This window comes from Aegilops tauschii, chromosome 5 (assembly GCF_002575655.3).
Source record: "Aegilops tauschii subsp. strangulata cultivar AL8/78 chromosome 5, Aet v6.0, whole genome shotgun sequence".
NCBI classification, from domain to species: domain Eukaryota; kingdom Viridiplantae; phylum Streptophyta; class Magnoliopsida; order Poales; family Poaceae; genus Aegilops; species Aegilops tauschii.
Genome location: NC_053039.3, coordinates 14,337,708 through 14,408,999, shown reverse-complemented (window position 1 = coordinate 14,408,999; position 71,292 = coordinate 14,337,708). Strand labels below are relative to the sequence as shown.

The 71,292-nt window shown below is 46.7% G+C and overlaps 3 protein-coding genes, 1 non-coding gene and 1 pseudogene across 5 annotated transcripts; 2 read left to right on the top strand and 3 right to left on the bottom strand.

The window, feature by feature from the left end:
• Window positions 1–19,844: 19,844 nt before the first annotated feature.
• On the bottom strand, window positions 19,845–25,230 carry LOC109747550 (uncharacterized; annotated as a pseudogene).
• A 1,857-nt stretch (window positions 25,231–27,087) lies between these two features.
• On the bottom strand, window positions 27,088–31,701 carry LOC109747554 (uncharacterized). The gene is made up of 16 exons (XM_020306594.4): window positions 31,244–31,701; window positions 30,903–31,064; window positions 30,610–30,792; window positions 30,455–30,512; window positions 30,255–30,305; window positions 30,096–30,178; window positions 29,687–29,774; window positions 29,435–29,479; window positions 29,278–29,352; window positions 29,104–29,172; window positions 28,670–28,785; window positions 28,441–28,553; window positions 28,131–28,210; window positions 27,812–27,932; window positions 27,618–27,684; window positions 27,088–27,487 (listed from the first exon to the last, which is right to left on the bottom strand). The coding sequence occupies exons 1-16, from the start codon at window positions 31,567–31,569 to the stop codon at window positions 27,358–27,360; spliced, it is 1,767 nt and encodes a 588-aa protein (XP_020162183.1). The 5' UTR covers window positions 31,570–31,701; the 3' UTR covers window positions 27,088–27,357.
• Window positions 31,702–36,297: 4,596 nt separating this feature from the next.
• TRNAQ-CUG (transfer RNA glutamine (anticodon CUG)) lies at window positions 36,298–36,369 on the top strand. The gene has a single exon. It is a non-coding gene; the product is annotated as a tRNA-Gln (tRNA).
• Window positions 36,370–39,291: 2,922 nt separating this feature from the next.
• Window positions 39,292–40,437, top strand: LOC109747557 (glycine-rich RNA-binding protein blt801). Its single transcript, XM_020306596.4, has 2 exons — window positions 39,292–39,546; window positions 39,687–40,437. The coding sequence occupies exons 1-2, from the start codon at window positions 39,439–39,441 to the stop codon at window positions 40,101–40,103; spliced, it is 525 nt and encodes a 174-aa protein (XP_020162185.1). The 5' UTR covers window positions 39,292–39,438; the 3' UTR covers window positions 40,104–40,437.
• A 259-nt stretch (window positions 40,438–40,696) lies between these two features.
• On the bottom strand, window positions 40,697–44,900 carry LOC109747553 (ADP-ribosylation factor-like protein 2). 2 transcript variants are annotated; one of them, XM_040388671.3, is made up of 6 exons: window positions 44,676–44,900; window positions 43,464–43,535; window positions 43,167–43,277; window positions 41,527–41,689; window positions 41,238–41,318; window positions 40,697–40,954 (listed from the first exon to the last, which is right to left on the bottom strand). In XM_040388671.3, exons 2-6 carry the CDS (start codon window positions 43,526–43,528, stop codon window positions 40,817–40,819), a joined length of 558 nt encoding a protein of 185 aa, XP_040244605.1. In that variant the 5' UTR covers window positions 43,529–43,535; window positions 44,676–44,900; the 3' UTR covers window positions 40,697–40,816. The 2 variants fall into 2 exon arrangements, with proteins under 2 accessions (XP_040244605.1, XP_073355732.1); XM_073499631.1 differs by having other exon boundaries at window positions 44,672–44,843.
• Between the last annotated feature and the right edge of the window lie 26,392 nt (window positions 44,901–71,292).

The following is a 71,292-nucleotide window of genomic DNA, read 5'->3' as shown; positions in this document are numbered from 1 at the left end:
CGCGGGCTGGGATTTCCCCTCCACCCATTTGTTCACGGGCTCATGTTCTACTACGGGCTGGACTTCCATGATCTGGCCCCCAATTTCATCCTCAACATCTCGGTGTTTATCATCGTGTGCGAGGCCTTCCTCCGCATCAAGCCCCACTTCGGCCTGTGGCTGAAGACCTTCAACATGAAACCGAAGGTGGTAGTCGGCCAGCAAGCGGAGTGCGGAGGCGCTATGGTGGGCAGAATGCCCAACGTCACCTGGCTCGAAGGCTCCTATGTGGAGACCGTGAAGGGGTGGCAATCGGGGTGGTTCTACATCACCGAGCCGCGCGACACCAACTAGGTGGCGGCCCCCGAATTTCGATCCGGCATCCCCATGCGGCTTACCTCCTGGAAAGAGAAGGGCCTATCACGGGGCTCATCGGTGGAGCTAACCGGACTCCAGAACTGTGTTAAAAACATGATAAGCAAGAAAATCAAGCTTGTCAACATGGTCCAGGTCATGCTCTTCCGCCGGATCCTCCCGTGTCAAAGACGGGCATTCAATATGTGGGAGTTCGACCCAGCCAAGCACCAGACGCTGCGAGAGCTTTTCGACACGACGCACCAAGACATCTGGAAGGTGTTGTTCAAGTCTGCCGAGGTGCCTCCTCCCCTTACCGAGGATCGCGGACTCAGCGCCAAGTGCCCTGCCAATCCGGTAAGCTCCTTATATCTTATAAGATGTTCCTTTCCCCAGTATAATCATGTGAAGGATCTGATCCTCCATGCCATTTTAACAGGACTGGGTTGCGACAGCGGAGCGGATCGATTGTCCGGCCCCACTGCCCGAAGATCCAGCAAGGGCTCTCTTAACGGAGATGTTGGTTCCGGCTCCTTATGAGGCGCTGGAGAAGAAGGCCAAGAAGAAGGCCGCGGGGACCAGGAAAGGTCTCCGGCGCAAGGTTGTATCGGACTCATCGTCCGATAACACCGAGGCGCCCTCCTCCCACGAAAACGAGGAGGAGGAAGAGGAAAGTTCCCCCCCCCAGCCGGGCGAGACAAGAAAAGGAAGGCCGCCCCATCTGGGGAGGCCGAAGGGTCCAAGAAGGGAAGGACCCTCCTTCCGGACTGCTCCACAACAGCCGCTTTCAGCGACGAGGACTGGCTACCCAGGGACAAGCCCCTGGCGAAGTCGTAAGTATCCGGACACCATAATAGTTCTGGTATGTTTTGTTTTATTGCTTCTTATCATGCCAAACATGATCATGCAGTCCATCCAAAGCCCATATCGACGTATCCTCTTCGGATGAGTCTTTGGGCCAGTCGGAGATGAACAGCGATTCACTCCCGACCGCCTCCTCCCCCCGCCCTACGGACGACGTCGAGGTGTTGTCTCAAAGGGCGCTAAACCAAGGGGAGATAGTTCCGGAGGTGCCCCAAGGCGATATTCCAGGTGCTGGGCGCATGGGGGGCAAGACTCCCATGGGCTCTAATGCCGGGGGCAGCAAGTTTAGCCCCCAGCCGAATACTGCGCCGGAACCTCCAGTGGTTCCGGATTCTGTCAGGTGGCCCCTCGCCAAGGGGGGCAAGCCGTCTGTGCCGATGGCCTTTGTCCATCCAGAGGCATCGGACAATTTGCTGGAAGCGCTTCGCGACGCTTCCATTGACGAAGAGCACCGCACTATCATGAGTGCGGTGGTCAAGAAGGTTCGGTCCGCCAAAAGCGGACTGACTGAAGCCTATGCCAGCCTCCTAACAGGCTTTGAGGTAAGTAATCAAATTATGAGAAAATGTTACAGCATAGACAGTAGCCCCTGATGCTCTGTTTGGTGTTCGCAAAGAAAGGTCGAACAGAGGATCAAATAATAATCACAGGAGTCTAATCAGAATATGTCTATGTGAATAAGCAGGCTTCGCTGCTGGCCGCTGCCGCTCGCACGGCGGAGGTCTCCACACTGAAGCGGGACCTTGAGCGGTCCGAGGAAGAGCTCAGCCTTACCAAGAGGCAGCTCGAAGAGAACAAAGGTAAGTGATACCCCATCTGTTTATTGATAAAGAAAAAAGAAGGTGGTTGGTAGATCACAGGATCGTCATGAATTTTGCTAGGGGCCATGACCGAAGTGGCGGCCCTAAAGAAGGCGCTGTCCGAGGACGAAGGCAAAGCGGCCAAGGAGCGCGCCGAGCGCGAGAAGCAAGACGCCCGAGTCGGCGAGGTTCAGCAAGAGCTCTAGGAGTTTGTCAAGAAATACGAGTCCTTGGAGCATGACTCTAAGACGCAAGGGTCCGAGCTTGCAAAGGCCCTCGAGAAGGCACAAAATGCCAAGGCCGAAGCCCAAAAGGCCCTCCAGGAAATTCAGGCGGTCAAGAAGATAGCGGCGGGTAAGACATTCATTATGCAAAGCAAGCATGTGAAGGAAACTTTCCTTTTACTTACCCAAATTCGGAGCTCTCCAGGAGCGTTCGCAGATCTACCCAGCAGTGTGTCGGATGCCGCGGAGTTCTACCGGGCCGAGGAAGGGAGCTCGACGGAGAAGTTGTTCTGGTCTCAGTATACTGGGACCGAACATCCGATGCCCTTGAGCGACCAGTTGAAGCAATTGGTCGAGCTTCACAAGGCGGCTGAACTGGCCATGAAGGGTCTCATAGTCCGGATGTGGCCTGGCGAGCCCCTGCCTAGCAGCTATTTTGGCCTGGTAAGGCGGCTTGTGAATGCCTGCCCACGGTTTGAAGTCATAAAGCGGTCCGTCTGCATTGAGGGTGCGCGCAGGGCTTTTGCCCGGGCGTAAGTGCACTGGGCGAAGATGGACACCGAAAAGCTGGTGAAGGAAGGGCCGCCGGAGGGCAAGGAGCATCGCCACCCCGAAAAGTATTATGACAGTGTTCTGAAGGGTGCTCGCCTTGTGGCGGAGGAATGTGCTAAGGATATAATATTTGAATGAATGTACTCATGTGATCCTGTAATATGAAAACGAGTTCATGTGCACTATATAACGCTTGTTGATTTAAAATATTACCTTTTGTGCGGCCGTTTATAAAATTTGAGAGTTGGCGAGTCGTCGGCTTCTGCCCCCATGTAACTAGTACCGAGGTGTTCGGGATAAACCTGATCACTCTTTATCCCCGTTTTGGGTCCTTCGAAGGAGGTGTTCAGCACAACGAACCAGGCAATCGGACTATAAAGCTTTATCGCTCTCACTTAGCCATAGAAGTCTATAATTTTAAATTTTGGCGAAGCCCCTAGTATTCGGAAGGCCGAACTTGGGGCGCTATGTACGCCTAAATCGGACAAGGCCGACTCTTCGCCCGAAGCGGAAAAAATCTTTAAGGATTTGAGACCTCTCGAATAGCGACCAGCTCTCGCCGCATCATGACAGTTAGTTTTCGGCTTTCTCTACTGAGGTGCTCGTCCGAAAGAACCGGGACACAATCGCAGTAGTTCTCCCAGTGCTACCTTAGCCGATATAGCGGAACGTAAGGTACCAAAACATGGGAGCCGGGCAAACCCAACTATTGACCCAAGACATGATTCGGAGCTGATGCATATAATGCTATAAGTTCGGGGTGCCGCACTGTCGAAAGTGTTCGGACTTTTCATGCCGTGTTATGGGGTACACTGAAGCCCCTGGCGCACTGGACGTATCAGAATATACGGGTGCAATTTGTCGTAAATAAGCAGACAAGGGAAAAAGATGAGATAATATAATAATGAGCTAATGTTGTACATTGTTATTTAAGTGATACGTCAAAACGTATGTATACAAGTAGTGCAATAAGTAAAAATAGACCTTTTTGACATGTCCTATCCAAGGGTAAGCTGTGTGTGGGTATGCAAAACAGGTATAGTGATCGTTATCAGAGACCACCTGGGGATTCCCTTGTACGTCAAAGCTTCTTGCTTCCTTGGTGTTTCCTTCCCGTGACGGGTCCGATAATCAGATGATCGGAGAGGGCCTTCAGAGAATAGGGGCCTGAAAGGAAGAAAATGTTAAAGGTATACGGGTCCTGAAGCGGTCGAGCCGCATTGTGGGCCGTGTCGTAGCGGTGCCTCCGCCTATGCCCATGGTATCTTGAGTGCGTAATTATGTACGCGCGGCGCAAATTTCGCCGCTTGACTGGGACTAGGACGGAGGCCGAATTGCTAGGCGAGCTCTGAACGTGCCTGGTGTTCCTGTTGCAGGGTACTCCGGACTCGCTTGAAGGTGTCCGGGGGCTTTTTCGCCGAATTGGCGGTTTGCCTCAGAAGGCTTCTTTGCACTTCTGCTGCAAGGGCAGCGGTGTGCTCCTCCGTACGGAGCAAGCGTTCTGTGTTTCCATTAACTGTTATAACCCCACGAGGTCCTGGCATTTTGAGCTTGAGGTATGCATAATGCGGTACCGCGTTGAATCTGGCGAATGCGGTTCGTCCGAGCAGTGCGTGATAGCCACTGCGGAAGGGGACGATATCGAAGATTAACTCCTCGCTTCGGAAGTTGTCCGGAGATCCGAAGACCACTTCCAGTGTGATTGAGCCCGTGCAACAGGCCTCTACACTTGGTATGACACCTTTAAAGGTGGTTTTTGTCGGTTTGATCCTTGAGGGGTCTATACCCATTTTGCGCACTGTATCCTGATAGAGCAGGTTCAGGCTGCTGCCACCATCCATAAGGATTCGAGTGAGGTGAAATCCGTCAATGATGGGGTCAAGGACCAATGCGGTAGAACCGCCATGACGGATACTAGTGGGGTGGTCCCTGCGATCGAAAGTGATCGGACAAGAAGACCATGGGTTGAACTTTGGGGAGACTGGCTCCATCGCATAGACGTCCCTTAGTGCACGCTTCCATTCCCGCTTGGGAATATGGGTTGCGTATATCATGTTCACCGTTTTCACTTGGGGAGGAAATTTCTTCTGTCCTCCTGTGTTCGGCGGCCGGGGCTCCTCCTCGTCGTCGCTATGCAGCCCCTTTTCCTTGTTTTCGGCATTCAACTTGCCGGCCTGTTTGAACACCCAGCATTCTCTGTTGGTGTGGTTGGCTGGCTTATCGGGTGTGCCGTGAATTTGACACGAGCGATCGAGTATGCGGTCCAAACTGGACGGGTCCGGATTGCTTCTTTTGAACGGCTTTTTCCGCTGACCGGATTTAGAGCCGCTGAATCTGGCATTAACTGTCGTGTCTTCGGTGTTATCGCCGTTGTTGCGGCGCTTGTGTCTGTTGCGACGTGGCCTGCCATTGCTATCTTTGGCATCTGAATTGACAGGGTTTCTTGATGTGTTATTGCTGCGAGCCAGCCAGCTGTCCTCGCCCGCACAAAAGCGGGTCATGAGTGTCGTGAGGGCTGCCATGGACTTCGGTTTCTCTTGGCCGAGGTGTCGGGCGAGCCACTCATCGCGGATGTTATGCTTAAATGCCGCTAAGGCCTCGGCATCCGGACAGTCGACAATTTGGTTCTTTTTAGTTAGGAACCGAGTCCAGAATTTCCTGGCTGATTCCCCCGGCTGTTGGGTTATGTGACTCAAGTCATCGGCATCCGGTGGTCGCACATAAGTTCCCTGGAAGTTGTCAAGGAATGCGTCTTCCAAATTCTCCCAACTGCCAATGGAGTTTGCCGGCAGGCTATTCAGCTAATGCCGAGCCGGCCCTTTGAGTTTTAGTGGGAGGTACTTGATGGCATGTAGATCGTCACCGCGGGCCATGTGGATGTGGAGGAGGAAATCTTCAATCCATACCGCGGGGTCTGTTGTGCCATCGTATGATTCAATGTTCACGGGTTTAAAACCTTCTGGGAATTCGTGATCCATTACTTCGTCAGTGAAGCATAGGGGGTGTGCGGCGCCTCTATGCCGGGCTATGTCGCGACGCAGTTCATACGAGTCTTGTCTGCTGTATTCGGCCCTGCCGGATTTGCTTTTAGTATATCCGGCGTGACGGTCGTCGTCACGCGTTGGGGCGCGCCCCCGTGATCTGTAGATCGATCTTGCATGTCCTGCTTTGTTTTTAATACGTCTCGCAAGTCCTGCGTGTTACCCCGGGCCTTGGTATTTTTTTTTAACTGGCGACGGGGTGCGGGCTGGACTTCGGCCTGATATGCCGCTTTGTCTCGGCCACAAGGTGGCCGGTCAGCCGTATCATACGCTGGAAGCATAGGCTTTAATGCTTCCTCCTCGAGTTGGGGTAGCAACCTGCGCTTTGGGTAACTTTTGGTTGGGCACTCGAGTTCGTATTCCTCGGCCGCCAGGACCTCAGTCCATCTATCCTCTAGCAGATCTTGGTCAGCTTGAAGCTGTTGTTGCTTTTTCTTCAGGCTTTTTGCTGTGGCTATAAGCCGGCGCTTGAAGCGCTCCTGCTCGACGGGATCCTCAGGCACGATAAATTCTTCGTCGCCGAGGCTCACCTCGTTTTCGGAGAGAGGCATGTAATTGTCATCCTCTGATTCTCCGTCTGCTGCCTGTTCCTTAGGGCTAGCTTGCCCATCCTCCCGCTCGAAGCCTGGCTGGAGGGGATTGTCTTCGTCTTCGGCACTCTCTACAGCATTATTGTCTCTTGTGTCGGTATCGCTGCGTTTGCTATGGCGGGGCTTAGAGCGGCGCCGATGATGCCGGTGCTTAGATTGCTTCTCGGGGGGATTATCCTCCATTGCCTTATTGCCATCGCTTTCTTTGGGGGTGTCCACCATGTATATATCATATGATGAGGTGGCATTCCAGCGCCCTGTGAGCGGTGGTTCCTGTTCGTCTCCTGCATCGTCGTCCATACCGTCGATGTCTTCGGAGCCGAAATCGAGCATGTCGGTTAAGTCGTCGACAGTGGCTATTAAGTGGGTGGTGGGTGGGTAACGAATTTCTTCGTCGTCCGCTTCCCACTCAAGCCGGACATAGTTCGGCCAAGGGTCTTCTGACAAGGAGAGAGACCTTAATGAATTTAGCACGTCGCCCAGGGGCGAGTGCTGAAAGATATCCGCGGAGGAAAACTCCATGATCGGTGCCCAATTAGATTCGATAGGCACGGACGCAGGCGGTTCAGAGCCCGTGGCCGGGAACGAATCCAAGTGTCCGGCAACACAGGTTTCATAGGACGTGAAGTCAGTATTCGGCTCTATCGCCGCTGAGTGTGCGGCCTCCGTGGCGGGGTCCATCCACCCATCCTCGGACGGCGCGATCTGCTCCGGCTTGAGGGCCGGAGTAGCTACAGGTGTGATCTCCCGAACACCGTCTGATGACAGAGCTAAGTCATGCTCATCGTGACTGTGCGGCGCACCTGACATGGGTTTGAATCCGTCGAAGATCAAGTCTCCGCGGATGTCGGCAGTATAGTTCAAGCTTCCAAACCTGACCTGATGGCCAGGGGCGTAGCTCTCGATCTGCTCCAGATGGCCAAGCGAGTTGGCCCGCAGTGCGAAGCCGCCGAATACGAAGATCTGTCCGGGGAGAAAAACCTCACCCTGGATCGCATCATTGCCGATGATCGAAGGAGCCATCAAGCCTTATGGTGACGGCACAGTGGAACTCTCAATGAAAGCACCAATGTCGGTGTCAAAACCGGCGGATCTCGGGTAGGGGGTCCCGAACTGTGCGTCTAAGGCGGATGGTAACAGGAGGCGGGGGACACAATGTTTACCCAGGTTCGGGCCCTCTCGATGGAGGTAATACCCTACTTCCTCCTTGATTGATCTTGATGATATGAGTATTACAAGAGTTGATCTACCACGAGATCGTAGAGGCTAAACCCTAGAAGCTAGCCTATGCTTATGATTGTTGTTGTCCTACGGACTAAACCCTCCGGTTTATATAGACACCGGAGGGGGCTAGGGTTACACAGAGTCGGTTACAAGGGAGGAGATCTACATATCCGAATTGCCAAGCTTGCCTTCCATGCAAAGGAGAGTCCCATTCGGACACGGGACGAAGTCTTCAATCTTGTATCTTCATAGTCCAACAGTCCGGCCAAAGCATATAGTCCGACTGTCCGAGGACCACCTAATCCAGGACTCCCTCACTTATCACACCCGATCATCACGTGGTGTCTCAGCACGAAGAACTGTTGCAACGGTGCATACTCAGGGAGAACACTTATACCTTGAAATTTTAGTAAGGGATCATCTTATAAGGCTACCGCCGAACTAAGCAAAATAAGACGTATAAAAGATAAACATCACATGTAATCAAAATATGTGACATGATATGGCCATCATCATCTTGTGCCTTTGATCTCCATCTCCAAAGAACTGTCATGATCTCCATCGTCACAAGCATGACACCATGATCTCCATCATCTTGATCTCTATCAACGTGTCGTCACATGGTCGTCTCGCCAACTATTGCTTTTGCAACTATTGTTATCGCATAGCGATAAAGTAAAGCAATTATATGATGCTTGCATCTTATGCAATAAAGAGACAACCATAAGGCTACTGCCAGTTGCCGATAACTTTAACAAAACATGATCATCTCATACAACAATTTATATCTCATCACGTCTTGACCATATCACTGTTAGAAATATGCCCTAGAGGCAATAATAAATTGGTTATTATTATATTTCCTTGTTCATGATAATCGTTTATTATCCATGCTAAAATTGTATTGATAGGAAACTCAGATACATGTGTGGATACATAGACAACACCATGTCCCTAGTAAGCCTCTAGTTGACTAGCTCGTTGATCCATAGATGGTTACGGTTTCCTGACCATGGACATTGGATGTCATTGATAACGGGATCACATCATTAGGAGAATGATGTGATGGACAAGACCCAATCCTAAGCCTAGCACAAGATCGTGTAGTTCGTCTGCTAAAGCTTTTCTAATGTCAAGTATCATTTCCTTAGACCATGAGATTGTGCAACTCCCAGATACCGTAGGAATGCTTTGGGTGTACCAAACGTCACAACGTAACTGGGTGGCTATAAAGGTGCACTACAGGTATCTCCGAAAGTGTCTGTTGGGTTGGCATGAATCGAGACTGGGATTTGTCACTCCGTGTAAACGGAGAGGTATCTCTGGGCCCACTCGGTAGGACATCATCATAATGTGCACAATGTGACCAAGGAGTTGATCACGGGATGATGTGTTACGGAACGAGTAAAGAGACTTGCCGGTAACGAGATTGAACAAGGTATCGATACCGACGATCGAATCTCGGGCAAGTACTATACCGGTAGACAAAGGGAATTGTATACGGGATTGATTGAATCCTTGACATCGTGGTTCATCCGATGAGATCATTGTGGAACATGTGGGAGCCAACATGGGTATCTAGATCCCGCTATTGGTTATTGGCCGGAGAACGTCTCGGTCATGTCTGCATGGTTCCCGAACCCGTAGGGTCTACACACTTAAGGTTCGATGACGCTAGGGTTATAGGGAATAGATATACGTGGTTACCGAATGTTGTTCGGAGTCCCGAATGAGATCCCGGACGTCACGAGGAGTTCCGGAATGGTCCGGAGGTAAAGATTTATATATGGGAAGTCCTGTTTTGGTCACCGGAAAAGTTTCGGGTGCTATCGGTAACGTACCGGGACCACCGGGAGGGTCCCGGGGATCCACCAGGTGGGGCCACCGGCCCCAGAGGGCTGCATGGGCCAAGTGTGGGAGGGGACCAGCCCTAGGTGAGCTGGTGCGCCCCCCCCCCCCCACCAAGGCCCAAGGCAAGGAGAGAAGGGAAAAGGGGAAACCCTAGGCTCAGATGGGCCTAAGGCCCACCTAGTGGTGCGCCCCCCCTCTCTCCCCCCTTGGCCGCCCCTCCAAGTCCCATCTAGGGCTGGCCGCCACCCCTAGAGATGGAAACCTAGGTGAGGGCGCAGCCCCTCCCTTTCCCCTATATATAGTGGGGGTTTGGGGCTGCCATAGACACGAGAACATCTCCCTCATGGTGCAGCCCTACCCCTCTCCCTCCTCGTCTCTTGCGGTGCTTGGCGAAGCCCTGCTGGAGTACCGCGCTCCTCCACCACCACCACGCCGTCGTGCTGCTGCTGGATGGAGTCTTCCCCAACCTCTCCCTCTCTCCTTGCTGGATCAAGGCATGGGAGACGTCATCGGGCTGCACGTGTGTTGAACGCGGAGGCGTCGTGGTTCGGCGCTTAGATCGGAATCAACCGCGATCTGATTCGCTACGAGTACGACTCCTTCATCCGCGTTCTTGCAACGCTTCCGCTTAGCGATCTACAAGGGTATGTAGATGCACTCCCCTTCCCTTGTTGCTAGATTACTCCATAGATTGATCTTGGTGATGCGTAGAAAATTTTGAATTTCTGTTACGTTCCCCAACAGTGGTATCAGAGCTAGGTCTATGCGTAGTTTCTATGCACGAGTAGAACACAAAGTAGTTGTGGGCGTCGATTTTGTCAATTTACTTGCCGTTACTAGTCTTATCTTGATTCGGCGGCATCGTGGGATGAAGCCGCCCGGACCGACCTTACACGTACTCTTACGTGAGACAGGTTCCACCGACTGACATGCACTAGTTGCATAAGGTGGCTAGCGGGTGTCTGTCTCTCCCACTTTAGTCGGATCGGATTCGATGAAAAGGGTCCTTATGAAGGGTAAATAGAAATTGGCATATCACGTTGTGGCCTTTGCGTAGGTAAGAAACGTTCTTGCTAGAAACCCATAGCAGCCACGTAAAACATGCAACAACAATTAGAGGACGTCTAACTTGTTTTTGCAGGGTATGCTATGTGATGTGATATGGCCAAAAGGATGTGATGAATGATATATGTGATGTATGAGATTGATCATGTTCTTGTAATAGGAATCACGACTTGCATGTCGATGAGTATGACAACCGGCAGGAGCCATAGGAGTTGTCTTAATTTATTGTATGACCTGCGTGCCAATGAAAACGCCATGTAATTACTTTACTTTATTGCTAACCGTTAGCCATAGTAGTAGAAGTAATAGTTGGCGAGACAACTTCATGAAGACACGATGATGGAGATCATGATGATGGAGATCATGGTGTCATGCCGGTGACGAAGGTGATCATGTCGCGCCTCAAAGATGGAGATCAAAGGCGCAAGATGATATTGGCCATATCACGTCACTTTATGATTTGCATGTGATGTTTGTCATGTTTACATCTTATTTGCTTAGAACGACGGTAGCATAAATAAGATGATCCCTCACTAAAATTCAAGAGACGTGTTCCCCCTAACTGTGCACCGTTGCGAAGGTTCGTTGTTTCGAAGCACCACGTGATGATCGGGTGTGATAGATTCTAACGTTCGCATACAATGGGTGTTGACGAGCCTAGCATGTACAGACATGGCCTCGGAACACATGCGAAACACTTAGGTTGACTTGACGAGCCTAGCATGTACAGACATGGCCTCGGAACACAAGAGATCGAAAGGTCGAACATGAGTCGTATAGTAGATGCGATCAACATGGAGATGTTCACCGATGATGACTAGTCCGTCTCACGTGATGATCAGACACGGCCTAGTTTGACTTGGATCATGTATCACTTAGATGACTAGAGGGATGTCTATCTGAGTGGGAGTTCATTAAATAATCAGATGAACTTAATTATCATGAACATAGTCAAAAGGTCTTTGCAAATTGTGTCATAACTTACGCTTTAGTTCTACTGTTTAGATATGTTCCTAGAGAAAATTTAGTTGAAAGTTGATAGTAGCAATTATGCGGACTGGGTCCGTGAACTGAGGATTGTCCTCATTGCTGCACAGAAGGCTTATGTCCTTAATGCACCGCTCGGTGTGCTGAACCTCAGCGTCGTCTGTAGATGTTGCGAAACATCTGACATACACGTTTTGATGACTACGTGATAGTTCAGTGTGTGATGCTAACGGTTTAAAATTGTGGCGACAAGACGGTTTTGAAACGTCGCAGAACATATGAGATGTTCCAAAGACTGAAATTGGGATTTCAGACTAATGCCCACGTCAAGAGGTATGAGACCTCTGACAAGTTTCTTAAGCCTGCAAACTAAGGGAGAAAAGCTCAATCGTTGAGCATGTGCTCAGATTGTCTGAGTACTACAATCGCTTGAATCGAGTGGGAGTTAATCTTCCAGATGAGATAGTGATGGTTCTCGATAGTCACTGCCACCAAGCTATTAGAGCTTCGTGATGAACTATAACATATCAGGGATAGACATGATGATCCTTGAGCAACTCGCGATGTTTGACACCGCGAAAGTAGAAATCAAGAAGGAGCATCAATTGTTGATGGTTAGTAAAACCACTAGTTTCTAGAAGGGCAAGGGCAAAAGGGATACTTCATGAAACAGCAAATCATTTGCTGCTCTAGTGAAGAATCCCAAGGTTGAACCCAAACCCGAGACTAAGTGCTTCTGTAATGAGGGGAACGGTCACTGAAGCAGAACTACCCTAGATACTTGGTAGATGAGAAGGCAGGCAAGGTCGACAGAAGTATATTGGATATACATTATATGAATGTGTACTTTACTAGTACTCCTAGCAGCACCAGGGTATTAGATACCGGTTCGGTTGCTAAGTGTTAGTAACTCGAAATAAAAGCTGCGGAATAAACGGAGACTAGCTAAAGGTGAGATGACGATATGTGTTGGAAGTGTTTCCAAGGTTGATGTGATCAAGCATCGCATGCTCCCTCTACCATCGAGATAGGTGTTAAACCTAAATAATTGTTATTTGGTGTTTGCGTTGAGCATAAACATGATTGGATTATGTTTATCGCAATACGGTTATTCATTTAAGGAGAATAATGGTTACTCTGTTTATTTGAATAATACCTTCAATGGTCTTGCACCTAAAATGAATCTCGATCGCAGTGATACACATGTTCGTGCCAAAAGATATAAAATAGTAATGATAGTACCACATACTTGTGGCACTGCCATTTGAGTCATATTGGTATAGAACGCATGAAGAAGCTCCATGTAGATGGATCTTTGGACTCACTCGTTTTTGAAAAGATTGAGACATGCGAACCATGTCTATTGGTATATATGCATGAAGAAACTCCATGCAGATGGATCATTTGGACTCACTTGATTTTGAATCACTTGAGACATGCAAATCATACCACATGGGCAAGATGACTGAAAGGCCTCGTTTTCAGTAAGATGAAACAAGAGAGCAACTTGTTGGAAGTAATACATTTTGATGTGTGCAGTCCAATGAGTGCTGAGGCATGCAGTGGATATCGTTATGTTCTTACTTCACAGATGATTTGAGTAGATGCTGAGTGTATTTACTTGATGAAACACAAGTCTGAATTATTAAAAGGTTCAAGTAATTTCAGAGTGAAGTTGAAAGATCGTCGTGACAAGAGGATAAAATGTCTATGATATGATCATAGAGATATCTGAGTTACGAGTTTGGCACACAATTAAGACATTGTGGAAAGTGTTTCACAATTAATACCGCCTGGAACACCACAATGTGATGGTGTGTCCGAACATCATAACTGCACCCTATTGGATATGGTGCATACCATGATGTCTCTTATCGAATTACCACTATCGTTTATGGGTTAGGCATTAGAGACAACCGCATTCACTTTAAATAGGGCACCACACAATTCCGTTGAGACGACACTGTTTAGAGAAACCTAAGTTGTCGTTTCTTAAAAGTTTGGGGTTGCGATGCTTATGTGAAAAAGTTTCAGGCTGATAAGCTCGAACCCAAAGCAGATAAATGCATCTTCATAGAATACCCAAAACAGTTGGGTATACCTCCTGTTTCAGATCTGGAAGTAAACAGGTCCTTTCTCGAGAAAAAGTTTCTCTCGAAAGAATTGAGTGGGAGGATGGTGGAGACTTGATGAGGTTATTGAACCATGACTTCAACTAGTGTGTAGCAGGGCACAGGAAGTTGTTCCTGTGGCACCTACACCAATTGAAGTGGAAGCTTGTGATAGTGATCATGAAACTTCGGATCAAGTCACTACCAAACCTCGTAGGTCGATAAGGATGCGTACTACTTCAGAGTGGTACATAATCCTGTCTTGGAAGTCATGTTGCTAGACAACAATGAACCTACGAGCTATGGAGAAGCGATGGTGGGCCCGGATTCCGACGAATGGCTCGAGGCCATGAAATCCGAGAGAGGATCCATGTATAAAAGCAAAGTATAGACTTTGGAAGAAATACTTGATGGTCGTAAGGCTGTTGGGTGCAGATGGATTTTAAAAGGAAGACAGACAATGATGGTAAGTGTCACCATTAAGAAAGCTCGGCTTGTCGTTAAGATGTTTTTCGACAAGTTCAAGGAGTTGACTGCGATGAGACTTTCTCACTCGTAGCGATGCTAAGAGTCTGTTGGAATTATATTAGCAGTTACTGCATTATTTATGAAATCTTGCAGATAGGATGTCAAAACATTGTTTCCTTGACGATTTTCTTGAGGAAAGGTTGTATGTGATACAACCAAAGGTTTTGTCAATCCTGAAAGATGCTAACAAGTATGCAAAGCTCCAGCAATCCTTCTAAGGACTGGAGTAAGCATCTCGGAGTTGGAATGTACGCTTTGATGAGATGATCAAAGATTTTGGGTTTATACAAAGTTTATGAGAAACTTGTATTTCCAAACAAGTGAGTGGGAGCACTATAGAATTTTTGATGAGTATATGTTGTTAACATATTGTTGATTAGAAATGATGTAGAATTTCTGGAAAGCATACAGGGTTATTTGAAAAGTGTTTTTCAATGGAAAACCTGGATTAAGCTACTTGAACATTGAGCATCAAGATCTATAAGGATAGATCAAAACCCGCTTAATAGTACTTTCAAATGAATACATACCGTGACAAGATTTTGAAGGAGTTCAAAATAGACCAGCAAAGAAGGAGTTCTTGGCTGTGTTACAAGGTGTGAGTATTGAGTAAGACTCAAGACCTGACCACAGCAGAAGAGAGAGAAAGGACGAAGGTCGTCCCCTATGCTTTAGACGTAGGCTCTACAGTATGCTATGCTGTGTACCGCACATGAAGTGTGCCTTGCCATGAGTTAGTCAAGGGGTACAATAGTGATCCGGGAATGGATCACATGACAGCGGTCGAACTTATCCTTAGTATCTAGTGGACTAAGGAATTTTCTCGATTATGGAGGTGGAAAAGGAGTTCGTCGTAAAGGGTTACGTCGATGCAAACTTTGACACTAATCCGGATGACTCTGAGTAGTAAACCGGATTCGTATAGTAGAGCAGTTATTTGGAATAGCTCCAAGTAGCGCGTGGTAGCTGCATCTACAAGATGACATAGATATTCGTAAAGCACACACGGATCTGAAAGGTTCAGATCCGTTGACTAATAACCTCTCTCACAAGCGAGATATGAACAAACCCCATGGGTGTTGGATTCATTACAATCACATGGAGATGTGAACTAGATTATTGACTCTAGTAAACTCTTGGGTATTAATCACATGGCGATGTGAACTAGATTATTGACTCTAGTGCAAGTGGGAGACTGTTAGAAATATGCCCTAGAGGCAATAATAAATTGGTTATTATTATATTTCCTTGTTCATGATAATCGTTTATTATCCATGCTAAAATTGTATTGATAGGAAACTCAGATACATGTGTGGATACATAGACAACACCATGTCCCTAGTAAGCCTCTAGTTGACTAGCTCGTTGATCAATAGATGGTTACGGTTTCCTGACCATGGACATTGGATGTCGTTGATAACGGGATCACATCATTAGGAGAATGATGTGATGGACAAGACCCAATCCTAAGCCTAGCACAAGATCGTGTAGTTTGTCTGCTAAAGCTTTTCTAATGTCAAGTATCATTTCCTTAGACCATGAGATTGTGCAACTCCCGGATACCGTAGGAATGCTTTGGGTGTACCAAACGTCACAACGTAACTGGGTGGCTATAAAGGTGCACTACAGGTATCTCCGAAAGTGTCTGTTGGGTTGGCACGAATCGAGACTGGGATTTGTCACTCCGTGTAAACGGAGAGGTATCTCTGGGCCCACTCGGTAGGACATCATCATAATGTGCACAATGTGACCAAGGAGTTGATCACGGGATGATGTGTTATGGAACGAGTAAAGAGACTTGCCGGTAACGAGATTGAACAAGGTATCGGGATACCGACGATCGAATCTCGGGCAAGTACTATACCGGTAGACAAAGGGAATTGTATACGGGATTGATTGAATCCTTGACATCGTGGTTCCGATGAGATCATCGTGGAACATGTGGGAGCCAACATGGGTATCCAGATCCCGCTGTTGGTTATTGGCCGGAGAACGTCTCGGTCATGTCTGCATGGTTCCCGAACCCGTAGGGTCTACACACTTAAGGTTCGATGACGCTAGGGTTATAGGGAATAGATATACGTGGTTACCGAATGTTGTTCGGAGTCCCGGATGAGATCCCGGACGTCACGAGGAGTCCCGGAATGGTCCGGAGGTAAAGATTTATATATGGGAAGTCCTGTTTTGGTCACCGGAAAAGTTTCGGGTGCTATCGGTAACGTACCGGGACCACCGGGAGGGTCCCGGGGGTCCACCAGGTGGGGCCACCAGCCCCAGAGGGCTGCGTGGGCCATGTGTGGGAGGGGACCAGCCCCAGGTGAGCTGGTGCGCCCCCCCACCAAGGCCCAAGGCGAGGAGAGAAGGGAAAAGGGGAAACCCTAGGCTCAGATGGGCCTAAGGCCCACCTAGTGGTGCGCCCCCCTCTCTCCCCCCTTGGCCGCCCCTCCAAGTCCCATCTAGGGCTGGCCGCCACCCCTAGAGGTGGAAACCTAGGTGGGGGCGCAGCCCCTTTCTTTCCCCTATATATAGTGGGGGTTTGGGGCTGCCATAGACACGAGAACATTCCCTCATGGCGCAGCCCTACCCCTCTCCCTCCTCGTCTCTTGCGGTGCTTGGCGAAGCCCTGCTAGAGTACCGCGCTCCTCCACCACCACCACGCCGTCGTGCTGCTGCTGGACGGAGTCTTCCCCAACCTCTCCCTCTCTCCTTGCTGGATCAAGGCATGGGAGACGTCACCGGGCTGCACGTGTGTTGAACGCGGAGGCGCCGTGGTTCGGCGCTTAGATCGGAATCAACCGCGATCTAATTCGCTACGAGTATGACTCCTTCATCCACGTTCTTGCAACGCTTCTGCTTAGCGATCTACAAGGGTATGTAGATGCACTCCCCTTCCCTTGTTGCTAGATTACTCCATAGATTGATCTTGGTGATGCGTAGAAAATTTTGAATTTCTGCTATGTTCCCCAACAATCACATCACAACATGCCCTGCAAAAACAAGTTAGACGTCCTCTACTTTGTTGTTGCAAGTTTTACGTGGCTGCTACGGGCTTAGCAAGAACCGTTCTTACCTACGCATCAAAACCACAACGATTTTTCGTCAAGTGTGTTGTTTTAACCTTCAACAAGGACCGGGCGTAGCCACACTCGATTCAACTAAAGTTGGAGAAACTGACACCCGCCAGTCACCTGTGTGCGAAGCACGTCGGTAGAACTAATCTCGCGTAAGCATACGCGTAATGTCGGTCCGGACCGCTTCATCCAACAATACCGCCGAATCAAAGTATGACATGCTGGTAAGCAGTATGACTATTATCGCCCACAACTCATTTGTGTTCTACTCGCGCATATAATATCTACGCATAGACCTGGCTTTGATGCCACTGTTGGGGAATGCAGTAATTTCAAAAAAATCCTACGCACACGCAAGATCTATCATGGTGATGCATAGCAACGAGAGGTGAGAGTGTAGTCCACGTACCCTCGTAGACCGTAAGCGGAAGCGTTATGACAACGCGGTTGATGTAGTCGTACGTCTTCACGATCCGACCGATCCTAGTACCGAAAGTACGGCACCTCCGTGATCAGCACACGTTCAGCTCGGTGACGTCCCACGAACTCTCGATCCAGCTGAGTGTCTAGGGAGAGCTTTGTCAGCACGATGGCGTGATGACGATGATGATGAAGCTACCAGCGCAGGGCTTCGCCTAAGCACTGCAACGATATGACCGAGGTGGATTATGGTGGAGGAGGGCACCGCACACGGCTAAGACAATGTCAACTTGTGTGTCTTTGGGGTGTCCCCCTCCCCCGTATATAAAGGAGGGGAGGAGGAGGAGGGCCGGCCTCATAGGGCGCGCCCAAGGGGGGGATTCCTACTCCTAGTAGGAGTAGGTTTCCCCCCTTTCCTTGTCCAAGTATTAGAGAAAGGAAGGAGAGGAAGAAGAGAAGGAAAGGGGGGCCGGCCCCCTAGTCCAATTCGGTTTGGGCTAGGGGGGCGCGTGCCCCACCTTGGCCTGCCTCCTCTCTTTCACTACTAGGCCCATGAAGACCCAATACTTCCCCCGGCGAATTCTCGTAATTCTCCGGTACTCCGAAAAATAGCCGAATCACTCGAAACCTTTCCGATGTCCGAATATAGCCTTCCAATATATCGATCTTTACGTCTCGACCATTTCGAGACTCCTCGTCATGTCCGTGATCTCATCAGGGACTCCGAACAACCTTTGGTACATCAAATCACATAACTCATAATACAAATCATCATCGAACGTTAAGCGTGCGGACCCTACGGGTTCGAGAACTATGTAGACATGACCGAGACATATCTCCGGTCAATAACCAATAGTGGAACCTGGATGCTCATATTGGCTCCTACATATTCTACGAAGATCTTTATCGGTCAAACCGCATAACAACATATGTTGTTCCCTTTGTCATCGGTATGTTACTTGCCCGAGATTCGATCGCCGGTATCATCATACCTAGTTCAATCTCGTTACCGGCAAGTCTCTTTACTCGTTCCGTAATGCATCATCCCGCAACTAACTCATTAGTCACATTGCTTGCAAGGCTTATAGTGATGCCCATTACCGAGAGGGCCCAAAGATACCTCTCCGATACACGGAGTGACAAATCCTAATCTCGATCTATGCCAACCCAACAAACACCTTCGGAGACACCTGTAGAGCATCTTTATAATCACCCAGTTACGTTGTGACGTTTGATAGCACACAAGGTGTTCCTCCAGTATTCGGGACTTGCATAATCGCATAGTCAGAGGAACATGTATAAGTCATGAAGAAAGCAACAGCAATAAAACACAATGATCATAATGCTAAGCTAACGGATGGGTCTTGTCCATCACATCATTCTCTAATGATGTGATCCTGTTCATCAAATGACAACACATGTCTATGGTCAGGAAACATAACCATCTTTGATTAACGAGCTAGTCAAGTAGAGGCATACTAGGGACACTTTGTTTTGTCTATGTATTCACACATGTATCAAGTTTCCGGTTAATAAAATTCCAGCATGAATAATAAACATTTATCATGATATAAGGAAATATAAACAATAACTTTATTATTGCCTCTAGGGCATATTTCCTTCAGGAGGCGGCGTTCCCAAAATCCTCGTTGAGACCGGCGGTGAGGGTGCTGATGAGGAGCTCGTCGCCAACCGTCTCCCCGAGATCGCGGAGGTCATCGGCAAGCTTTTCGGGCGCATGCAAAAATCATCGATGGACGAGTCAAGATGCTGGCACCCGTAAAACTCGTCGTGGAGAAGGACCTTGCGCTGAAGCTTGTTGTCGGTGAAGAGGCCATTGAGCTTGGTCCAGACGGCGTAGGCATCGTCTTCGTCATCCACCACGGTGTGGAAGAGGTCGGTGGAGATGGTGAGGTAGAACCAACGGATGATGGTGGCGTCGAGGATCATCCACTCCTCGTCATGGATCATGAGGGCCGAGTCCGCGGTGCCGTCGACGTGGCCATGAAGGAGGTACTCGCGGAACACCAGCGAAAAATACCGCTTTCAAGCCGAGTAGGAGGCGGTGGATTGATTAAGTTTCACCGGGACGCGCTCGTGGATGTTGAGGTCGCGGACGAGAGTGACATCGGGACCGGCAAACGGGTTGGAGACGGTGAAGGAGGAGGAACTCATGGCTAGTGTTAGGGGTTGCGACGCGTGGCGCGGCGCGGGGTGGAGGTGGTGCGGCGCGGGAGCAGCGCGGGGTGGGGTGGCGGGGGGCTGCGGCGCGGGAGCGGCGCTAGTGGGAGGTGGTCGCGGCGCGGGAGAGCGACGCGGGTGGGAGGTGGTTGCGGCGCGGGGATGGTGCGGCACGGGTGGCGGGAGGGAGCGGAAGCGAGGCGGCGATCGGCGGCTGCGGCGGCTTGGAGAGGCCGCAGCTGCGGCGAAAGGCGCGGTGGTGGGAGACGGCGGCGACTAGCGGCGGCGGCTACCGAGAGGACGGCGGCGGCGGCGACGGCTGGTGGCAGCGGCGGGGAGAAGCGGTGGCGGCGGCGCGTAGAGGCGCGGCGGCGGCTTAGGGTTTAGGATCGTGCTGCAATAGATACCGTGTAGAAGGACAAGTTGTGGGCTGTACAATCGCGATGTATTAATCGGTGCACCAGGCATGTATATATGAGTACAGGGGGCACAACTCAACTATACAGTGAAAACAGAATGTGGGCCTTATACACAATATACACGTACATAATATACTTAACAAATAGATAAAATGCCATATGGCTACCTCAAGGGCAATGAAAAAGATGAAGGAAAATGAGCTTCATGCATCACAAATCCTACTAGGCCACCAACTAAATTGGTTGAACAAATGTTCAGTGACCATCTCTCATGCATCACAAATCTTACAAGGGTTCTGTAATCTGACATGTATGGTGCAAAGCAAAAACAAGTTAGCCATGATCAGCAGAGGCATGATTTTTAAACCTTAGAAGGGTCAAAGGTTGCCAAAGAACTAAATATGCATGTGACTGGGACATACCTCCCTTGACATGCCTCATTAGGAAGAGGGAATCCAAGCCCATTGCACCGTGAAAGATGAGGTGCAGCCTATAATTGATGAGCTAAAGTGCGGTGCATTCTCAGGAGGAAGGACGCCAAGCTCCGGTTGGACAAGTGTGGGCCAGGCCCAAACGCCATCATTCCTGGCGTCTCCCGTGCAAGCCAAACGTCAGGGATGTTGGCGTGACCAAAAAAGGTCAAATTCGAAATTCTTTTGTAAATGGGGTCAATTCTTGATTAAGTTAGGAAAAAAGGTCAAAAGGGTGATTTCGTCCGTCCCTGGTCGCATATCATTCCCATTCTTCTTAGGAAGAGGTTGAGAATTCAGTACTCGACATGTGGTCCAATACATGTTAGCCCAACTATAGTGAAATCGAGGTTCCACTGCGTGACCCACTACATGGCAGTATACCCTCCTGGTCCGCTCGGTAGCTCAACAGCTTGACACCATCCCTAACCTCAAAGAGGTCCAAACTCGGCTTTGCGAATTGTCCAGTGTTCTCCCGACTTGATGACGGTCATTTGGCCGCGAAAGGTGAGGACCACCAACATCTGAGTGAGAAGGTGTGTCACAAATGTTTTCTCACGGATGTTGTTACCATTGAACTCTTGAAGCTCTTAGCGCAATCACCCAAAAGAACAAGGAAGACCCAGCTTCGGCGTCCATTGGACGCTCCACCAGGTGTCAAGCCACTCCGCCGAACACCGTCGACTCTAGCTCCTGGCCGCTTGGTACTCTGGCAGCTACAGCGCCTTATTCGCCTTCCAGCTCCCCATGGTCCTCCTTTCCAGCACTACACAGGACGCCAGTTTCAGTGGCGAGATTGCTGACATATCTGGCTCCCACAAGGTCTTTGCTGCCACGAGGCAGCGGCGGGCAGCTCCGACTACTGCATGGCATAGACATCGCAGATTGTGTAGGTGCCGGAGCCAGAGGAAGGACGGGGCATGGTCGGGTTGCAAGACTGCACTGCTGGATACAATGGTCGACGCTGCAAGGGCGGCATGGTTGGTGGCGTGCACCATGGCGCTGATTGGGGAAATACCATTATATTTTGTTTTCGCCCAATATTTCATTTCAGGGTATCCCATAGACTTGACAATTAAATAGAAAAAAATACTAACGATACAACATTGGACCTTTAACATACTAATTCATAAGGCAAGTGGGTATATATAGGGCTATACGTTGTTTTGGTTAGCTAAGCATGTGGCAAGTGTGTTGGCAAGTCATTCAAGAAGCGTTCTATTATCTCTCTTTTATCATGTGAGTACGCGCTGCAAAATCATATGATCATTCCATTTGCATGTGTTTGTTTCCTCTTGCAGGAAGAGAAGAAAATAATAGTGAAAACTTCACGAAATGAGCTGTTTAATGTCAATTGCATGAAGAAGGGTGAGAAGCTCATGGATGCCCGTTGTACAAATACTCCCATTCAGGCCATATTCAAGACTTGAGATTCATAAATGTGAAATCGGTATTACCGAACCAAACAGTCTCGGAGAGGAAAGCAAAAGATGAGTATAGCTACACAGTCAATTCATTCATAACTGAGAATAATCTCTTTTAGCCCTCCAATAAGAAAACCAAAACAAGAATAGTTACACAGGCAATTCATTCAGAAAATGCTTCTCATGACTCATCATTTTTATCATGTAAGTACGCATGATAAACGTGTCTCTACCAGATGGCTTAGCAACAAGGCTCGCATTCTGCTACAAGAGATTACAGCATCACAGGTACTCTTGCTTTTGCAGCCTTGTGCTTAAAATGCTACTCTAGTGCCAGACCCATGAATTACATCTATCTTGCCTTGAGATCATCCAAAACCATGGCAGCAGCGTTGCGGTTGCGGTTGAGGTGGCCGGTGTGCCAGGGCTCCTACGGTGGCACTACTGTTGTGGTTGATCGCCGGATCTAGGCGGCTAGATCTGGGGCTTTGAAGGCGGTCGAGACAGTGCACAGGTTGTCGGGTGGATTTCTTGAGACGGATCCGAGTGAAAACTTGGTCTTCGGTCGTTGGCCGGAGCCGGTGATGACGATGCCCTTATCATCGTTTCCTTCATGAAGGCATCATCGAGGTACAAATCCCAAACCCACCCAATACCTCCGGGGGAAACCCTAGATCAGTTGATCGGATGGCGGCGGCATTCATGTGTCGTTACCCCCTTGGGGGCGGCATTCTTGGAGATGCACTCGGGCTCGAGGGACCAGCGGATGGCTTCTTCGGTGGAGTGATGTTTCTTTCCACATATTCATGGCGGCGGCTCTTGGCGGCATGGAGCAGCGGAGGCTTGGCGTCAGATGTGTGGTGATGGACACGCGCAGGAGGTCGAGGCTGTCTGGCGTCGTGGTGGCGTCGGCGGCAGCTAGACCGGGCAAGGTTGATGCAGCAGTACAGCTCTGAAAATGGATTGGTTGCAAGTGGCGGCGGCGGCCTCATACCCGGCAGGCGTCCTGGTTGAGGAGCACGCCGGACTGGTGGGTGCCCATACCCGGCAGGCATCCTGGTTGGGACCTCAGGTCTTAGATGTTAGGTCTGGTTATGATGTTTGTTTGGTATTAGGCCCAGACTATCAGCGCCCCTTCATCAATTGGATAGGTGTAGCGACAGTTGTTGCTTAGACGGTGGCTTTAGTCTTACTGTTGTATGACTTTATAAGGTTTCGTAAGAATAATTAATAAAGTGGTCGCATGCATCGTCCAGATGCAGAGGCCGGGGTCCTCCTCCTTTTCTAAAAAAATGGCAGCAGCGTTGCGGCCCGGGGTGCCCATCACCCCACCGCCTGGGTGCGCACCGCTGCCGCAGAGGTACAGCCGCTTCACAGTGGTTCTGTAATCTGACATGTATGGTGCAAAGAGAAACAGGTTAGCCATTATCACAAAGGCATGAGTTTTGAACCTTAGAAGAATCAAAGGTTGTGAAATAGAAGGGACCAGAGCACAACTTAATATGCATGTGACTCGAACATACCATCCCATGGCAGGCCTCATCAGGAAGAGGGAATCCAAGCCCATCGCGCCGTGAAAGATGTTGCCACCTGGGAAATGTGAATCGTCTCTCCTTTAAAAAATTCCAATTGGTAAAAGGAAGGAATGATACAGAATGGTATCCCGTCTGCGTGTGTGTGGCTTACAAAAGACAAATTTATACTCCCTCCGTTCGAAATTATTTGTTGCGAAAATGGATGTATCTAGACGTATTTTAGTTCTAGATACATCCATTTTCGAGACAAGTAATTCCGAACGGAGGGAGTACATAGTATCAAGAGAGATTACCTGTTAGACCAAACTCCCTTTCAAGATCAGGCGGGCTCAGCAACTCAGCATATCATAGCCTATCACTGATTTGCTAAAGTGCGGTGCATACTCCTCGATCAAGGAAAATCATCTTTTAGCAAATGATTTCTGAAAATTGGTATCGATCAAAATGGTCAATGATCGGTAGGTGGACACAAATTCAGAGAAATAGTTCTCTCCGCACAGTGACGGATCACAATGCCTTAGGGCAAGGGCATCATCGTTTACTCTTTAAGGTATGAGTAAATAGTATTTGTGGGGCAGTATATACAGCAAGAAGTGTGGGCTGTGGTGAAGTGCAAATATTAAACACACAGTGCATCATTAGACTAAAACGTAAGGCGAATCAACCTACTCTAAGATTCGGATCCTGCCAACTGCCTGCTGACAGTGTGTAAGGTGTGTACTGAACAAAGAGATTAATAACATGCTAACCTGCTCACAGGATAAAGTGGAAGATGGAATTTGAGTCGGTCCATAACTGCACCTTAAGTATATAGACAATACGAGAAATCAAAACATGCAAAGTGACCTCTAAAATGTAAATGTAGTTTACATAGGACAGGTTCCATGTACATTTCTTGCTTCATCGGGGTAGTGAAATTAAATATGACATGGTAGTAAATTTACAAAATTTCAGATATGGGGAAGCAGAAGAAAAATGACATTTTTTTTTTCAAAAAGGGGGACTCCCCGGCCTCTGCATCAGAACGATGCATACGGCCATCTTATTAAACAAATAAATAGGTTCAAACAAGGTCTTAAAGTCTCAAAACGAAAATAAAGAAGAGCTCACACCGAGCTAAAAGGGCTAAAGGACAAACTAGCCATATAAAGGACGCCACAACCGGCTGGCAAAAGAGAGATAGGTAAACTAATTGCCTATCCTATTACATGACTGCCATCCAAACCGGTTGAAGATATCCCGTGCTACCATCTCCCAGCGGATAGATCCAGTAACCAAACGCTCCCTGGCCTCCGTCGGAGTGAGTAGCGACCACAAACGGATCAACGCCGTGGCTCGAAAAATAACCTGCAAAAAATGAATGTTTATTGTCCTATTAAAAACCAAATCATTTCTGCAATTTCAGACTGCCCACAATAAATGACATACCTGGTGGAGAGATGGTCTTATCTAAGACTGAAGGAATTGTCATTTCTATTACAGGCCTTGTGGATGAGACACCATCTGTAGCTTGCTTATATGCTACATCGATTTCCTCCATGCTGAAGAGCAAGTAAAAGTTCCATGTTGAAATGTGACAAGGATTTGGTCTGAAGAAGTGACTGCAGAACTATACAAAAATCATCTCACGCAATAGAATAAGTGGCCAGATCATGATGTAGCTTTTTCCTTAGGAAGAATGCAAAGGCTGGTCTACTACTTGGACATGTTATAACTAAGCATGGACAGACTATGCTCTTTATTATCCTAAGGTACTAGCAAAAACATTAACTACTTCAACACATAGATTTAAGTTAACAAATCGCTGCATCAAGTTGACATGACAAGCAAGGAACACTAAACGTAAACAGTATAATTTGCTATTGAAGAGTGGCACCATTGAATTAAAAGATCATTTTCCTTGCCCTACTATACTAAATGCCCTCGTGAATGCTTGGAGAAGGTTGAGTGTCATTGCGGATATGTGTACAACCAGATCATAGGGAAGTGGATCCCCCTTGATGTTATATATATGCTTGGTAGCTTGGCAGGTTTACTCCGTCGCTAAGCTCGAACTGGTCTGATAGTCCGGCATGGCTTTGCGAGTTGGTGAGCATATTGCCAACCTTCACGATGGGCATTTAGCCACAAAAAGTGAGAACGGACATCTGAACAAGCTCGCACAAGATGTCACGGATGTTTTCATCTCCCTGCCTCCCACCAGGAAGGCCCGACCCATAGTGGTGTGTGCTAGACGCTCCTCCGAGTGTCGTGCCTCTCCAGCGAAGACGATTGGTGAGAATTTACTCATTTGTCAGGGCAGAGGCGAGGTTCTTCCAATGCGGCCCAGTGTGTATTGCCTAGATTGTGTGGCGCTTTAGCGGGAGGAAGGCTGGGGTGTGGCAGAGCTGCCAAATGGTGCTGCTGAATACAACAGTCGCCGCTGCGACGGCGAAGTGACTGAAGGCGAGCTCCATTGCGAACAGGAATGCGGCTGCGATCGGGTTGGGGCTGATGAATCCAAGGTTTTTGGTAATGCAGGAGTATATCAGGAAATACCAATATATTTTGTTTTCCTCCAATATTTCACTCTAGAGTATCCCATAGACCGGACACTAAAACAGAAGGAAACATACTAACGATACAACATTGGACCTTTGACACCCAGATTCTAAGGCAGCTGGATATAAGCTGGATATATGGCATTAACAATGCAACATTGTTAGCAAGGCATGCAATAAGTGTATTGATCAAGTCATTCAAGAAGCGTGTTATTGTCTCTCTTTTATCATATGAGTACACGTTTTGTTTCCTCTTGCAGGAAGAGAAGAAAAAATAGTGAAAACTTCATGCGTGAGTAATCTAATGTCAATCGCATGAGGAACAGCGAGAAGTCCTTGCGATGAGTGTTGAGCAAATCATGCAAGAGCCAGGTTTCTGTTAGTCTCTTCCGTCATGCAATAAGCGCTGCAAAAACATGAGATCATTCTATATGCATGTTTTATTTCCTCTTGCGGGAAGAGAAGAAGAAAATGATGACAATTGCATGAAGAAGGGTGAGAAGTTCATGGATGTCCGTTGTATAAACACCCCCATTCAGGGCTTATTAAGACTTGAGATTCACAAACGTGAAATCAGTATAACGAACAGCCTGGGATATTGGAGGAAACCAAAAGATTAGAAAGTAGTGACACTGGAATTCATTTACTCTATACAAGGTACCTAGGTTGCAGTTCAAGTCTGCAGACAAGCTAGGCGACACAGATTACTGGATGGCAGTTCAAATGTACAGATAAGCATAGCACTCACAGTTTATATCTAACTATACTTCGCAAACTCTACTCCTCTTCACATTTAACCAAATTGAAGGTTCGGCAGACTGCATTGAGAAACTACTTCGTACAGAAGAAAATAGATGTAACCGCATAACTGAGAATTAATCCCTTTGAGCCCTCCGATAAGAGAGCCAAAATGAGAACAGCTGCAACAATTCATTCAGAAAATGCTTCTCATGTCTCATCTTTTTTATCATGTAAGTATGCATGACAAAATGGTCTCTACCAGATGGCTTAACGACAAGGTTTGCATTTCGGTACAAGAGATTACACACTGGTGCTGCTTTTGCAGCCTTGTGCTTGAAAATGCTACCCTAGTGTCAGCTGCCATTTCCATCTTCCATTAATTGCATCTATCTTGCCTTGAGATCATCCAAAACCACGGCAGCAGCATTGCGGCCCGGGGCACCCATCACCCCGCCGCCTGGGTGCGCACCGCTGCCGCAGAGGTACAGCCCCTTCACAGGGGTTCTGTAATCTGACCTGTAAGGTGCAAAGCGAAAACAGGTTAGCCATGATCACAAAGGCAAGAGTTCTGAACTTTAGAAGGACCAAAGGTTGTGTAGTAGAAGAGGCCAGAGCACAACTTAATATGCATGTGACTCGAACATACCATCCCTTAGCAGGCCTCATCAGGAAGAGGGAATCCAAGCCCATCGCGCCATGAAAGATGTTGCCACCTGAGAAATGTGAATCGTCTCTGCTTAGCTAAGTTTTTCAACTGGTAAGAAGGAACAATACAAAGCGGTATCCGGTCTGCGGGCACACAGCTTACAAAAGACAATACATAATACCAAGGGATATTACCTGTTAGGCCAAACTCCCTTTCAAGATCAGGTGGAGTCAGCATGTCATAGCCTATCACTGATGAGCTAAAGTGCGGTGCATACTCATCGATCAAGGAAAAGCATCTCTCAGCAAATGATTTCTGAAAATTGGTGTCGATCAGAATGGTCAATGGTCGGTAGGTGGATCTAATTACAGAAAAATCATTCTCTCCACACAGTGATGGATCACAATGCCCAAGGGCAAGGATATCAATTTTATCATTTATTTCATTTGTGTTTGGGCAAAGATTAAACATACAGTGCATCACGAAATCAAAATGTAAGAAGGATCAACTTACTCTAACAGCCGGATCCTGCCAACTGCCTTCTGACAGTTTGTAGGGTGTGTACTGAACAAACAGATTAATAACATGCTGACCTATCCAAAGGATAAAGTGAAAGATGGAATACGAGTCAGTCCATAAGTCCATGTGAAGTATATACACAATATGGGAGATCACAACATTATAAACATCGAAAATGACCTTCAACACATTAACTCTAAAATGTAAATTTAGTGTGCATAGAACAGGTTCCTTATAATTAAATATTGCAGAATAGTAAACTTACTCAGATGAAATTATGGGGAAGCAAAAGAAAGTGACATACCTGGTGGAGAGATGGTCTTATCTAAGACTGAAGGAATTGTCATTTCTATAACAGGCCTTGTGGATGAGAAGCCGCCTGCAGCTTCCTTGTATGCTATATCGATTTCCTCCATGCTGAAGATAACAAACAGTGTCTCGTAGATTGTTGCTTGTCCACAGATATGCAGAAGAACAATGGACACAGTTGATAAATATGTGCCGACGTAGGAAATATTCCCTAACTTAAGTACCTTTCAGATCCAATGTGTATGGTGCCCATGTGCTCCGGGCCACCTTCAGGGTTGATGTTTTTGCAACAGCGAAACTGTGGCAGCGCATTAACAGCAACGTTGATCTTCGTTGTTGCCTGTTCTCCAGAGAGCATAGTTAGCAACAATATTACAAGTTGGTTACTGAAAGTCAATGTGGACCATAAATAGCTTTGCACGTAAGAATTTTCAGATGCTATATAACATTGCTATGAATAGTCTGTTTCCCACAATCACGAGTTCTATTTACTTGAGAAAACTTTGGCATCCATACTAATGAAATGCGAGGATAATAGCTAGACTATACAAGTAAATGAACAAGGTTATCATCGTATATTATATAGATAGATATTTGTAAGAATGCACACCACCAATGTAATTCCTTTATTTAAATAAGCTAGTAACTAAGTACTTACGGAGCTATAATCTGCTGTCTTGATGGCACAGAGGAACTCCTCTGGAAGAGTATTGGCAGGCACAAGGTCCTGCAAATAAAACCAGGTGTCAATTTAGAGGATATTTTCTAATTATGCCTGCAAAATTAGAGCTAAAAAATCTTCACACCGCTACGTATTCAGAGTGATTCTTACCACAAATGTTTTATATGGTGTGGCATTTGATAAAACAACTGATGAGTGCAACTCGGTTCCATCAACCAAAGCAACCTACAGATTCTCAAACCTTCAAGAGGTAGAAAGAAATGAACTACACAGTGCACATACACTTGCTGATTAGTCCAAGACTTACCCCTTGCACCTTTCCAGTATTTTCATCGACCATTACTTGCGAAACCTATGCAAAAAAAACTGGGGCAAGTGAGGCAAGAAACGCCAAATAAAAAATTGGTCGCACAATTATAATTATGCGACTACATAATTAATGACTTCTTCGATGTAAAACCCAGTTTTTTTCTCTGATCTGCTTTGATTTTAATCATTTGTTCAGCCAAACATGATCGACATGGAACAAAGAGGGCTTTCACAAGAAGAGAAAATGCACCTCAGCATTTGTTACAATTTGCACGCCTGCTTCGAGGGCTGCTTTGCTTATAGCTGATGAGACTGAACCCATACCACCTTCGACATACCTGCAAGTGAAAAAAAAATTAATGAAAGGTTTTCTGAAAAAGAGAAAGAAAGGTAAATGAAGACACCAACTAAATAAAGAACTAAAAGTGGCAACACCAACAAATTTGGGTAGAGTGTGATGACATTTTCTGTGACATCACCCCTTGAAACTGACTCTAAGGCAACTGAAAACTTGTTTCCTAGCCAGTGGAGATAAACACCAGCAATCCTTAATTCCGTTTCAAGTGTAGAACAATCAAAGCTACATTATCCTATGGGTTTTTGCTAACTACACTGTTTTATGGTGGAACAGAATAACATGGATATGGTCAGACGCATACGCCCAAACACCACGTTGACCACCAGTTTCCCCCATGATGTGGTGCAGGAGAACATATCCTGATCCTGGAGTGTTCACACCAGCCTATACAAGGAGACGCAATGGTCAAACACTAATCCATTAGGCGCAACAAAATGTGGATTAAGCAATGCACCCTTACCATAGTACCTATCACAGCATCAGTCGCCAGGGTCGCCTTCAATACATCACCCTGTAGTACTAGAGCGGTCAGCACAAGAACTAAAGAAGTTATTCTCATCCGACATGTGTAGATAGTCAGATGCAATACAGCTTTCTCCATATGATCATTGTGAAGACAGAAGAGAAGTGTTTCAGATAAGAGGGAAGTAAGCTTTCAACCTCAAACCAGTTATTCAAGATCTTTGATGCTGGCGACAGAAGAAGGTCGAAGAAGTTCCTGCCAGTGTAAAAAAGATTCAACTTTACACACTGCATTGTTCGCAAATGTATGCAACAGTAGCATCACTAAGAGGGGTGATGTATTTAGTACTCACACCATGTCCTTTTGCCCCTGTTGCATCACAATGCCAAGAAGCTTGCTCCAGAACACTGACTTGTCGACCTTATCCTTCATCCTGTCAACCATGGAAGCATGGTACAGCTGCCTCAGCTCCGGGGGAGGCGAGTCTATGACGAAGTCCATGAGCTTGCAGAACTTCTCTAGCTGCTCCTCGTACCTACATTCACACATCAAAACCATTGCTAGTGTAAAGATCAATCCAACCTGAAACGCACAAGGAAAGAAACCACTGCGCATTCTGAATGTGTCTGTCTGTCTGTCTGTCACCTCGGGTATGCCTCTGCATCTTTCTTGGAGAACTTGCCGATCTCGGAGCGGTTCAGCTCCGCTTCCGGGCCGAGAAGCAGGTACCGGCCGTCGAGGCACGGCGTGAAGGACGACGGGCTCCGCGGCAGGAGCTTCAGCCCGTGCCTCTCCAGCTCCAGCTCCCTGAATCATCCATCATCAGTAGCAGCAGCAGTAGCATAAGCATCAGTTCTTCAGTACATACATCCTCACAGAATTTCAGAATGCAGGTACGGAACAGGGGCCCGGTTTGTAAGTAAATCCGATGGAAATGGAGGTTGAGATCGATCGCAGAAAGAGGAGGGGATCGGGAGACGCGTTACCGGATGAGGGCGGGGCGGAGGAGGCTGAGGAGGTAGCTGCAGCGGGAGAAGCGGAAGCCGGGGACGAGGTCCGACTCGGACACGGCGGCGCCGCCGAGGACGCCCCGCCGCTCCAGAACGGCGACGGAGCGGCCGGCGCGCGCGAGGTAGGCCGCGGCCGCGAGCCCGTTGTGGCCGCCACCGATCACCATAGCGTCCCAGCGCTTGCCCCTCGGGAGCTGCGAGGGGGACAGGGAGGGGGAGGGGGAGGGCTCGGCCGACGTGGAGAGGCCGCGGCCGCGGCGCCGGGCGCCCGCGAGCAGGATGCGCGTCGCCGCCGGCGACATCGGGCTCGGGGGTTTGGGTTTAACCGCCGGCCGGACTTGAGAGAGAATCTTTCTGTTCTGTTTCTGTTACAGGTCGCCAGTGAGTGAGGGCGTGGTTGTTAGTGCGACTCCCGGCGGCACTCGTAGGAAGGCGGGTTTGGGGAAATACGTGTCCCTTTTGTTTTTGTTTTTTTTATGAGACAAGTGTCCCTTTTGCTTTGCCTTGACAGCGTGTTTGGTTGGGGGTAATTAGAGCCAGGGAATGGAAATTGAAGGGGTATGAGACTTTAAATCTATTGTTTGGTTGGAAGGATTGGAAATTTACAAGGGAAAAGGCATGGGAATTGAGACTCCAACTCCCACCGTTTTATTAACAGGGGAGGGGGTGGGAGTTGGAAGGGAATTGTTTAAGTGAGTTAATCTTAATCGTTCATCTTAACTTCCCTTGTATAGTCCCATGTCAATTCCCACGAACCAAACAAGGGAGTATATTTTCTTCTCAAATTCTCACGCATAACTCCTATCACGCACCAAACAGAGGATTGGAAATAAAATGACTTATCCCATGTCTAATCTTGACCCAACTCCCTACTCTAAACTCCCATTCCCCTTCTCAAATATTGCCAAACATGCTGTGAGGGAAAGTAAACCTGGGCATTCGTCGGACCGGGCTTTGTCAAGACCGATCTAGAAATCTCAAGCCCGAGCTCACCCGGCCCGGCCCGAAATGCATGAACAGTTACTTTTTTAAATTAAAATAATTAATTTTTGGATATTTAAATGATTTACTATACCTATATTTGTAATAAAATAGTGATTAATGCCTTTTTTGGCTTTTTCGGGCTTTCAAGCCGGGCTTCGGGCGGAAAAGCTAAGCCCGAACCCAGCCTGAGATGTCAGGATTTTGGGCCGGGTTATCCATGCCCGGGTCCAAGGGGAAGTGCGAGCCCAAAGCGACATTACTTGGGTCTAGAGAAAAGGCCAATAATAATTATCCTTGGTGGAGATTAAGGTATTTGCAATGACGTGTAAAGCAACATTTGGTTTTTTGAGGAAACACACGGACACTTCAGATCTGATAAACCAGTATAATGAACAAAGAAGTTGGACGCATCAGTAAAAGAATGCGTTCAAGATGATACTAGTCTTCTTTTTTCTCCAATTATACGTCGTCCCCTATGTATGACGACATGTTTCATGTGTGATGCAATAAGAAAGTTGGATGTTTTGGAATGAATGCCATCAAGATCAAGATATATGTCAATATCATTGAGTTGTGATGATGAATATATTAAGATCAACAAAGAGCAAAAGAAATGGGAAATTTCATATCCAAATCTTCCTATTGGGCATTTTTTTTGGTGCACTCGGACTATCTGGTCCAAAATGACCAAACTGTCTGGCCTCATGGAAGGTTTCTGAGCCAACGATGCACTTGACCGGATTGTCCGACGGTGCAAAATTTGTTGCGCCTGTTTTACCGTTTTGGCCAAAATTTTCACAATCAAACTCCGCTTTGGATGAACTTGGGCTCTTATAGAAGCTAACAACATGCCAGAGGTTCTCAGGTAGAGAACCACCCAAGATCAACTAGAAACAGTGATGAGTTATATGCAAATCTAAATAACCTTCAAGACATCAACTTTGATCGTGGAGTAAAGATAAAGATTGATTAAGATAAAGATGAAAGATTGAACTGTAGAGGTCAACTCACAAGTGCAAGTTATGTACCACATGGGCTTGAGTGGTATGGTAAGAAATTATGAATCATTTTGTGAACTAACACGTACTACATGTTTCCTATATCTATATTGGTTAGATAATTCTCATAGGTCTGCATCGAAAGAAAGGCTTCAAGTTAGCCCATGCGAAGATGAAATCAAGTGAAAATGGTCATCAAGCTTAAGGCAGATAAAGGGCAAGTTCAGATAGGAACTTTGAAGGATTTTTTTTAGGGGAAACGCTGCTCATCAGCCGGCCGATAATCACGCCCGCGTCCGCCTCCTCGATTGTGCGCCACACGTCCTCTGTGGCCCACCACCGTGTCCTTTGCAACATCGTCGTACCTTATTCCCATCTCCCAATCCTTTAGTCCCCAATCAGCACCGCAATAGACACTCGCCACACATCAGTCCTCGCCGCCGGCCTACTCCGGTAGCCGTCGTTCGCCGGCGAGGCTGGAATTCGACGCCTCACTTGTCGTGGCTGAGCAGTCGGCTGCTCCGCTGCTCCCCTGCATCTAGATCGGGCGAGCCACCGCCCGACGTCGGTGACTGATATTTGCAAGGCCCGGTCATTGTTCCAGCGGCGCGTGGTGCAGCGCACGGCCTCTCCGTCGCCGCTGTCGGTGTCGAGGAGCCCTCCCTGCTGGATCAGTCCCAGCCTTGCGCGTCATGTTTCCGAAACAGAGACCTTGTTGGAGTGGTAAACGGTGTTTCTGAAACAAAGCTCTTGCTACAAAGAAGGATTGTACGCAGAGATGCTTAACGTCACCAATGTTCTGAAACAGACCTATTGTTGCAATAATCACTGATATGTTTCTGAAACAAAGCTCTTATTGCAATAGTCTCTATTGTTTCTGAAACAAGACTCTTGTTGCAAAGATGATCCTAAGTTGAGCAATCTAGATCGAACGGCTCGCGAGGCGGCGGATCTTTTAAATAGATCCGCCGGCCGACGCGTAGCACGCCCCTTTTTTTAGAGAAAAGTCATATAGTCCAAAAACTTTAAATTAATGAAGCCATCAACCGGCTAGGAGATACAGTGGTGTTGAATACAAGGATACAAACTTAATACATGCAAGAAATGCAGGGCAACGACTACCGAGATGCTAACTAGAGAAGCCCAAACACAACTGCCACCAAAGAAAACAACAAGATCGGGCCGAAGACGAACACCATGCCGAAGAGGATCAATGCGTGCAGAGGCCATAGGGACGCACCAGATGGGGGATGAGAGGAACACCATCTCTATGTTAGGACAGCTAAGTCAAGGACGGAGGAGAGATCACTATCTCTCCTCACACATTGCCGGAGGGGAGACCACTATCTCCGCTCGCCTTAGGATGGAGACAGTGTCAAACCGTGACACGTCCAGGGAATTAAAATCCATACAATGGTTTTCTGCAAACCTAACTACAAATGTGACAGTTTTGGGCAATTAGGGCATCTTCAATGCTGACCCACAAACCGGACACCGCATCCGTCCGTGGACAAGGAGGGCAGTGCATGAATACGGATGCGGGAGCCGGCCATCCGCTATCCGCATACATCTCAAACTGCATTTCAACTAACCGGATAAAATGCATAAAACATGATGAAATTCATCAAAGTTCAGATAGAAAATAGTACAAATCATCCATATATGGCATCCAAACAAGTCTAGTACAATAATAGTTCAAATTCAACAAGATTAACCAGATGTTCAACAAGTTCTTCATTAACGGATCATATCACCCCACACACCCTTGAGCTTCATGCAACAGTGTATGTGTGTAAACGGTTGTCCCTCTATCCTGTGGTACATCATGGCAACGCATAGTAGCTACACAATGTGTAGAGCAACATTGAGTGAATGAATAAATCAATTAACAAGTTGAGCAAGAAGAAACAAAACTTACAATATCCACGGTTGCCGCTCGCAAATGGCCACCTTGCCTCCAGCCGATCAACCTAGCCACAAAACTTGGCGACGGCGGTCTAGATGATGTAACACAGATACGCTAACAACTACACATTGCGTTCATGAATGAGGTGCATGTTGTAGGACGCAATGTGCTTCCGCGCGTGAAAGAAACTATGCACGCTCTGGCAGAAAAGCCTCATTCTGCTCCCGCCTACAAATTCCGTGGATACAACCAACCACGCATCGAACAACAACTCATCCTCCATGCTCGAGTACCCCGCCATCCGACAGGGGGACGGGGGGTACCTGGTTGTGGATGGATCCTGGGTGGACGGACGCCGTAGTACAAGGCGAGCGGGCGCGTGGGTGGTGATTGCGGGTGTTCGACAATTCCTGTATGACGGCCGGAGAGGTACAACAGTGGCGTCGGAGGAGGAGGGCGCGAATGCAAAGTAAGGGGGAGCAGGGGCGGAATGAAAAGAGAATGGGACCGATATGGGATTTTGAGTGGGCCGCGGGTGTCAGAGTCCTACGTTGGCTGCTGTCCGGACTCCCACAAAGCCCCCTCCCCCCAATTTGCTTTCAATTTGCGTGAAAAAGTGCATCCGAATCGGTCGGCGGACCGATATAATCCCCTTTGAATGGCAAAATACATCCGTGCCGTGGTCCAGACGGATACAAGCGGTTTAAGGGTCTGCTTTGAAGATGGCCTTAAGTGCTATGATGTTGTAACGCATGGCTTGCACGACACCTTGGAATGTGGATGGCATCAGGAAAGAAGGGATGATACCGTGCCCAGTACAAGGAAAATGCATGCAGAGCTTGTTGCTAACTAACTGGTTCACACATTAATGTACCGATGATGCAGGTAATCTGGGTATACAATTTGCATCCTTGTTCAGACAAAGTGACGAATCAGACATCTGCAGAGGCAAAACACATATTGTTTGCTGCGTGACTAAATCAGGAGAGCTTTTAAGTCAGATAAGTGAGTTTAAACATTCCTGTTTTGAACCGCAGTTCGCTAATTGGACCGATGGCGCTGGGTTCTGCATTTGGAATCAGTTAATGGGGTTGGACGACACTTGATATAACTACATTAAATCTCATTCCTGTGCATCAAATGGTCCCATGGTCTAGTGGTCAGGACATTGGACTCTGAATCCAGTAACCCGAGTTCAAGTCTCGGTGGGACCTCATTTTCTGTTTTTGCCATTTTCTCAATTTCTTTTCTTCTTCCCGCCTCTAAATTATTGCTTCGCGTTTTTTTTTCCTTTTCCTTGCCCTTCCTCCAAAGTATCACCACCATTTTTTTTTTGCTTAGCTTTTGCGGCGTATAATCGTTTGTTTAACCTGCTGCAGCTGCTGGAACAAGATGCGATCGCCGCTTGACCGGATGGAAAGTCTGGTCACGCATCCACACGCCCAGCGATCCATCACTCGCTATGCACTGCACGCTCCCTCCAAAACTGTCCTGCAGCACACAGATTCCCCGTCCTGTTCTATTCATTTTATTCATCAATCAATCATCATCGAGCACCCGCCCGTCCCGTTCCGTTCCATCACGCGAAAGCGACGTCGAGTGACACCTCACCGGCCTAATCCAAATCGATCCACACTCCCCTGCCCTGCCCGCAGCCGCAGGTAGGTGGGTCCTGCCGCTGATTAGTTAACCAAATCCCGTCCCATCGTCAGGGCGAGACTGATCAAGCACACCCACCCACGAGGCCGCGACGCCGACTTGCGTGCCGGTTCCCGTTCCGTTCCGGCTGGACGGACGGACGGACGGGGTTTCACGGGGAGGGGCAGGGCCGTCATTTCGCGCTCCGAGATATTATTGTTTTTTCCTCCGGGCCTCCGCGATAGGGGCGAGGAGAGAGGGCGTGCGGGGGCAGTCTGTGCCCCGGGCCAAGTCACGTGCTCTGCGCCTAGGGATCGGCGACCTGCCCGGCTGCTCCGAGTCCCCCGACTTTCGCTGCCCGAACTGGCCTGTGGGCGGATGGTGCCGTGGTGCGTGACCCTTCCATTTGTGCTTGTGCAGGTGGCCGGCTCCAGCAAAATTGCTATTATGAACAAATTCTTATCAGTGGATCTTTACATCAGTGCTATGTTTCTTATGGGCTTATTTTTTTTAACACAATAGACGCAAGCCCTCATATAAACGAGCATACATTCACCCCCTATGAACGCACACCCCTATCCCTATGAGCACCTCCGAGAGACTGAGCCGGCATACCATCTTGAGATTTTACAAAGTCACCGTAGGCACATATCGCCGAAAATCCTGAAATAAATCCAAAAATAAATGCGAGCACCAGGACTTGAATCCTGATGGACTGGGGATACACCACAGTCATTCTAACCATTCAACCACAGGTTGGTTCGCCTTATGGGCTCATTCAGTTGGTAGACATATGCCATGTGTCCAATTTTTGTTCATAGACGTCCAAATTTCACATTTAGTACTGCTCCTAGAAGAACGTGACGGGAGGTTAAAAGCATATATATTTTACTCGTTCTTGTCTAGGTTATGTGCCACTACATTCACCACACGACCAGTTAACGTAAATAAAAGAAACATTATGCACAAAAGGCTTTGCGCTGCAAGTCTGGTATCATCACTGGGCCACCATCCATCCCCACTGCCCCAAAGCTGATGGATGAGATGCAAGCAATTGATGCCACACCAATGTCCTAAACACCTTTTCAACGAGGCATGCACAATGAGCCTGCATACCCACAAACATTTCAATTACCTTGGTTGCTCATCTTTTGCACTAGACATTTCACATCCATGCCGTCAAGGAAGCAAACCGGCAATTTTCACCTGTTGCGTGGTGGCTCCGGCTGGAGCAAGGTACGTAGACACTCCACACTTCCATGAGCTCCCTCCATCCCATATTAAGTTTCGCTCAGACTGATGTATACCATATTAAGTTTTGCTCAAACTAATGTAGCTGGATAGATACATTAGTTTGAGCGATACTCAGTATGGGACGGAGGGAGCAAATTTCAAGAAGGTGACCTAACTTTGGATTGAGCTCTGCTACACATAAGATGTTCTTTGTCCGATTAGTGTCGAATGGTACAGATCCAAGCATCCATTACTTAGAACAAAATCACAAAACGTACTGGATAGATTGCTGGACAGAAATCAAACACATGAGTGTGGTACACATGGAGGTTACGATTTTGATTTGACCCATGTAGGGGCAGACGACGAGGTTTTTCAAAAAAAGAAAAAATTTACCTTGCAACGTAAATAAAAAAAAGGGCCGCTCTACGCGTCGGCCGTGGATCTTTCTAAAAGATCCGTCGCCTCGGCAACTGTCAAATGTACGACCATCCAACGTTCAATGTTGTTTCCACCATTGCATCTAGGACAGTGTTGCAGGATACTTTGCAAAAAAAAAAACCATGTTAAATCTTTTGAATATAGGTGACGATGCAGGTGTTTCTTCTTCACTAATTTTTCAACATGGGCGTTGTTGCAGAAAGGAAATGCAACATAGATAATGTTGCAGAAAATATCTGCAGTATTTTTTCGTCTTTATTTTTTGCAACACGGTTGTTGTTGCGGAAGGCAATTTTACAACACAGATGGTGTTGCAGAGAGATAGACGCAAAAGGACACGCGTACACGCGTCACACAGAGAAGGCAGCGGATCGCTCGCGTGTGCGATCCGCCGCCTGAAGGTAAGCATTTCTAGAAAGATATTTGTGCACACATCTAGAAAGATTAGTGGGATTATTGCAGCTCATACCCGGGAAAAAATTTCTCAAGATTTGATGTGGTCATTTATAGGAAAAAAAAAGCAAACTCGAAATTTTCCTGCATTGTCCTAGGGTTAGTTACAGGGGAAAGCAAATTCAGATCTTTCTTCCTGTTGCCTTGGACAAGAAGATTCGAGGCGTGCCGCACCGCGGTGTGGGGCGCGCGGCCCGCGTGCGCGTAGCCGGGGCGAGAAATATCTCGCGGCCACCCACTCCCACTTGGCCGGCCCCGCATATTCCAAATCCCGAGACCCGCATCCTCACCCACCCGCCCCGTCGCTGACGCGTGGGCCCCGCCGTGCGCGTGATGCGATCCGGGCGGCCACCTACCGCTATAAATCTCGCCCCACGGCGGGGCAGCGTCCTCCTCATCGCTCTCGGGGTTGGCTTCTCCTCCCCTTCCGGTTCGGGTTCTGGTTCGGTTCGGGTCCGAGAGTAGCTAGCCTAGTCTAGGGTTTCCGTAGTTCGGAGAGGAGAGGAAGGGAGAGATCCATGGCGGAGACGGAGTACCGCTGCTTCGTGGGCGGCCTCGCCTGGGCCACCGACGACCACAACCTCCAGCAGGCCTTCAGCCAGTACGGCGAGATCCTCGACGCCAAGGTAACCAACCAACCAACTCCCAGATCCGTTGGAATTTCGCGTCCGATTTGCTGTCCGTGTGGTAGATCTGCCCCGATCTGGGGTTTGTGTGGTGGATCTGACCGGATCTGGTGGTTTTTGTGTTTTGTGCGTGCGTGCAGATCATCAACGACCGCGAGACGGGCAGGTCCCGTGGCTTCGGCTTCGTCACGTTCGGCAGCGAGGAGTCGATGCGCCAGGCCATCGAGGAGATGAACGGCAAGGAGCTCGACGGGCGCAACATCACCGTCAACGAGGCCCAGTCCCGCCGCTCCGGCGGTGGGGGCGGCGGCGGCGGCTACGGCGGCCAGCGCGGCGGTGGCGGAGGCTACGGCGGCGGCGGCGGTGGCTACGGCGGCCAGGGCGGTGGCGGCTACGGCCAGGGAGGCGGTGGCGGCTACGGCCAGGGCGGTGGTGGCTACGGCGGCCAGCGTGGTGGCGGCGGCTACGGCGGCGGCGGCGGTGGCTACGGCGGCGGCGGTGGCGGCTACGGCGGCCAGCGCGGCGGCGGCGACTCCGGCGGCCAGTGGAGGAACTGAGCGGCGGGGCCCTCCAGTTATCGATCTATCTACCATCTCGTCGTCTTCGTCAGCAAGTTATCTTCAGTTCCTGTGTCAGTCAGTCTGAGTCGTCATGTGTGTCGTTGAGTCCTGTGGTGTTTTTGATCGCGAGCTCGAGTGTCGCTCTGTCCGGGGTTAATTAGAGCTGGTGACGCGAGGAAGAAACAACATGTGTTATCTTTCAAGTCGGTCGGTCGGTCGTCGGTGATGCAGCAATCCCTTCTGTCATGGATTGGGATGTGATGTTGGAATATCCTATGTTTGAACTCGGTTTAAATGGAAGAAGAAAATGCAAGTCGTCATAGCTGCGAAATATCCTTCTCTGTGTCGTGATTACTTTTGTTCCTTTCTCTCAAGCATCCATCGATCTTTGCTTAGATCTATTGAAATTGTTCTGTGAATCAGGAAAAAAAATTCAAATACAACTTGATCTGATATATTCTGAACTTCGTACTGATTGCGAGCATCCATATTCTAATCCTGCATAAGATGCAAAACTTGCTGTCACCACCGCTGTACATGCATCTTTCACAACTGAGGATACAGGCATCTTTTACACAGCACTAGGGAAGTGTGGAATAAAAAATGTCATTTATGGTTTGGTTCAAACTTGAACAGATTACATACAGATGCCATGAGATGGCCAAAGCAGCAGCATGCCTACGGCTAAATGTCCAGAGAGTTTGGTTGTTTCAGTCGAGGACATAGATGCGGGAGGCGATGTCCTGAACCAGCCAGTCGAAGCCCTGGAGCAGGCCGTCGCCCGTGTAGGCGCTGCAGCCGACAATCTTCCAGTGCCGGTCTTTGTTCATCACTTCAAGATTCAGAACCTGAATCCAAAACTCAACTCCAGTTACCATCAACTCCAGTTACCATCGAATTCAAAGACTAAACATGTCAATTTAAGAAGACAAAAAGCATCTTGGAGCGAAGACCACAGACTAGTATGTATATGCTTGCTGGGATTATTTTCCGAGGTTTTGGCTACTCCTTGAAGCGACGATCACAAGATGGTCATGGCATCATGCGACTCCAGGTAAGAAGATTGACCCATACATGAGGGTCCATATATACATACTACTGGAGTACTGGACTAGTGATAGTGTGTTTTACCTTGGCGATCTCGTCAGGCTTCAAAGCGCCTTGAATGTCCTGCTTATTTGCGAAAACTAACAGCGATGATCCAGCCAGTCTCTGTAATCAATATTCCAAGGGTCACTCAGTAGTTGAACAAGATAGCACATAAATTAAGCACAAACATGCTAGGTAATCAAATTTGCAGTCCCAAGAGTTTCCTGATGCTAAACAGCAATTGCTAGTTTTCAGCTAAGTAATTTGAAGCAAAATTTCAAGACAAAGAATGCTAAAGCAGACGATTAGTGGTATTCACTAGGCAATTTACCTCTTCTTTCAAAAGATTGTGGAGCTCAGCACGGCAATCATCGAGCCTTCGGACATCGGAACTATCCACCACCCAAACTAGACCGTCAGTCTGCTCGAAGTAGTTCCTCCAATACGAACGGATGGTCTTCTGGCCCCCAACATCCCATATGTTCAGTGAGTACCTGCCACAATCAGCCCCATTATCAATTCTTGGCAATTTGTTCTGCTGTTCCCATGACTGTGCTCATGCATTGTGAGTTTTTGACCACCATGATTCATGAGTGATGGGCATCAAGCAGCTGTCAAAATTATGGCCAAAATGTGTTGTATTTTCACCGATGTGGTTTAGCACTTTTCCAGATTACAGGTTAGTAATTGCATAGCTTACATTAAATGCTAAAAGCACAACCATCCATGCAGCTTGCTTTGTACAGTAATAGGCTGAAAACATAACAGATGCCGGCTGACGAAGACCTAAAAACAAGCTAAAATGAACCATCATATTTTGCTTGATTGTACCATTTGGTGTCACAGTTGTCCTAGTGTCTCTAAAATTTTCAATTTGCTGACCATAAGTTATACAAATTACACCGCATCAGTGTTAGACTTAAATATTATCATCTCCTCTTCCCACTTGATAACAAGCTAAAACACAGCAGATGTGATTTAGTACCTCTCCAGATTCGGAATTGCATTGCCTACTTTGAATGCTAAAAATACAACCATCCATGCAGCTTGCTTCATAGTAGGCCGAAAACACGACAGATGCTGACTGACGTAGACTTAAAAACAAGCTAAAACAAACCATCATATTGCTTGATAGTACTGTTTGGTGTCACCGTTGTCCTACCCTGTCCCTAAAATTGTCAATTCATAAGTTATTCAAAATTCCAAATTGCACTGCGCCTGTGTTGAATTTAAATATTAGCGTCTGCTCTTTCCACTTGAAAACATCGGTGCCAAACTACACTCTGATGTTTGTGGTTGTGGAGCAATACAGCCTACAAAATTCCCGAACATATATGTGGATCTCATCCTCTCTTAGCTTTTCCCCAAGAATCTAGTTGCACACCTTGAATACTGCTGGTGCTCGACCACCTTCAGTTGATTTTAGCTGAAGCACTACACGACAGTACTCTCCCCCAGCAGTAATTGAAATGAAATCATCTAAAGCTGTTGAAATTATATATTAATCACTAAACCTCCAGAGAACAAGCCCAGATTGCAAGATTGTTCCTCTAATTATCTTATGCAACTACGAAGGCTAGGGTGCCCTTCACATAACAGAATGCATGGCATACTTGCAATAGTTAATAGACATGAAAATTTCTGACGCTGTTGAAAAACGGTGGTACTATGCAGTGAATATACATAGTTATTACAAGTGCTAAAATTACTATGATATCTTCTAGAACACCTTCAGTTAATACTTAATACAAGTGGTATACCCTGGAGGTACTATAAAATTGGAATCATCAACCTAAATTACTCTGAAATTTCTCACAGCCCCCTTTTGCACTTTTTGTTACTACAGCTGACATTTTTCTAGATTTGCTCGAGATGGAAATGGAACGATCAAATATAACATCAGCTGGAAGTGATGATTACTGTTATGGCATATACTTAACTTGATAAATAAGCAAAGAATGTAGTACATACTTTTGGTACTGGATGGTCTTGATATTAAAGCCAAGAGTAGGGCTGATGACACTGGTGTCCTCCCCATTTATCTTGAGCACAATTGTCGTCTTACCCGAGTTGTCCAGGCCGCTGTAAATTTGACATCGGTGAAATAAATCAATCAAGAATAACAATTAACAAAGAACTGAAAGGCACAAGCCTTGAAAGTCAAGAAGCATACATATCAAGCAAAGAACCAAGAATAATAATGCGTTTGGATAGGAGGAATCTGGGGTAAAATAAGAAGGCGAAAAAGGAATGGAGCAGGACGCTTACACCATGAGAATACGCATCTCCTTTTCCTTGCGCTTGATTTTTCTGATGATGCTGAGGAGACCCATTCTGGAGCTGGCCCAGCAGAGGAATCAGCATAAAGTAAGATGAAGAGAAGGGGAACAGGTACAAAGACTTGTGAAATTCTAATTCAGTTGAGACACTCAGGCAGGCTGCTATGAACCCCCAACGTTTACAACAGGATCACAAAGAATAAAAAATTGCGTTCGGAACCGGTGATGTAATGTAGGGTCATAATATTCAAATTTCAGGATATCGGTAAGATGAAGAGAAGGGGAACAGGTACAAAGACTTGTGAAATTCTAATTCAGTTGAGACACTAAGGCAGGCTGCTATGAACCGCCAACGTTTACAACAGGATCACAAAGAATAACAAATTGCGTTCGGAACCGGTGATGTAATGTAGGGTCATAATATTTAAATTTCAGGATATCGGTAACTGGTACCATATCGGCCGGGTGCTGAGTAGGGATAAATAGGCGAATTTTCCAGTTAATCGTCCGATAAATCAATTAATCGGTTATTCGGTGACCAACCGAGTAGCAATTAACTGACCGAGATGCCAATTAACTGGCCGATATTTTGGAACAATGATATTTACAACCAGCGAAGATTCAGACATGGTTTGTATTTCTCATGTAAATTCAAAGCAAAGTCTGATCTCAGAAGACATGGGACGTAAGTACTACGTGGATTAGAAAGCACGGCACGCCACTGCGAAGCGGCATGCAGCTCAGAATTTCAGGGGCGCACTAAGAAAACAATTCCTGGCAGTGCCTCTACATTCACCAACTATAACAAATCTAAGATCCGCACATGCACATACTGCTATGCCGTTGCCCCTACTTTCAGCAAGCATGGATCTAACATCTGCAGTTGCATATACACTGCTGTGACACCCTCTACTTTCACCAAGTGTACATCTAAAATGTGGACATGGATATATTGCTGTGCCACAGCCTCAGACACTAACGATTATAACACACGAGCCTGCCCTTAACCGAGCAGCATATAGCAAACAATGGACAGCTGAAAATTGGTTTCCTCCGATCATGCTAAGACCAAGATCGTCGCATGGCAGAAACAATCATAGCGGACACTGAAATGGATCTAGCAGAAGGGCACCCGCGCACATAATAAAGGATAATCAGCCATCAACCGCCGGAGATGCAGGGTGCGTGCGTCCTTACCTACCTAGGAAGAAGGACTGGGCCCGGTGGCGGGAGGCTCGTGGGCGTGCACGGGGACGGCGGAGGCCAGGCTCGAGGAGAGGCGCGCAGGCTAGGGCGGCACTCAGTGGAGGCGCGGCGGCGGCGGCGGCGGCGGCGACGGTGATGGAGATGCCGCTGCTTCTGAATCTGAGGAGAGAGTGAGACTGCGGTGAAAAGGTGCGGCGTGCGAATGGACGAGGGCCGGCGGGACGGGCTGTGGGCCGACGGCGCTTTTACTTGGCCCAGTAGCATTTCTTTCTCAGGTGTAAAAAGGCCCGTTTGTTTATGATAGGGTGGGTAGTTCATTCAGCATTCAATCGGTTGAACAAATTTACCAGGCAAATACCCCTCGGTTTCTGGTTGTAATTACACCCTATATGAGATTTTCTTTAATAATTACAAAAAATAGAAACATTTCAGAATTTTTTAAGAATTAACTTGACTTTCTTTGGCACTAGCATATAAAATTCCACGAATAAAAAACCAGCGTTCACTTCAGGGCAAAATCAAAAACCAAAATTATTTGCTATCATAAGTCACTATCCACACTATTTTGGCTGATTTTTTTAAAACAAGTCAAGGGGTTATTTTTTGTGGAATTTTTTTACACGTACAATTGGAGGTCAAGCTTATTTCAAAAACATTTTCAGTTTTTTTGGCTTTTTGTTTAGTTATTAATTTTATTTTCATATAGAGTGTATATACACCCATAGACCAAACGTCCACGTCCCAATTTACCATGTCAACCTTGAGACCTCCGATCTTGTGCGTACGGCTGAAAAATGCAAATTCGCTCGTTTGTACACCCCCCCTCCCCCGCCGCGCACGCATGCGCTCGGTTGCATACTCGATCAGTTCACCGGTTTGACCGTTGATTTCGAAATAAAATCCCCAATAAAGTCGGCAATTAATTTTTAAAAAATAAGAATTTTCAAAACTTTGTGAAATCAAAAAATTCAAAAAAAAATCTAAAAGGTTTGTGAATCGAAACAAAGTTCACCAATTTGAAAAAAATCGTGGATTTGAAAAAAAAGTTCATGAATCATCATAGACCATTGACTGTCGACTTATCGTTGACCTTTTAAAAAATGTTCATGAGTTTGATAGAACTACACAAATTTGAAAGAAGTTTATAAATTAGAGAAAAAGTTAACGTGTTTCACGGATTTAAAAAAAATCACAAATTTGGGAAAATGTTTGCAATTTTGAAACACTTTTTTGAGGAAAAAACTTCACAAATTTGAAAGAAGTTCATGAATTTAAGTTTTTTTTTTTGCAAATTTAAGAAAAACTTGACGCATTTTAAACAAGGAAAAAGTAAAAGAAAAAACGAAAATAAAAAAGAAAGAACATAAAAAGGAGAAAAAAGTGTTTGAAAAGCTTCTGGAAGCTTCCTAAAAACTGGCCAGAAGGTAACGCTCTTCACGTTTATGGGCCGGCCCAGTTTGCTCTAAGGAAATAGCTAAGGAAATAGTGCCTGAAGCGCCAAGTAGGATCTGGGTCTACCATCATTGCTCAGGAAGGAACTCCCACTTTTTTTTCAGCATCGAGGTGCTGCGCACTTCATTTTGTCAATAGGTTGCAATTTTTAAATTTGTGCCTCTTTCTTCTTCAAAAAAAAGAATAATCTGATTTCCATCTATACATCATGCAGCTAATGGTTCGGTTTTCCAATTTGGCCACCACAAGAGGTTTGAACTTTTGGCCTTCCAAGATATAAACACCCCCTTTGTTCCAAAATATCTGCACATTGACACAGTCCTACTTTGACCATCCATCTCTCTGAAAATATGTTGCTTTCATCATCTAATTGGTATTACAGGGGTGTGCGATGAATGAAGATCCAGATTCTTAGCCTCTTATATATCCAGCTTGTTGAGAGCAAATTGCACTGGACAACTTGAAATCCTAGTGATCATTCAATGGCCATATAGCAAAATTTATATAATTGGGCACTCCCTGCGATCCACACTAGTTGTCGCTGAAACGAACGTATCTAGACGTTTTTTTTGAGAATCACCGGGGGGGGGGGGGGGGGGGAGTTCCCCACCTGAATATATTACCCAAAAAGCCGCCCGGGCAGCAAGTACAGAATTACAAAGGCACGACGCAGTGTGCAGAGAGGTAGGAACGCCACGAGGAGACGTCCTCCTTGCCGCATGTTTCCATGAGACGATGTGACCAAAGGTCTAGGTCGGAGATGAGGGCTCTGAGGGTTATTGTAACGCCCGGATAATTAAGCTACAATGAAACTCTGCTAATGAAGCCACGTCGCCATTGCCTCCTCATCCCCGCCGTCTAGCTCCGTGGCCGGATCGACCAAGGCCGCCCCGACGCCGCTGCTACCCAGTATGACTACAGTGTTGACGACCCCTCCTTCTCGGCTGAGCTTCCAGGCAAGCCCCCCTGATCACCAGATATCGCCTATTCTTCTCTCTACTGCTTGCATTAGAGTAGTGTAGCATGTTACTACTTTCCGTTTATCCTATCCTGATGCATAGCCTGCCCTTGCTACTACTGTTGTTACCTTTACCTGCAATCCTAAATGCTTAGTATAGGATGCTAGTATTCCATCATCGGCCCTACATTCTTGTCCGTCTGCTGTGCTATACTATCGGGCCGTGATCACTCAGGAGGTGATCACGGGTATATACTATATACTTTATACATGATACATGTGGTGACTAAAGTCGGGTCGGCTCGTAGAGTACCCGCGAGTGATTCACGGATTGGGGGCTGAAAGGACCTTTGTCCCGACGGCCCTCTGGGTGGATCTTTGTGGCGGAGCGACAAGGCAGGTTGAGACTACCTAGGTAAGAGGTGGGCCTGGCCCTGTCAGCGTTCGCGGTTACTTCAAAATAACACGCTTAACGAGATCTTGGTATTTGATCTGAGCCTGGCCACTGGCCTATACGCACTAACCAACTACGCGAGAACAGTTATGGGCACTCGACGTCGTGGTATCAGCCGAAGCCTTCTTGACGTCAGCGACTGAGCGGCGCGCGCCGGATTGGACTGTAAGCCTGCGCTTGTATTAAGGGGGCTAGGTCTGCTTCCGGCCGCGTTTGCAACGTGCAGGTGTGCAATGGGCGATGGGCCGAGACCCCTGCGCGCATAGGATTTAGACCGGCGTGCTGACCTCTCTGTTGTGCCTAGGTGGGGCTGCGACGTGTTGATCTTCCGAGGCCGGGCATGACCAGGAAAGTGTGTCCGGCCAAAGGGGATCGAGCGTGTTGGGTAATGTGGTGCACCCCTGCAGGGAAGTTTATCTATTCGAATAGCCGTGTCCCTCGGTAAAAGGACGACCCGGAGTTGTACCTTGACCTTATGACAACTAGAACCGGATACTTAATAAAACACACCCTTTCAAGTGCCAGATACAACCCGGTGATCGCTCTCTCACAGGTCGACGAGGAGAGGATTGTCGGGTAGGATTATGCTATGCGATGATACTTGGTGAACTTACCATCTACTCTCTTCTACATGCTGCAAGATGGAGGCTGCCAGAAGCGTAGTCTTCGACAGGATTAGCTATCCCCCTCTTATTCTGGCATTCTGCAGTTCAGTCCACCGATATGGCCCCTTTACACATATACCCATGCATATGTAGTGTAGATCCTTGCTTGCGAGTACTTTGGATGAGTACTCATGGTTGCTTTGCTCCCCCCTTTCCCCCCTTTTCTTTCTTCCTGGTTGTCGCAACCAGATGCTGGAGCCCAGGAGCCAGATGCCACCGTCAACGACGACTCCTACTACACTGGAGGTGCCTACTACTACGTGCAGGCCGCTGACGACGACCAGGAGTAGTTTAGGAGGATCCCAGGCAGGAGGCCTGCGCCTCTTTTGATCTGTATCCCAGTTTGTGCTAGCCTTCTTAAGGCAAACTTGTTTAACTTATGTCTGTACTCAGATATTGTTGCTTCCGCTGACTCGTCTATGATCGAGCACTTGTATTCAAGCCCTCGAGGCCCCTGGCTTGTATTATGATGCTTGTATGACTTATTTTATTTTTAGAGTTATGTTGTGATATCTTCCCGTGAGTCCCTGATCTTGATCGTGCACGTTTGCGTGTATGATTACTGTATGATTGAATCGGGGGCGTCACAAGTTGGTATCAGAGCCGACTGCCTGTAGAAATCCCCTTCCACACTCCTTGGCCGAAGTCGAGTCTAGACATTACAAAACTTTTACTAACATGGCTGTGTGTCATACGGGCCCACGTTGCCATTTGGGTGGTACTAGGATCTTTTACTCCTCGATCTTTACTCTGGGACTCTGAACTCTCTTCTACTCGGGTTAAACGAATTTACTAACTCTAACATTAGGATCTCGTGACCACATTCACCCCAAAGTTGGATAAGCCATAGTTATTCCTTAGAATAGTATTTTGAACAATACCCACACTGTCATTTGACTCCTTTGAAACATCTTTGCTTTCAGATGGAACCCACGAGGCAGGTCGTGCGCCACACGACGGCCATTGGTGCCTCGGGATCACCCGCTATGCAAGCTGAGATGATGACCTATCTGGGTTATCAGTGGCACCCTGAGTACACCGTCTACGAGGAGTACCAGGACTTTAACCAGGAGCTGTACCGTGCCATCGTCCACCTCTACTCTCGGGAGTATGACTCCACTACTGTGCTGCACACTGCTCAAGGTGTTGGAGTGACCATCGATATGGCAGTCCACGATGCTGCTTATGCTGCTCTGACACGTCTTCATGGAGAGTATCGGGCGTTGGACACTTCCCCTTTCAGGCACATTGCTATCGCATCCGATGTTGGTGTGGAGGGATACTACACTGCTGCCTATTCCACGGTCACCCGAGGGCCCTTCTACCATCAGAACTTGGTTCTGCATGCTGATGGGCTGGATCGAGCTAACCGAGCTCTTCGCCACAAGTTGTACACCACCCGTCAGCACCTTTACCGTGCTCTGACGCTGTTGCACCCCCTTGTCCGATCTGATGATCTGCCGCGTTCTGCGATCTACCCAGCCAGGACCGTGATGCCCTAGGGTGTCGGCTGGCCAGATGTGGGAGGCTACTCTCCTGCACTTGGTCCTCTTCTGCCACCTGAACGTCGGGTTCTGCACCAGAGTATCCGCGGACCCCAGGCTACTGACGTGGAGGACTTCCCATCACGTCACTACCAGCTGTCAGGCTACACCTACCTCCACAGTTCCTCCTGGGACTGATGTAGACTTGCTTATTAGTATTAGGTGCCTTCGTTGCGAGCCTGCGTGCCGCCTATGATGTCTTTAGTCTATGTACTGAACTCTGTGTACCGAACTCTATGCATGATCCCTTTTTTAAGATATGCCGACTACTATGTAGTATCTATCGTGCTCCTTTATTATGCATGTTTCATCATGAATGATTCTTGTCTTTGCAAATTTCCCAATGCTAAACTACCCCTGTTATATATTAGCGGGATGGTTAGACTAGGTGGTTGTGGTCATGGTGGCAACGCCCCACTACCGCCTGAGTACATGGCTGGTATGATCCAACAACTTGAGATGAATCGCCAGTTCATGGAGAATGTGATGGCTCAGTTCCCTCGCCCCAATATGAACCAGCAGCCAGCCCAAGTGACTCTGCAGGATTTCATGCGCCTCAACCCAACCATCTACCGTAGCTCAACTCAGCCTCTGGATGCTGAAGACTAGCTCCGTGACATCACCTATGAGATGGAGTCTGCTGATGTAGCCCCTGCCCGCTATGTCACATTTGCTTCCTTCTTTCTAAAGGGACCCGCTGCCCAATGGTGGGATAGCCACAGGCATACTCTACTGGTTGGAACAATCATCACCTGGCCAGATTTCCAAGCCGCTTTCCGTGCCCGCTTCATTCCTTAGGGAGTCATGGACCGGAAGAAGCGTGAGTTCCGCAACCTCAACCAGGGTAACAAAACTGTCGAAGCTTATCAGCGGGAATTTCTGGACTTGTCCCGCTATGCTGAAGAGGACATTGCAACTGATGCTCGCAAACAGGAGAAGTTCCATGATGGACTACAAGCTGACATCAAGCTCGCACTACTAGTGCATGACTTTGCCGATTTCGCCACCTTGGTGAACAAGGCCATCAATGTCGAGACTGGTCTGCTGGAACACCAGAGCTCTCACAGGTGCAACCGTGACACGGGCTCATCTTCGGGCCCGCCCTCGTAGAAGCGTAAGATCTGGATCCCGAACAACATGTACCGTTCAAATGCACTTGCTCCAAAGCAGTCTTACGCTGCACCGCGTCTGCCTCCCCCACCATTTAGGCAGCCAAGACTTCCAGCTCCACCACCCCAAGATCCTGTTCCCACTCCCAATAATGGTTTGTGCTACAAGTGTGGTCAACCAGGTCACCTTGCCAGGAACTGCTATCAGAATCAGAATCAACTGGCCTTTCCTGCAGCTGGCCGTGGAAACAACTAGCCCCGCAACAACAATGCCAAGTCTCATGGTCGTGTTCATGCCAACCACGTTGATCTCAACGAAGCTCAAGACCAGCCTGCTACTGTGATGGGTACACTCCTCGTTAATTCAGTACCTGCATCTGTTTTATTTGATACAGGAGCATCGCATTCATTCATATCAGCAGAATTTGCATTCATGCATGGCATTAAATACGAAGAGATGAACACTCCCTAGTGGTACACACCCCTGCGGGCCAATGTCAAACCTCTATGGTTAGTCACGACGTTCCCGTTGAAATCGAAGGACTGGAATTCCTTGTCTCTCCCATCGTACTGAAGTACTGTAGCATTGATCTCATTCTGGGAATGGATTGTTTGAAAGCGCATACTGCTTCTATAGTTTGCACCACTAAGACCGTCCATCTGCTACACCCTTCCGATGAAATAATAAGCTACAATGCTCGTCTGGTTCAGAATGACGAGGCAAGGCTTTATGCATTGAATGCATTGAACGCTGCACCACTCGAGGGCATTGAAAACATTCCTGTCGTTCGCGAATACCAGGACGTCTTTCTTGAAGAACTTCCAGGGATTCCCCCTGCTAGAGCTGTCGAATTCATCATCGACTTGAAACCAGGCACCACTCCTATAGCCAAACGACCCTACAAGATGCCGCCGCATGAACTCATTGAGCTTAAGGAGGAAATCAACAAATCTCTTCGCAAAGGTTTCATTCGCCCAAGTTGCTCTCCTTGGGGAGCACCTTCTCTCTTTGTCAAGAAGAAGGATGGGACAAACCGATTAGTCCAAGACTACCGTCCTATAAACCAAGCTACCATTCAGAATAAATATCCTCTTCCTCAGATCAATGATCTGTATGATCAATTGGCTGGTTCATCAGTGTTCTCTAAACTCGACTTGAGGTTGGGTTACCACCAGATCCGTGTTCGTGAAGAGGATATCCCAAAGACCGCCTTCGTGACTCGATATGGTTCATACGAGTACACCGTCATGTCATTCGGCTTGACCAATGCTCTAGCCACCTTCTCTCGTCTGATGAACTATATATTCATGGAATACCTCGACAAGTTCGTCGTGGTTTATCTGGATGATATCCTGGTATTTTCCAAGAACAAAGAGGAACATGCTGAACATCTTCGTCTTGTGCTGGAAAAGCTACGAGAGCATTAGCTATATGCCAAGTTCTCCAAGTGTGAATTCTGGCTTCCCGAAGTAACCTATCTTGGGCATGTCATCTCCAAGGATGGTATTGCCGTCAACCCCGAGCGATTTCAGGCTATTCTCGATTGGACTCCTCCGAAGAATGTCAAGCAAGTCAGAAGTTTTCTTGGACTCGCCAGCTATTGCCGTCGATTCATCGAGAACTTCTCCAAGATCGCTAGGCCTCTGACTAACCTATTGCATAAGGGTGTCAAGTTCCAATGGACAGACAAATGTCAGGAAAGTTTCCAGGCACTCAAAGACAAGTTGAGTTCTGCCCCAGTGCTTGCTCCACCTGATACTAAGGACTTCGTCATTTACTGCGACGCTTCTCATCAAGGATTAGGCTGTGTCCTAATGCAAGAGCGCAAAGTGATTGCTTATACCTCTCGGCAATTGCGCCCTCACGAAGAGAACTACCCAGTTCACGACCTCGAGCTTGCTGCTGTCATTCATGCGCTAAAATAGTGGCGAATTACCTTCTCGGTAATCATTGCGAGATCTTCACCGACCACCAAAGTCTGAAGTATCTGTTTACTCAGCCAGACCTGAACCTCCGTCAGCAGAGATGGATGGAGATTGTTGCAGACTTTGACTTGGGTATTTCCTATACACCAGGCAAGGCTAATGTAATGGCTGATGCCTTGAGCCGCAAGTCTTATTGCAACCACCTCCAGGTTCACAAAGTTCATCCCTCGCTTGTTGAAGAATTCAGAAAGCTGAACCTCCATATTGTTCCTCCTAGTGCACTCGCTCCCCCTCCTCCTGAGTGCCGTAAGATGAACCTCCACGTTGTTACCTAGGGTTCTCTCAATACCCTGGTTGCTAAACCAGATCTCGTGGACATCATCAAAACGTTGCAGAAGTATGACTCTCAAGCCCACAAGATTAAGCGCTACCTCGCAGAAGGAAAGCCCTCATTCTTCACTATTGCTGATGATGGCACCTTGTATTTCAAGGGCCGCCTAGTGGTGCCATGTTCAGAGGAAAACCTGGATATGACACAGGAGGTTATGAAAGAAGCTCATGATACGCCTTTGTCTATTCATCCCTGTAGCACCAAGATGTACCAAGACATTCGTCAGAGATGCTGGTGGTCTAATATGAAGCAAGACATTGCTCGTTATGTTGCCGAGTGTGACGTTTGCCGTCGTATCAAAGCAGAACATCAAAGGCCTGCTGGAACTCTGCAACCTATCTCTATTCCTGAATGGAAATGGGACCATGTCGAGATGGACTTCGTCACTGGATTTCCCAAATCGCAGAAAGGTAATGATGCTATTCTTGTCATCATTGACCGGCTTTCTAAAGTTGCACATTTTCTGGCTATCAAAGAAACGATCACTGCTAGTCAGCTTGCAACTCTCTACATGTCCAGAATTGTTTCACTTCATGGTATTCCACTAGTTATCAGTTCGGACCGTGGTAGCTTGTTCACTTCAAGATTCTGGGCAAGTTTCCAAGAAGCCATGGGAACTCATCTGTCGTTCAGTACTGCGTTTCATCCTCAGTTGCAAGGGCAAGTTGAACGCGTCAACCAAGTTCTTGAAGACATGCTTCAAGCTTGTGTTATTTCCTTTGACAAGAAATGGGAGGAATCTCTCCCGTATGCTGAGTTCTCCTATAACAATAGCTATCAAGCTAGTCTGAAGATGGCCCCCTTCGAAGTATTATATGGACAAAAGTGCCAAACCCCTCTGAACTGGTCAGAAACTAGGGAACGTCCACTCTTCGGTCCGGATATTATCCAACATGCTGAAGAACAAGTCCGCATTATTCGCGAGAATCTCAAGACTGCTCAGTCGCGTCAAAAGAGTCAGTATGACCGTCATCATAAAGACATGGTCTATCAACCTGGCGAAAAGGCTTATCTTAGAGTCACACCAATGAAGGGTGCTCACCGCTTTGGAATCAAGGGCAAGCTAGCTCCTCGCTATATTAGTCCATTCACTATTCTGGAAAGGCGTGGAAAAGTGGCATATCAACTGGAGCTTCCGTCGAACCTTTCTCAGGTTCACGATGTGTTCCACGTGTCACAGCTCCGCCGTTGCTTCAAGGACCCAATCCGAGCAGTGGATCGTGAAGTGCTCGAATTGCAACAGGACCTCTCCTATAAAGAGCATCCAGTCCGCATTCTCGACCAAGCTGAACGCCGAACATGTCAGAAGGCGATCAAGTTCCTCAAGGTCCAGTGCTCGCACCATTCTGAAGATGAAGCCACTTGGGAAAGCGAGGACCCCGCGCTGTTTCCTTCTACCTCCTAAATCTCGAGACGAGATTTCTTGTAGTGGAGGAGATTTGTAACGCCCGGATAATTAAGCTACAGTGAAACTCTGCTAATGAAGCCACGTCGCCGTTGCCTCCTCATCCCCGCCGTCTAGCTCCGTGGCCGGATCGACCAAGGCCGCCCCGACGCCGCTGCTACCCAGTACGACTACGGTGTTAACGAACCCTCCTTCTCGGCTGGGCTTCCAGGCAAGCCCCCCCTTGATCACCAGATATCGCCTATTCTTCTCTCTACTGCTTGCATTAGAGTAGTGTAGCATGTTACTGCTTTCCGTTTATCATATCCTCATGCATAGCCTGCCCTTGCTACTACTGTTGTTACCTTTACCTGCAATCCTAAATGCTTAGTATAGGATGCTAGTATTCCATCATTGGCCCTACATTCTTGTCCATCTACTGTGCTATACTATCGGGCCGTGATCACTCGGGAGGTGATCACGGGTATATACTATATACTTTATACATGATACATGTGGTGACTAAAGTCGGGTCGGCTCGTAGAGTACCCGCGAGTGATTCACGGATTGGGGGCTGAAAGGACCTTTGTCCCGACGGCCCTCTGGGTGGATCTTTGTGGCGGAGCGACAGGGGAGGTTGAGACTACCTAGGTAAGAGGTGGGCCTGGCCCTGTCGGCGTTCGCGGTTACTTAAAAATAACACACTTAATGAGATCTTGGTATTTGATCTGAGTCTGGCCACTGGCCTATACGCACTAACCAACTATGCAGGAACAGTTATGGGCACTCGACGTCATGGTATCAGCCGAAGCCTTCTTGACGTCAGCGACTGAGTGGCGCGCGCCGGATTAGACCGTAAGCCTGCGCTTGTATTAAGGGGGCTAGGTCTGCTTCCGGCCGCGTTCGCAACATGCAGGTGTGCAATGGGCGATGGGCCCAGACCCCTGCGCGCATAGGATTTAGACCGGCGTGCTGACCTCTCTGTTGTGCCTAGGTGGGGCTGCGACGTGTTGATCTTCCGAGGCCGGGCATGACCCAGGAAAGTGTGTCTGGCCAAAGGGGATCGAGCGTGTTGGGTAATGTGGTGCACCCCTGCAGGGAAGTTTATCTATTCGAATAGCCGTGTCCCTCGGTAAAAGGACGACCCGGAGTTGTACCTTGACCTTATGACAACTAGAACCGGATACTTAATAAAACACACCCTTTCAAGTGCCAGATACAACCCGGTGATCGCTCTCTCACAGGTCGACGAGGAGAGGATTGTCGGGTAGGATTATGCTATGCGATGATACTTGGTGAACTTACCATCTACTCTCTTCTACATGCTGCAAGATGGAGGCTGCCAGAAGCGTAGTCTTCGACAGGATTAGCTATCCCCCTCTTATTCTGGCATTCTGCAGTTCAGTCCACCGATATGGCCCCTTTACACATATACCCATGCATATGTAGTGTAGATCCTTGCTTGCGAGTACTTTGGATGAGTACTCATGGTTGCTTTGCTCCCCCCTTTCCCCCCTTTTCTTTCTTCCTGGTTGTCGCAACCAGATGCTGGAGCCCAGGAGCCAGATGCCACCGTCAACGACGACTCCTACTACACTGGAGGTGCCTACTACTACGTGCAGGCCGCTGACGACGACCAGGAGTAGTTTAGGAGGATCCCAGGCAGGAGGCCTGCGCCTCTTTTGATCTGTATCCCAGTTTGTGCTAGCCTTCTTAAGGCAAACTTGTTTAACTTATGTCTGTACTCAGATATTGTTGCTTCCGCTGACTCGTCTATGATCGAGCACTTGTATTCAAGCCCTCGAGGCCCCTGGCTTGTATTATGATGCTTGTATGACTTATTTTATTTTTAGAGTTGTGTTGTGATATCTTCCCGTGAGTCCCTGATCTTGATCGTGCACGTTTGCGTGTATGATTACTGTATGATTGAATCGGGGGTGTCACAGTTATTACAGAACGTTGATCAATGTTCCTGAACACCATATCATTTCTCGCAGCCCATATCTTCCAGAGGAAAGACATGAGAATAAAAGGCCAGGCCTTGTGTGGCAGTTTGTGAGGAATCGACGCGTCCCAAAGGTCGATGATGCCCTCCGCTTGAGGTAGGATGCCTAGGCGTTGCCAGACACGGTTGGCAAGGGGGTAGGTGAGGAAGAGATGCATGGAGTCCTCTGGTAGCATAGTGCAGCGAGGAAAAACGTCCGTGGATATGATATGCTTGTGTGCAAGATTGGCTCGCGTGTTGAGCCGATCCTTGAAGAGAAGCCAGGTGAAGATTTTAATCTTGCGTGGAACCTTGGAGTGCCAAATGATGGGGGCGAGAGGATCGCAGTCCGGGCGTGCCATGAGAGTGTCGTACGCTTACTTGGTGGAGAAGGCAAGACCCCGAATTAGGAACCTTTGGTCTTCCTCAGCCGAAGGGACGAAATCCTGCAAAACAGCCAACAACGCAACAAGCTCTTGCTCTGCCAGTAGGGAGAGACGATTACGGAGGTTAGCTTCTAGACCGTAGCGCAGCACATTAGCCACCTTAATCAGCGGAAGAGTGGAATGTGAGAATAGGTGAGGGTAAGTGTGAGCTAGAGTTGTTGGTGTGAGCCAAGTGTCGTGCCAAAAGTAGGTGTGTGTCCCACTGTTTGTTAGGACGAAGGTGATGGACTGGAGTGTTGGTATTTGCTGTGCTATGGTACGACAGAGGAAGGAGGTTTGGGGTGGGGGTGAAACTAAAGCATTTGGGTGTTGAAGATCCAACCAGTCTATCCAGGGGGTGGAGGAGGAGGTGTGCCTTGGCTGCAAATTTCATGAGCAGACAATTATTCTGAAGATGCAAGTTTTTGAGACCTAAACCACCATATTTTTTTGGAGTGCAAACATTTTTCCATGCAATAAGGCATTGAGCACCTGAAACTGAATCTTCACCTTCCCAGAAGAAGGCTCTACGAATTGAGTCGATGGTTTTTAAACTTTTTTGGGGAGACGAAAGACTGACATGAAGTAGGTGAGGAGGGAGTCGAGGACTGCGGAGATAAGAATGAGGCGGTCACCTTTGTCAAGCAGCTTGGCTCGCCAGCCAGCCAACAGCTTGTGAGAGCGTTCTAGGATGGGGTCGAATACAGTGGAAGGAGGTTTAGTAGGGGAGAGAGGGAGGCCAAGATAGGTTTGGGGGAAGGAGGCGTGAGAGCAGCCCATGGCAAGGGCGGTGTCGTTAGCAGCAGCATCGTCTATGTGTAGGGTTGTGATTGTAGTTTTGGAGAAGTTTATGGCTAACCCAGTGGCGTTGGCGAAGTTGGCTAGAATTTCTTTTAGAGCGGCAGCGGCATCAGTCGAGGCGGCGACAACGATCAGAGTATCGTCTGTGTACTGGAGGACGGTGGGTGGAAGATGAGAGAAGATGGGGTGGTGGAGCGAGGCGTGTGTGTTTTTGAAGATAAGCTGTTGGAGCAGGTCTGCTACGATCAGGAAGAGATAGGGGGAGATGGGGTCGCCCTGCCGCAGGCCATTTTTGCAGTCTATCCAGTTGCCTGGGACGCCATTCAAAAGAATGGCGGTTTTGCCTGTCACTAGGATATTCCGGATCCAGCTGTGGAAGGTGTGTGAGAAGCCCCGAGCGAGGAGGATTTTGTCAAGAGCAGGCCAAGCGACCGAGTCGAAAGCTTTCTTGAAGTCTAGTTTGAAAACCATAGTAGGTTTTTTCCTAGTGTGGCATGAGCTAATGAGGTCGGCGGCGAATATGTAATTCTCAGCTATATCCCTCCCTGGTATAAACCCTGTCTGATTGCCATGCACTAGTAACTGGATGAAGGGCTTGAGGCGAGTGGTCAAGACTTTGGCAACAGCTTTGATTGGGCAATTTTGGAGCGAGATGGGCCGGAAAGCGTCTGGAGAAGTAGGCCGATCTTTTTTGGGGAGGAGAACAATGTGAGCTCTCTTTAATCTTTCCATGTCGGCCGTGCCTTGACAGAATTGTGAGAAGAAAGGGAGGACGAAGCTTTTAACGGTGGGCCAGTATGTTCTGTAGAACGCAGGCCCAAAACCATCTGGGCCAGGACTGGCTTGCGGGTTCATTTGAAAGAATGCTGTTTTTATTTCTGATTCCGAGAAGTTTTCATGCAAGACATGCAGGCCAGGGGTGGGGTTTGGGTAGATCTGATGGAGGTCGAACGCCCATGACGTGTTGGTAGGGGTACCAATGAGGGACACAAAAAAATCACGGAGGATCTTGGCCTTTTGGTGATGAGATGAGAATTCGTGGCCATTGTGAGTGAGAGTATAAATCTTGTTTTTCCTAAGGCGTTGTGAGGCTGAAACGTGAAAGAATTTCGTGTTTTTGCCACCATTGATAGCCCGGGAAACCTTGGCACGCCACCGCCAATACGTCGTTTTTTCTTGGATAGTGAATTTGAGAAGAGAGATGATAATCTTGCGAGTGAGGATCTCGAGATGCGATAGAGGCCTGCATTCTTCAGCATGATCCAGGGCCGAGATGGCTACTTTGCACCATGATTCGTGGAGAGGGGTGGGAATGCGAGAGCGTGCCCAAGCTTTGAGTTCGGATCTTGATTTTTTGAGAGCTGTGGCAAGGGTGGCGGCCGAGTTGGCTGACGGTGAGGGCGAGGGTGAGCAACACCGAGAGATGATGTCGTTGCATGGGCAAAATTTGGTCCAGCCCTGCTCGAATTTGAAAAAGTTGGTACGTGGAATCGTAGTGGTGACCTGTACAAGCAGCAGGACGTGGTCAGAGGTGAAACGTGTGAGAGAGGACAGTGAGGTGTTGGGGAAAGCATCTGCCCACGCTAGATTAAAAAAGGCACGATCGATTCTTTCCAGAGTGGGCGAGGAGCGGTTGTTGGTCCACGTAAATTGTCAGTCGAGGAGAGGCATTTCAATGAGAGCTAAGGTGTCGATAACGTGGTTAAAGGCGTTAGCTTCTGACTGTCGAAAGGAGGAGTTGTTTTTGTCTGAGGGAAAGCGAAGGAGGTTGAAATCGCCGAGGACAAGCCAAGGAGCGTGGTCAGGTTGCGCGATGGAGAGGAGCTCGGCGAAGAAAGCTTGTTTGAGGGCACGTGTAGAGGGAGCGTAGATGTTGGTGATGGCAATGTCGAGGGCACATGCAGTTGATCTTAGAGTTATGGTGGAGGAGAAAATTTTGTGCGAGTGCGAGATGACCTGGAGAGAGGAGGAGTTAACGGCGGTTATGGTGCCGCCGGCCGTGCCAATGGCAGGCAGTGGAAAGGCTTGGTCGAGGTGGAAGGGTAGAAAGGAGCGGAGCTTGGCGTCGGTGTAAGATTCTAGTTTAGATTCCTGCAAGAGGGCAACGTGAGGGTTGATCGCTAAAAGTTCAGAGAGGACAGCATTACACTTGTCGTCATCACCCAGACCACGTACATTCCAGGAGTAGATAGAGATTACATCATTACTCATAAAAGGTTTTTCGACACCACAGGCGGACGGCGGAAAGCGCAAAGGAGTACATGAGACCTACTACATCAGTTGAGACAGCAGATAGCCAAACAAAAGGCAATGCGCACAGAGTCCAAAAGAGCAGCGCGACATGACACACGTGACAACTACAACTAACAGAGACGGACGTTAACTTGCAGTGGGCCCCAGACGTCCGTGGGCCGTGCATGGCTGGGGCAGCGATCATGGCTCGGAGTCGTCACCAGAGGCGGCTTCCTCGGAGGAGAGGATGGCGTCGAGGTGGCCGTCGTCCGCGCCACAGAGGAGAGCGATCGTGGCCAAGTCTTCAGCCGAGGCAGGTGGGCTGTCGGGAGCATCAAGGCGGGCATCCTGGATAGCACGTCCAATGGCCGTGTCAACATCGGAGGCGGAGAGGCGAGCCGCCTTGGCCTTGACAGCTCTGGCGAGCATGGGGGAATACTTGGTTTCTTTGGCAGCAAGACGTGCGCTCCGACGTAACTTGTCCTTGGAGACAGAGCCATCGCGAGCAGACCTGCGGTGCTCCTTGCGAGCAGTGCACTCATGAGTGTCAAGATCCTGAAGAGGGAGAGTTGTGTCCGCCGCAGCAGGGTCCGAGTTAGAGTTTGTAGCAGGGGGAGGGGTTGAAAGAAACGACGACGGAGGGGGGGGGGAGTTACCGTTGGCACGTGAAGATTCTTCGGCGGAGAATGTGATTGTGGACGGCTTTAGAAGAGCTGGCTGATGACCCACAAGTATAGGGGATCTATCGTAGTCCTTTCGATAAGTAAGAGTGTCGAACCCAACGAGGAGCAGAAGGAAATGATAAGCGGTTTTCAGCAAGGTATTCTCTGCAAGCACTGAAATAATAGGTAACAGATAGTTTCATGATAGGATAATTTGTAACGAGCAACAAGTAACAAAAGTAAATAAAGTGCAGCAAGGTGGCCCAATCCTTTTTGTAGCAAAGGACAAGCCTGGACAAACTCTTATATAGAGAAAAGCTCTCCCGAGGACACATGGGAATTATCGTCAAGCTAGTTTTCATCACGTTCATATGATTCGCGTTCGGTACTTTGATAATTTGATATGTGGGTGGACCGGTGCTTGGGTGCTGTTCTTACTTGAACAAGCATCCCACTTATGATTAACCTCTATTGCAAGCATCCACAACTACAACAAAAGTATTAAGGTAAACCTAACCATAGCATGAAACATATGGATCCAAATCAGCCCCTTACGAAGCAACGCATAAACTAGGGTTTAAGCTTCTGTCACTCTAGCAACCCAGCATCTACTTATTACTTCCCAATGCCTTCCTCTAGGCCCAAATAATGGTGAAGTGTCATGTAGTCGACGTTCACATAACACCACTAGAGGATAGACAACATACATCTCATCAAAATATCGAACGAATACCAAATTCACATGACTACTAAAAGCAAGACTTCTCCCATGTCCTCAGGAACAAACATAACTACTCACAAAGCATATTCATGTTCATAATCAGAGGGGTATTAATATGCATATAGGATCTGAACATATGATCTTCCACCAAATAAACCAACTAGCATCAACTACAAGGAGTAATCAACACTACTAGCAACCTACAGGTACCAATCCCGACTTGGAGACAAGAATTGGATACAAGAGATGAACTAGGGTTTGAGAGGAGATGGTGCTGGTGAAGATATTGATGGAGATTGCCCTCTCCCGATGAGAGGAGCATTGGTGATTGATGACCCACAAGTATAGGGGATCTATCATAGTCCTTTCGATAAGTAAGAGTGTCGAACCCAACGAGGAGCAGAAGGAAATGATAAGCGGTTTTCAGCAAGGTATTCTCTGCAAGTACTGAAATAATAGGTAACAGATAGTTTTGTGATAGGATAATTTGTAACGAGCAACAAGTAACAAAAGTAAATAAAGTGCAGCAAGGTGGCCCAATCCTTTTTGTAGCAAAGGACAAGCCTAGACAAACTCTTATATAGAGAAAAGCGCTCCTGAGGACACATGGGAATTATCGTCAAGCTAGTTTTCATCACGTTCATATGATTCACGTTCGGTACTTTGATAATTTGATATGTGCGTGGACCGGTGCTTGGGTGCTGTTCTTACTTGAACAAGCATCCCACTTATGATTAACCTCTATTGCAAGCATCCTCAAGTACAACAAAAGTATTAAGGTAAACCTAACCATAGCATGAAACATATGGATCCAAATCAGCCCCTTACGAAGCAACACATAAACTAGGGTTTAAGCTTCTGTCACTCTAGCAAACCATCATCTACTTATTACTTCCCAATGCCTTCCTCTAGGCCCAAATAATGGTGAAGTGTCATGTAGTCGACGTTCACATAACACCACTAGAGGATAGACAACATACATCTCATCAAAATATCGAACGAATACCAAATTCACATGACTACTAATAGCAAGACTTCTCCCATGTCCTCAGGAACAAACGTAACTACTCACAAAGCATATTCATGTTCATAATCAGAGGAGTATTAATATGCATAAAGGATCTGAACATATGATCTTCCACCAAATAAACCAACTAGCATCAACTACAAGGAGTAATCAACACTACTAGCAACCTACAGGTACCAATCCCAGACTTGGAGACAAGAATTGGATACAAGAGATGAACTACGGTTTGAGAGGAGATGGTGCTGGTGAAGATGTTGATGGAGATTGCCCTCTCCCGATGAGAGGAGCGTTGGTGATGACGATGGCGATGATTTCCCCCTCCCGGATGGAAGTGTCCCCGGCAGAACAGCTCTGCCGGAGCCCTAGATTGGTTCCGCCAAGGTTCCGCCTCGTGGCGGCGGAGTCTCGTCCTGAAAGCTTGCTTATGATTTTTCTTCGGACGAAAGACTTCATATAGCAGAAGATGGCCATCGGAGGACCAACAGGGGCCCACGAGGCAGGGGGCGCGCCCAGGGGGTAGGGCGCGCCCCCACCCTCATGGACAGGTGGAGGCCCCCCTGACATATTTCTTTCGCTCATTATTTTTTATTTATTTTCAAAAATAACTTTCGTGGAGTTTCAGGACTTTTGGAATTGTGCAGAATAGGTCTCTAATATTTGCTCCTTTTCCAGCCCAGAATTCCAGCAGCCGGCATTCTCCCTCCTTATGTAAACCTTTTAAAATAAGAGAGAATAGGCATAAGTATTGTGACATAATGTGTAATAACAGCCCATAATGCAATAAATATCAATATAAAAGCATGATGCAAAATGGACGTATCAACTCCCCCAAGCTTAGACCTCGCTTGTCCTCAAGCGGAAGCCAATAACGATAAATATGTCCACATGTTTAGAGGTAGAGGTGTCGATAAAATAAAATACAGACATGAGGGCATCATGATTATTCTCATAACAGCAACATATATGGATTTTGTCATATGATTTCTTATGCTCAAGTAATAATCTATTCACAATGCAAAGTATGAGTCAGAAACTTTATTGAGAACTAACAAACTATAATCTCAGTCATTGAAGCAATTGCAATTTATCACAACATCAGAAAGAGTCTATGTCAGAGCCTTCTAGCAAGTCCACATACTCAACTATCATTTAGTCTTTCATAATTGCTAACACTCACGCAATACTTGTGGTTACGGAGTTTTAATAGGACACAGAGAAAAATAGGGGCTTATAGTTTCGCCTCCCAACCTTTTACCTCAAGGGTAATGTCAACAATAATAGTTCATGCCAACCCATATCCAATTAGATATATCTATCAGGATCTTTCCAACATCCTGTGCTTGCCAAAGGATAAAATATAAAAAGGAAAGGTGAAAATCACCATGACTCTTGCATAAGGTAGAAGATAATAATAAAAGATAGGCCCTTCGCAGAGGGAAGTAGAGGTTGCCATGCGCTTTCAGGGTTGGATGCACAAAATCTTAATGCGAAAGAACGTCACTTTATATTGGCACTTGTGATATGAACCTTTATTATGCAGTCTGTCGCTTTTATTTCTTCCACATCACAAGATCGTATAAAGCTTATTTCCTCCACACCAATCAATCATACATATTTAGAGAGCAATTTTTAGTGCTTGCACCGATGACAACTTACTTGAAGGATCTTACTCAATCCATAGGTAGATATGGTGGACTCTCATGGCAAAACTGGTTTAAGGGTTTTTGGAAGCACAAGTAGTATCTCTACTTGGTGCAGAGAATTTGGCTAGCATGAGGGGGAAAGGCAAGCTCAGCATGTTGGATGATCCATGACAATATACTTTATCTCAGATATAAGAAAACATAACCCATTACGTTGTCTTCCTTGTCCAACATCAACTCTTTAGCATGTCATATTTTAATGAGTGCTCCCAATCATAAAATATGTCCAAGATAGTATATTTATATGTGAAAACCTCTCTTTCTTTATTACTTCCTATTAATTGCAACGATGTCAAAAGCTATGTTTGTCAACTCTCAACAATTTTTAATCATCATACTCTTTCTATGTGAAGTCATTACTCTCAAGAAGATCAATATGATCTCTTTATTTCTTTTTATTCTTTTCTCTTTTATTTTATTCACTCAAGATCATGGCAAAATAATCAAGCCCTTGACTCAACACTAATCTTTATTATATAGCTCACGGACTCGATTACATAGAGAGATCATAAAGCAAAACTCAAAACTAGATCATGCCATAAACTTTATTCTACTAGATCAAGATACCACTAATAGGATCGAACTAAGAAAAACAGTAAAGATAGGAGTGTGATGGTGATACGATACCGGGGCATCTCCCCCAAGCTTGGCAGTTGCCAAGGGGAGTGCCCATACCCATGTGATTATGTCTCCTTTGCTGGTGAAGGGATTGTTGATGATGTAGGCTTGTCGTCCATCTTCCAAGGCATAGGCTCACCATCATAGAAAGATGATCGAGTCTCCGGGATCCTTAAATCTGCAGCCAAACTCATCCTTTTGAATCTATATTCATACTCACAGTTTTGGTTTTGCAGGTCATAGATTTGGGCTTGGAGGTGCTCGATTTTCTCGTGGAGCTTGAAGATGGCCTCCCCAATGTCCTTGGCATCCAGCTTGTGGTTGTTGGTGAACTCCGTGATCATTATGTGATTGGAGTCAAGTCCACGCTCCACCATCTCCTGGCACTTGAAAACTTGTTGCTCCATTGCTTCAAGCCTTGTCTCCACGCTTCCGGTCCTCCGTGGTCCCTCAACATCGCGGATGTGCAGCACCCCCTCACGCATCTCAATGGTTTGAGGGTGTTGCAGCACCTCCGCGAGGTAGGGATTGATGACCTTCTCGAAGAACTTGTCCTTGGGGGCACTTGGAGACGTCATGATGATCTAGATCTGTCAGAAAAATAGCTCGAAACAAGAACATAGGATATTTGCGTGATACAGGAGTCAAAACCTTCGGGAGATTATATAATGAATTTTTACCGACCAAAGAACGTAACGTGCAAGAAAACGGAGTCCGGAGAGCACACAAGGTGCCCATGAGGTAGGGGGCACGCCCTCCACCCTCGTGGAGGCCTCGTGTCCTTCTGGGACTGCCTCTTATTTTTCTATTTTTCTAAATATTCCAAAACAAAGAAAAATTGCCATTAGAACTGTTTTGGAGTCGGTTTACTTACCATACCACATACCTATTCCTTTTCGGAGTCTGAAACATTCCGGAAAGTGCCCCTTATGTATTCCTCCGGGGTTACGGTTTCAATAACATTGGTTTCAACATTTATAGGATTACCTGAGATATAATGTTTGATTCTTTGACCGTTCACCACATTCGGATTTGTGCCTTCGAAGTTGTTGATTTTTATGGCACCGGAACGATAGACCTCCTCGATAACGTAAGGGCCTTCCCATTTAGAGAGAAGTTTTCCTGCAAAAAATCTTAAACGAGAGTTGTATAGCAATACATAATCACCTACATTAAACTCACGCTTTTGTATTCTTTTGTCATGGCATCTTTTAACCTTTTCTTTAAACAACTTGGCATTCTCATAAGCTTGGGTTCTCCATTCATCAAGTGAGCTAATGTCAAATAACCTCTTCTCACTGGCAAGTTTGAAATCATAATTGAGCTCTTTAATAGCCCAATATGCCTTATGTTCTAGTTCGAGAGGTAAGTGACATGCTTTTCCATAAACTATTTTATACGGAGACATACCCATAGGATTTTATATGCAGTTCTATAGGCCCATAATGCATCATCCAGTTTCTTGGACCAATTCTTTCTAGATCTATTAACAGTCTTTTGCAAAATTAATTTGAGCTCTCTATTACTCAATTCTACTTGACCACTAGACTGCGGGTGATAAGGGGATGCAATTCTATGATTAACATCATAATTTGCAAGCATTTTATGAAAAGCACCATGAATAAAATGTGAATCACCATCAGTCATTAAATATCTAGGGACTCCAAACCTCGGGAAAATAACTTCTTTAAGCATTTTAATAGAAGTGTTATGATCAGCACTACTAGTTGGAATAGCTTCTACCCACTTAGTAACATAATCAACAACAACTAAAATATGTGTGTAACCATTAGAGGCAGGAAAAGGTCCCATATAATCAAAGCCCCAAACATCAAATGGTTCAATAACAATTGAATAGTTCATCGGCATTTCTTGACGTCTACTAATGTTACCAATTCTTTGACATTCATCACAAGATAGGACAAACTTACGGGCATCATTGAAGAGAGTAGGCCAATAAAAACTAGATTGCAATACCTTATGTGCAGTTCTATCTCCAGCGTGGTGTCCTCCATAAGCTTCAGAGTGACACTTGCGTAGGATTTGTTCCTGTTCATGCTCAGGTACACAACATCTAATAACACCATCTACTCCTTCTTTATAAAGATGTGGGTCATCCCAAAAGTAATGTCTCAAATCATAGAAAAACTTTTTCTTTTGCTGGTATGTGAAACTAGGTGGTATAAATTTAGCAACAATGTAATTAGCATAATCAGCATACCATGGAGCAGTACGAGAAGTATTTATGACATTTAATTGTTCATCCGGAAAGCTATCATCAATAGGTAGTGGGTCATCAAGAATATTTTCTAACCTAGACAAGTTGTCTACAACGGGGTTCTCAGCTCCTTTTCTATCAACAATATGCAAATCAAATTCTTGTAGCAAGAGAACCCATCTAATAAGTCTAGGCTTAGCATCTTTCTTTTCCATAAGATATTTAATAGCAGCATGATCCGTGTGAATAGTTACTTTAGAATCAACAATATAAGGTCTGAACTTATCACAAGCAAATAAGACTGCTAAGAATTCTTTTTCAGTAGTAGCATAATTTCTCTGAGCATTGTCTAGAGTTTTACTAGCATATTGAATAACATTTAATTTCTTATCAACTTTTTTCCCTAGAACAGCACCTACAACATAATCACTGGCATCACACATAATTTCAAAGGGTAAATTCCAATCAGGTGGCTGAATGATAGGTGCAGAAATCAATGCTTTCTTAAGTATTTCAAATGCTTCTGCACAATCATCATCGAAGACAAATGGTATATCTTTTTTTAATAAATTAGTCAGAGGCCGAGAAATTTTTGAGAAGTCCTTAATGAACCTCCTATAAAATCCGGCATGACCAAGGAAACTTCTTATACCTTTGATGTCCTTGGGACATGGCATCTTTTCAATAGCATCAACCTTGGCTTTATCAACCTCAATACCTCTTTCAGAAACTTTATGCCCCAAGACAATACCTTCATTAACCATAAAGTGGCACTTTTCCCAATTCAAGACAAGATTAGTTTCTTCACATCTCTGCAAAACTCGATCAAGGTTGCTCAAGCAATCATCAAAAGAGGATCCATAGACGGAAAAATCGTCCATGAAAACCTCACAAATCTTTTCACAAAAGTCAGAGAATATAGCCATCATGCATCTTTGAAAGGTAGCAGGTGCATTACATAAACCAAAAGGCATACATCTATAAGCAAATGTACCAAAAGGGCAAGCAAAAGTGGTCTTTGATTGATCATCGGCTGATACAGCTATTTGAGAGAAACCAGAATAACCATCTAGAAAGAAAAAATGTGTATGTTTAGATAATATTTCTAGCATTTGATCGATAAAAGGTAAGGGGTAATGATCCTTTTTAGTAGCTTTATTTAATTTGCGGAAATCAATTACCATCCTATAACCTGTAATAATTCTTTGCGGAATCAATTCATCTTTATCATTAGGAACTACGGTAATACCTCCCTTCTTAGGGACACAATGGACAGGACTTACCCACTGACTATCAGCAACGGGATAAATAATACCTGCCTCAAGAAGCTTTAGTATTTCCTTCCTTACCACTTCTTTCATCTTAGGATTCAGCCGTTGTTGATGATCACGAACTGGTTTGGCATCTTTCTCCAAATTTATTTTATGTTGACATAGAGTGGGACTAATGCCCTTAAGATCATCAAGAGTATATCCAATAGCAGCACGGTGCTTCTTCAGAGTTTTCAATAATCTCTCTTCTTCATGCTCTGAAAGGTTAGCACTAATAATAACATGATATATCTTTTTCTCATCAAGATAAGCATATTTAAGAGTACCAAGTAACGGTTTGAGCTCAAACACGAGATCACCCTTGGGTGGAGGAGGATCCCCTAGGATTTCAACATGCAAATTGTGTTTCAGGATAGGTTCCTTTTTAAATAATACTTCATCTATTTCCCTTCTTTCATTCATAAACATATCATTTTCATGGTCTAGCAAATATTGTTCTAAAGGATCACAAGGAGGTACGGCAATAGAAGCAAGACCAATAATTTCATCCTTACTAGGTAATTCCTCTTCACAGTGTTGTCTATGAAATTTAGAGAAATTGAACTCATGAGACATATCACCCACACCAATAGTAACAACATCCTTTTCGCAGTCTATCCTAGCATTAACGGTGTTCAAGAAGGGTCTACCAAATATAATGGGACAAAAGCTATCTTGTGGGGAACCAAGAACAAGAAAATCAGCAGGATATTTAGTTTTCCCACACAAGACTTCAACATCTCTAACAATTCCCATTGGTGAAATAGTATCTCTATTGGCAAGCTTAATTGTGACATCAATATCTTCTAACTTAGCAGGTGCAATATAATGCTTAATTTCTTTGTATAAGTCAATAGGTATTGCACTAGCATTAGCACCCATATCACATAAGCCATGATAACAATGATCTCCTATTTTAACAGAAATAACAGGCATGCCTACCACAGGTCTATGTTTATCTTTAGCACAAGGTTTAGCAATTCTAGCAGTTTCATCACGGAAATGAATAACATGCCCATCAATATTATCAGACAAGAGATCTTTAACAATAGAAATATTAGGTTCAACTTTAATTTGCTCAAGAGGTGTATAAGTTCTAATATTGCTTTTACGGACCACAGTTGAAGCTTTAGCATGATCCTTTATCCTAACAGGGAAAGGTGGTTTCTCAACATAAGAAGTAGGAACAATAGGATCATTATAAGTGATAGTCTTTTCTTCAACTTTAATAGGTGCAGCTACTTTTACTTCTATGGGAGGATGATATTTAAACCACTTCTCCTTAGGGACATCAATATGAGCAGCAAAAGATTCATAGAAAGAAGCTACTATCTCAGAGTCAAGTCCATATTTAGTGCTAAACTTACGGAAAACATCGGTATCCATAAAAGATTTAACACAATCAAACTTAGGTGTCATACCTGACTCCTTACCTTCATCGAGATCCCAATCTTCAGAGTTGCGTTTAATTCTTTCCAATAAATCCCATTTGAATTCAATAGTCTTCATCATAAAAGAGCCAGCACAAGAAGTATCGAGCATGGTGCGATTGTTATCAGAAAGCCGAGCATAAAATTTTTGAACAATCATTTCTCTTGAGAGCTCATGATTGGGGCATGAATATAACATTGATTTAAGCCCCCCAAGCTTGAGCGATGCTTTCTCCTTCGCGAGACCAAAAATTATATATATAATTGCGATCACGATGAACAAGATGCATAGGATAAAACTTCTGATGAAATTCCAATTTCAATCGTTTGTAGTTCCATGATCGTATCATCACATAGCCTATACCATGTCAATGCATCTCCCTTCAAAGATAAAGGGAAGACCTTCTTCTTAATAACATCACCAGGCACACCTGCAAGCTTAAATAATCCACAAACTTCATCCACATATATTAGGTGTTCATCAGGATGCTTTGTTCCATCTCCTGCAAAAGGATTAGCTAGCAGTTTTTCTAACATACCCGAAGGAATTTCAAAGTAGACATTTTCATCTTCAGTAGGTTCAGTAGGTTGAGGAGCAACTCTTTGCTCTACTGGTCGGGGTGAAGATACCCCGAACAAGCCCCTCAGAGGATTAGTTTCCATAGTAACAAGTGACAGTAAATTTCAGCACACTATATAAATTTTTCCTTACCAAATTCCACCTACCAAAGGCGCTTCACTCCCCGGCAACGGCGCCAGAAAAGAGTCTTGATGACCCACAAGTATAGGGGATCTATCGTAGTCCTTTCGATAAGTAAGAGTGTCGAACCCAACGAGGAGCAGAAGGAAATGATAAGCGGTTTTCAGCAAGGTATTCTCTGCAAGCACTGAAATAATAGGTAACAGATAGTTTTGTGATAGGATAATTTGTAACGAGCGACAAGTAACAAAAGTAAATAAAGTGCAGCAAGGTGGCCCAATCCTTTTTGTAGCAAAGGACAAGCCGAGACAAACTCTTATATAGAGAAAAGCGCTCCCGAAGACACATGAGAATTATCGTCAAGCTAGTTTTCATCACGTTCATATGATTCGCGTTCGGTGCTTTGATAATTTGATATGTGGGTGGACCAGTGCTTGGGTGCTGTTCTTACTTGAACAAGCATCCCACTTATGATTAACCTCTATTGCAAGCATCCGCAACTACAACAAAAGTATTAAGGTAAACCTAACCATAGCATGAAGCATATGGATCCAAATCAGCCCCTTACGAAGCAACGCATAAACTAGGGTTTAAGCTTCTGTCACTCTAGCAACCCATCATCTACTTATTACTTCCCAATGCCTTCCTCTAGGCCCAAATAATGGTGAAGTGTCATGTAGTTGACGTTCACATAACACCACTAGAGGATAGACAACATACATCTCATCAAAATATCGAACGAATACCAAATTCACATGACTACTAATAGCAAGACTTCTCCCATGTCCTCAGGAACAAACATAACTACTCACAAAGCATATTCATGTTCATAATCACAGGGGTATTAATATGCATATAGGATCTGAACATATGATCTTCCACCAAATAAACCAACTAG

What these genes read in the sequence shown, in the direction of transcription:
- LOC109747554 (XM_020306594.4), bottom strand. Translation starts at nt 31,569, where the DNA reads ATGTCGCCGGCGGCGACGCGCATCCTGCTCGCGGGCGCCCGGCGCCGC. An exon ending in CACCATATAAAACATTTGTG is followed by an intron (nt 29,173 to 29,277) that starts GTAAGAATCACT and finishes TTTTATTTGCAG; the next exon opens with GACCTTGTGCCTGCCAATAC. An exon ending in GGCAGGATCCGGCTGTTAGA is followed by an intron (nt 27,933 to 28,130) that starts GTAAGTTGATCC and finishes ACCAATTTTCAG; the next exon opens with AAATCATTTGCTGAGAGATG.
- LOC109747557 (XM_020306596.4), top strand. Translation starts at nt 39,439, where the DNA reads ATGGCGGAGACGGAGTACCGCTGCTTCGTGGGCGGCCTCGCCTGGGCC. An exon ending in GCGAGATCCTCGACGCCAAG is followed by an intron (nt 39,547 to 39,686) that starts GTAACCAACCAA and finishes GCGTGCGTGCAG; the next exon opens with ATCATCAACGACCGCGAGAC.
- LOC109747553 (XM_040388671.3), bottom strand. Translation starts at nt 43,528, where the DNA reads ATGGGTCTCCTCAGCATCATCAGAAAAATCAAGCGCAAGGAAAAGGAG. An exon ending in GAGATGCGTATTCTCATGGT is followed by an intron (nt 43,278 to 43,463) that starts GTAAGCGTCCTG and finishes TCAAATTTACAG; the next exon opens with CGGCCTGGACAACTCGGGTA. An exon ending in AAGACCATCCAGTACCAAAA is followed by an intron (nt 41,690 to 43,166) that starts GTATGTACTACA and finishes TGATTGTGGCAG; the next exon opens with GTACTCACTGAACATATGGG.